The 60,948-nt window shown below is 35.5% G+C and overlaps 4 protein-coding genes and 1 long non-coding RNA gene across 5 annotated transcripts; all 5 read left to right on the plus strand.

Moving 5' to 3' along the window:
* Positions 1-27,568: 27,568 nt before the first annotated feature.
* On the plus strand, positions 27,569-28,760 carry LOC124353422 (longitudinals lacking protein, isoforms A/B/D/L-like). The gene is made up of 2 exons (XM_046803262.1): positions 27,569-27,601; positions 28,251-28,760. The coding sequence occupies exons 1-2, from the start codon at positions 27,569-27,571 to the stop codon at positions 28,518-28,520; spliced, it is 303 nt and encodes a 100-aa protein (XP_046659218.1). The 3' UTR covers positions 28,521-28,760.
* Positions 28,761-36,176: 7,416 nt separating this feature from the next.
* Positions 36,177-40,985, plus strand: LOC124356084 (zinc finger protein 569-like). Its single transcript, XM_046807248.1, has 3 exons — positions 36,177-36,347; positions 37,808-38,029; positions 40,702-40,985. Exons 1-2 carry the CDS (start codon positions 36,230-36,232, stop codon positions 38,026-38,028), a joined length of 339 nt encoding a protein of 112 aa, XP_046663204.1. The 5' UTR covers positions 36,177-36,229; the 3' UTR covers position 38,029; positions 40,702-40,985.
* Positions 40,986-40,996: 11 nt separating this feature from the next.
* On the plus strand, positions 40,997-42,925 carry LOC124356090 (longitudinals lacking protein, isoforms A/B/D/L-like). Its single transcript, XM_046807256.1, has 2 exons — positions 40,997-41,171; positions 42,038-42,925. The coding sequence occupies exons 1-2, from the start codon at positions 41,147-41,149 to the stop codon at positions 42,253-42,255; spliced, it is 243 nt and encodes an 80-aa protein (XP_046663212.1). The 5' UTR covers positions 40,997-41,146; the 3' UTR covers positions 42,256-42,925.
* Positions 42,926-49,378: 6,453 nt separating this feature from the next.
* On the plus strand, positions 49,379-51,725 carry LOC124353423 (zinc finger X-chromosomal protein-like). Its single transcript, XM_046803263.1, has 2 exons — positions 49,379-49,410; positions 49,851-51,725. Exons 1-2 carry the CDS (start codon positions 49,379-49,381, stop codon positions 50,104-50,106), a joined length of 288 nt encoding a protein of 95 aa, XP_046659219.1. The 3' UTR covers positions 50,107-51,725.
* Positions 51,726-51,943: 218 nt separating this feature from the next.
* Positions 51,944-60,607, plus strand: LOC124356100. The gene is made up of 3 exons (XR_006921795.1): positions 51,944-56,529; positions 57,015-57,270; positions 60,161-60,607. It is a non-coding gene; the product is annotated as an uncharacterized LOC124356100 (long non-coding RNA).
* The last annotated feature ends 341 nt before the right edge of the window (positions 60,608-60,948 follow it).

The raw sequence follows: 60,948 nt of genomic DNA on the forward strand, positions 1-60,948 counted from the left end.
TACACCGTGAACTGTTTTATTAAATGAGTGTTTGACAGAATGCCCTGATACTTCTTTCTCTTAACCTTTCTTATAGTAACAAAGTGAGTGAAAATTGTTCAAGTATTGTAAATGAAACAATTCATGTAGATGACATATTATTGTCTAATCTCGAACCTATTGTATGAGTTTAATTTCCTGGGAGGTTTAAAAATTATGTTAATAATAATCAGTATTCGACATATTCTTGTCTTTACAGTTTCAAAATTAACCAGGAACTGCACATGTTATAATAAATAGTAAGTAATTGGAAGTGTTGTAAATAAACACACCATTACTTGATTTCAGAATATTTTAACGGTGATACACTACAATTTAAAATTACACCTCTGTGATTGACTTAAACACTGGTCACGTTTTAAATACTTTTAATAAACCGTTCCCTGAGAAATCCTAAACCGGTGATGTTCTCTTGTTGGTAAGCCACGTCGTGAATATATTTTCTGGTTCTAATGCTAATACACTCTCATTGAGGATTTTACGGTAAATACAGGATAGCATGCAGTTTATTTTTGTTATGTGTGAGGAAGGCTCTAGGATTATGCTGATCTAAAAGATTTAGTGCAATTGAAGTAAAGCCACAGAAATCTGTCAGAACATATAATCACATTTTCAGATCGAAACCCCTATATGGAAAAGAGACACAGATTTGTGGGGGATCTGTAATTTCAAAAGCTGATAAGACGAAAATAAATTGTTTTAAGTACGGTTTTAGTGTTATTCAAACTTAAGTCCTGCAACTAGAAGAGATAATAACTGATAAGTTCTTTCAGTTTGAGGTGTCGATTACGAAACCCTTTCTGTGGACCAGTAACGCGTACGAATGAATGTCTATGATTACTTGCTGCATTCCTTAGTTTGCGATCATAAGCTTCACGTACGATCCGTCCAGTAAACACACCCTTCAAAGTATATATCAAACCACTTCTCTATCAGAACGTAATTATTGACAGTTGACAAGAAGAAAGTAACCATAACATTGATCGTGGTATTATCACGAATATCTCAGATTCAGATGTTTTCTGTTTTGATCACTAATTTTTGTGGTTTCACGGAGGATTCTTTTATATAAATGTGAATAAAGTAGCATGACTAATTTTAAGGAAAGATTTACTGTTATTTTTATTACAACTCACGATTATGTAGTTATTATAATTAAAAATTGTAATAACGATAATAAACGATTTTTAACAGAAAAAGTTAGTTCAGTTTAAAATTTTCACTGAGTATCCGAACTTACGATACAAAAAATACTAACACGTTCCCTTTATCAGCCCTAGTTTCACTAAATAGCAAAAACACAGAAATAAAGAGAAAGGATACTTCCAATATAAGGATAAGTCTGTTTACTCTTTCTTTATGACCCCATATACCTTGGGTGCGAGATACTGTAACATTTCTAATGATGATTTGAGTGTAAAACTCAGCTACATAGCACCTATTATCCGTGTGAAGAATATATATTCTACGGGTTTAAATGGTTATTGTTAATTCCTGTAACGGAATCAGTCACACAAATTTTGAATGTGTGTGGATCAATTATTATTATGTTCTCTTTCCAGTCTTACTGTAGTTTAAGTGGGTTACCAACATTAATGTTAATTCTTTCATTGTGTAGTCTGTGTTACTAGTTACTAATCTTATGTGATTATGCGTGTTACATGTCATAGGAGTATATTTTTCAAATGTTCAATAAAACGTGTTATTATTTTAGTTAATTTTCTTCTTGACACCTGTTGACCGTGAAGCATGTGGATTCTCTGTGTGAGCTTGCTAGTGGAGTAGCTATAATTCAGTTTGTGTGTTTGTTGCATACAAGACAGCACATGTTCACTTATACTCTGCCGCCGCCCACTTGCACTCTTAGTTAGTCAACTCTACTCTGCAATTAGTCTTTTATAACAATGTATCTTTAATGTTAACATTTTTGTGTTCTTCTTCTCACATTTTAAATACATAGATTTGTATCATAGTTTGAGTACATGTTATTGCAGTGGGAGCTTTTCAACATGAAAATTGTTTGCACACTTATTTTTTTTTAAATATCTACTGATGGTTACTATGAATATTGTTATTAGCGTTGCTCACGCCATCTACTGTAGATTTCAGTAGGAATACATGTGATGTTTTAGCGTATTTTGCTCCATAGCCAGATCTCTTAGTCTCATTTCAGTTGCTAGGTGGCGTACCTCCGGGAACTCAATTGTCATTTATTGTCTTCTATCGTCTACAGATAAATTAATCATTTTACTGTGTTGAGTGCATTCTGTTGTATGAATCAATTTTATAGTTTAGTCAACATTAATTATAGTCAATTAAATGATTCGGTATTTTGTTGCACATATTTTGAGTAGACCCTGGTGTAGGAGCTGAGAGAGAGATTCCCCGCGAAACTGTGTGGACACCGGTCATCAGGTGCGCTATTTTTGGTGGGGATCGAAATTGAAGGGTGTGGAAAATGGCGAATAAAACATATCAAACTATAATTATTTTATCAGATAATGTTTGTTCTTTGACAGTGAAACTTAAACTACAGATACACAAATAATAGTGAAATATTGCCACCGTCTGTCTGCCAATGAGACTGAATGTCGCTGTCACCAATCAAGTCTTCGTGTTATCTTAGTTCTGAGGAAAAATTACTGTTTTGGTGATCTTCATCAAAACTGGCGCGGTTTACGATTGAGGATTCTTCTTAAGGAAAATTCTTCCATCCATATAACAAAACCTGGGTTGTGTGCATATACAATCCAAGTTGGGTCTTGATTCCTGGACTTGCTGCTGTTGTGGAGGTGTACTGATATGATCAGTTTTATCAGAAATTCATGTTGCCTCTGGTAATGGAGCGGCTGTCCCTACTATTGTCAGTGAATCGTTACTAATTTTGTAGTAGCTATTAATATATGTTTCCTGCTGTTTTAATTCCCAAGATCATAAATATTGTGTAACGACCGTTGTTATTTGGGATGTTGGAGTTTTGAATTTCAGAAAAATACTACACTACTAGATTTTGTATGTAGTTAATCTGTTCTATGTGTATCCATATGGTTGACGCGGTTAACTTCCGCGGAGTGGGAGTAATTTATGTGGTAAACCGGTTGATCTGTTGTTTTCCTCAGGAGGGAACGCCCTAGGCTCCGAGGGTGAGAACAGAAGTGTCACGTGCTTGAGATGCGGCAAGGTCTACAAGAGAGAGTGCAGCCTGCGAGTCCACCAGCAGTCCGAGTGCTGGCTCTACAAGTGCCCCAAGTGCCTCCTCAAGTTGAACGACAAGTACAGAATCAGTAATCACGTTAGCAAGTGTAAAGGTAACAACAGTATACTGGTATCTTGTCATGTGCTGTAGTGTACAAGCGAGAGTGTAGTCTGCGAGTCCACCAGCAGTCCGAGTGCTGGCTCTACAAGTGTCCCAAGTGCCTCCTCAAGTTGAACGACAAGTACAGAATCAGTAATCACGTTAGCAAGTGTAAAGGTAACAACAGTATACTGGTATCTTGTCATGTGCTGTAGTGTACAAGCGAGAGTGCAGCCTGCGAGTCCACCAGCAGTCCGAGTGCTGGCTCTACAAGTGTCCCAAGTGCCTCCTCAAGTTGAACGACAAGTACAGAATCAGTAATCACGTTAGCAAGTGTAAAGGTAACAACAGTATACTGGTATCTTGTCATGTGCTGTAGTGTACAAGCGAGAGTGTAGTCTGCGAGTCCACCAGCAGTCCGAGTGCTGGCTCTACAAGTGTCCCAAGTGCCTCTTCAAGTTGAACGACAAGTACAGAATCAGTAATCACGTTAGCAAGTGTAAAGGTAACAACAGTATACTGGTATCTTGTCATGTGCTGTAGTGTACAAGCGAGAGTGTAGTCTGCGAGTCCACCAGCAGTCCGAGTGCTGGCTCTACAAGTGTCCCAAGTGCCTCTTCAAGTTGAACGACAAGTACAGAATCAGTAATCACGTTAGCAAGTGTAAAGGTAACAACAGTATACTGGTATCTTGTCATGTGCTGTAGTGTACAAGCGAGAGTGTAGTCTGCGAGTCCAACCAGCAGTCCGAGTGCTGCTCTACAAGTGCCCCAAGTGCCTCCTTAAGTTGAACGACAAGTACAGAATCAGTAATCACGTTAGCAAGTGTAAAAGGTAACAACAGTATACTGGTATCTTGTCATGTGCTGTAGTGTACAAGCGAGAGTGCAGCCTGCGAGTCCACCAGCAGTCCGAGTGCTGGCTCTACAAGTGCCCCAAGTGCCTCCTCAAGTTGAACGACAAGTACAGAATCAGTAATCACGTTAGCAAGTGTAAAGGTAACAACAGTATACTGGGATCTTGTCATGTGCTGTAGTGTACAAGAGAGAGTGCAGCCTGCGAGTCCACCAGCAGTCCGAGTGCTGGCTCGACAAGTGTCCCAAGTGCCTCTTCAAGGTGAACGACAAGTACAGAATCAGTAATCCCGTTAGCAAGTGTAAAGGTAACAACAGTATACTGGTATCTTGTCATGTGCTGTAGTGTACAAGCGAGAGTGTAGTCTGCGAGTCCACCAGCAGTCCGAGTGCTGGCTCTACAAGTGTCCCAAGTGCCTCTTCAAGGTGAACGACAAGTACAGAATCAGTAATCCCGTAAGCAAGTGTAAAGGTAACAACAGTATACTGGTATCTTTTCATGTGCTGTAGTGTACAAGCAAGAGTGTAGTCTGCGAGTCCACCAGCAGTCCGAGTGCTGGCTCTACAAGTGTCCCAAGTGCCTCTTCAAGTTGAACGACAAGTACAGAATCAGTAATCACGTTAGCAAGTGTAAAGGTAACAACAGTATACTGGTATCTTGTCATGTGCTGTAGTGTACAAGCGAGAGTGTAGTCTGCGAGTCCACCAGCAGTCCGAGTGCTGGCTCTACAAGTGTCCCAAGTGCCTCCTCAAGTTGAACGACAAGTACAGAATCAGTAATCACGTTAGCAAGTGTAAAGGTAACAACAGTATACTGGTATCTTGTCATGTGCTGTAGTGTACAAGAGAGAGTGTAGTCTGCGAGTCCACCAGCAGTCCGAGTGCTGGCTCTACAAGTGTCCCAAGTGCCTCTTCAAGTTGAACGACAAGTACAGAATCAGTAATCACGTTAGCAAGTGTAAAGGTAACAACAGTATACTGGTATCTTGTCATGTGCTGTAGTCTGTGAGTCCACCAGCAGTCCGAGTGCTGGCTCTACAAGTGCCCCAAGTGCCTCCTCAAGTTGAACGACAAGTACAGAATCAGTAATCACGTTAGCAAGTGTAAAGGTAACAACAGTATACTGGTATCTTGTCATGTGCTGTAGTGTACAAGCGAGAGTGTAGTCTGCGAGTCCACCAGCAGCCCGAGTGCTGGCTCTACAAGTGCCCCAAGTGCCTCCTCAAGTTGAACGACAAGTACAGAATCAGTAATAACTTTAGCAAGTGTAAAGGTAACAACAGTATACTGGGATCTTGTCATGTGCTGTAGTGTACAAGCGAGAGTGTAGTCTGTGAGTCCACCAGCAGTCCGAGTGCTGGCTCTACAAGTGCCCCAAGTGCCTCCTCAAGTTGAACGACAAGTACAGAATCAGTAATCACGTTAGCAAGTGTAAAGGTAACAACAGTATACTGGTATCTTGTCATGTGCTGTAGTGTACAAGCGAGAGTTCAGCCTGCGAGTCCACCAGCAGTCCGAGTGCTGGCTCTACAAGTGCCCCAAGTGCCTCCTCAAGTTGAACGACAAGTACAGAATCAGTAATCACGTTAGCAAGTGTAAAGGTAACAACAGTATACTGGTATCTTGTCATGTGCTGTAGTCTGTGAGTCCACCAGCAGTCCGAGTGCTGGCTCTACAAGTGCCCCAAGTGCCTCCTCAAGTTGAACGACAAGTACAGAATCAGTAATCACGTTAGCAAGTGTAAAGGTAACAACAGTATACTGGTATCTTGTCATGTGCCGTAGTTTACAAGCGAGAGTGTAGTCTGTGAGTCCACCAGCAGCCCGAGTGCTGGCTCTACAAGTGCCCGAAGTGCCTCCTCAAGTTGAACGACAAGTACAGAATCAGTAGTAACTTTAGCAAGTGTAAAGGTAACAACAGTATACTGGGATCTTGTCATGTGCTGTAGTGTACAAGCGAGAGTGTAGTCTGTGAGTCCACCAGCAGTCCGAGTGCTGGCTCTACAAGTGCCCCAAGTGCCTCCTCAAGTTGAACGACAAGTACAGAATCAGTAATCACGTTAGCAAGTGTAAAGGTAACAACAGTATACTGGTATCTTGTCATGTGCTGTAGTGTACAAGCGAGAGTTCAGCCTGCGAGTCCACCAGCAGTCCGAGTGCTGGCTCTACAAGTGTCCCAAGTGCCTCCTCAAGTTGAACGACAAGTACAGAATCAGTAATCACGTTAGCAAGTGTAAAGGTAACAACAGTATACTGGTATCTTGTCATGTGCTGTAGTCTGTGAGTCCACCAGCAGTCCGAGTGCTGGCTCTACAAGTGTCCCAAGTGCCTCCTCAAGTTGAACGACAAGTACAGAATCAGTAACCACGTTAGCAAGTGTAAAGGTAACAACAGTATACTGGTATCTTGTCATGTGCTGTAGTCTGTGAGTCCACCAGCAGTCCGAGTGCTGGCTCTACAAGTGTCCCAAGTGCCTCTTCAAGTTGAACGACAAGTACAGAATCAGTAATCACGTTAACAAGTGTAAAGGTAACAACAGTATACTGGTATCTTGTCATGTGCTGTAGTGTACAAGCGAGAGTGTAGTCTGCGAGTCCACCAGCAGTCCGAGTGCTGGCTCTACAAGTGTCCCAAGTGCCTCCTCAAGTTGAACGACAAGTACAGAATCAGTAATCACGTTAGCAAGTGTAAAGGTAACAACAGTATACTGGTATCTTGTCATGTGCTGTAGTTTACACACTTTCACGGCCTAGGTCCTAGAACTATGGCAGTTCTGATGTATACCCACAAACAAGTTTTAGTTTTTATTTTGTATCATATCAGCAACGAATCTATTATGATAGAAAAGATATATAATGTTGGCGTGTTCTGATGATTTCTTTAACGTACACACATACGCGTACATGTCTAACTACACCCAAGAATTAAACTACTAATCTTCTATTATATAAAAATGAAACTGTTCGTGTGTAACAGCATCACTCACAAACGGCTGGGACGGATTCGCCTAATTTTTTTTTAATTTGTTCGTCTTGATCTGTAGAAGGTTATAGGATACTTTTTATCCCTTTCCCGATTCAGGATTCCGCCCCACTGGTTACAGAAATACCCGTAAGAAATGCATTGCAGCAAACATATGTTATTAAGTGAAAGAGTCTTTTCAAATTTTTAATCAGCTGTTCTTTGTAAACATATATAATGCGACAAAAAATATATTTATATATAATTTAATTACTACACTTATAGTTTTAAAGCATAGAGTAAGCTTAAGAGAAACGACAAATTTTGTTTAAACTGTTTCTGCAATCACTGTTAAACATAGACTTTACTATCCAGATAATACAATTCAAATTTGACGTAAAAATTCACCTTTAACTGCAATATTTATTTAATATAAACCATGCTCATGCTTGATCAGAAGAGCAATGCAGATATCATAATTACTATCTTACGTTGGCTACAAATATAAAGAATGTTATAAAATCAACCTTAGTTGTTTTTTTTTTTGACAGAAGTATCAGGAATGTGGTACATACCTTCATAATGCGCCCAAGAAGCTTACGAAGGAACGACTATCAATTATCTCAGCAATGTTTAGAATGTGATAGAAAATGAATAAGTGAATATAGTGTACTGTTTTCAACGGGAAATTGCGTGCGAAGCCGCGGGAAACTTATTGAAATGCGCAGCGAAGCGCGCCGGGTCCGCTAGTAACTTACAATTATCGGTGCTGTTGAATCGTTGATCTGTATAATTTGTTGTTTTGATAGTTCTTTTATTATTTGAGGATTAGCTCTGCTGAATTTCTACCATACATTACTTGTATGTATAGCAATATCATTTAACATCTGACATTTAAATTATATTTTTTTTAATATCGGTTGTTAATGTTTGTGGGTTTTATATCGTTGTTATTAATCCACAACGTATATATGTTTAGTTTTTCAATCAATAGTTTACGTTTAAACTAAATTTAGGAATGTTATGCAGAACTTTATCCCTACTACAGATTTCTTGGGGAAATCCTATATATGGGAATAATGCATCACGTAAATTTTTCGAGAATAAATCAGTTTTTACTTTTATGAAAAAAAAGTCTTTCCAACTTATTTCTCAGAATAGAGCTGTTCGCTGCTCTGGCTAAAATCTTATTTTGAAGTATTTAAAAGTGTGTTCACTGTATTGATTATTATTTATGTCGGTAGTTTCCACCATTTAAAGATAGTTTAATGATACAACGCGAAATGAGTGGTAAAGTGGTTTATTCCTGTTGAATATTTAGCTATCACGACCGACTGTGTAGTGACTTAGAGTGAAGATGGCAAAGTGATGGGGAAGAATTAATGCCATGTTATGGGTAGGACGGGTGTTCAGAATTAAGAATCTCACTAATTATGAATGGTTTATTCCTGTTGAATATTTAGCTATCACGACCGACTGTGTAGTGACTTAGAGTGAAGATGGCAAAGTGATGGGGAAGAATTAATGCCATGTTATGGGTAGGACGGGTGTTCAGAATTAAGAATCTCACTAATTATGAATGGTTTATTCCTGTTGAATATTTAGCTATCACGACCGACTGTGTAGTGACTTAGAGTGAAGATGGCTAAGTGATGGGGAAGAATTAATGCCATGTTATGGGTAGGACGGGTGTTCAGAATTAAGAATCTCACTAATTATGAATGGTTTATTCATTAAGGCAATTAGTGCACATTTCTCCTTTTCCATCTTTTAAGCTATTGCATACAGTTATATGTACTCGGAGAGTATAACATTTCTGTTCGTCTTACGTTACGTTTAAGAGTAATTGGTAGTGTCTATAATCATGACGAGCCAGGCTGTCTGTAATAATAGCAACTGTTGATGATTCATATAGTTCAATAAAACACTGCAACATTACATGTCGTCCTGATTATCGTTACATGTGTATTACAGTTCTAATTCATAGTGTGATTACGCAAGGAATTTTGAATGAAGTCTGCTTTTGATGTGACTCTCGTGTTGCAGGCAAGAAGGACAACTCGCTGTCCTGCCATATCTGCGAACAGTCGTTCTCCTCGGAGAAGTTTCTCAAGAAGCACCTCCACAAAGAGTGCGGTCGTGAGGACATCCCTTGCGCTCACTGCCACAGCAAGTTCAAGTGGCGCTACCAACACTTGAAGCACATGTTCGAGAAGCACGTGGACAAGATGGAGCAACAGCCTCATGCCAGGCGGCAGGACGTCAGGATATATCTGGACAAGTATCTGCAGAGTCAGGCCTGATGGGCGGAGTAGTCTGCCCTTCACAGAGTGTTTAAACGATTAAAACATCATGGGGTTAACAATAGTCTGAAGAGTTGATCATATAAATTGTTGTCCTCATAAGATTGTCATGATAAAGCTAGATCCCAAATAACAATCCCAAAAAGTTTTGACAAATACAACTTAAGCACATTGTGACGTGCTTTAGATGGATCTCAGAAACAGTTAGGGTAAATGTAACATTTAAGAATTCATGTCTCTGTACGCGAGGGCTACAAGAAACACAGTCATAATGAATCTTACACCGCGTCGAAACATTGTTAACACTACATTGTTATCCAAGGATAAAGAGCCTTAAAAATGATTTAGAAAGAATGTAATTTCAAGAAATGAAATATCGTGAAATTGTCAAAACGTTAGCAAATCACGATATTGTTAGCTCAACCACATTACACTTACTTGTACAGGCGGATGTGTATTATTTATTGTTACTGTCCCTACAAGACGGCGTATCTCTAAAGCCATGCTGAAATATTTCAGTAATTTAACTGTTTGAACAATGTTTCGACATGGGTGTGAATTGAAAAACGATGTTGGCGGAAGCCTGAAACTAAACATGATAAGTTTAGTCCCAAATATGTGAATCTCCAATTCCTTTTTTCGGCAGAGCTTCGCCGAATGTTGGTCTCAGACCGGCTTAGCGTTGTTTGTATTGCTCATATTGATGTTGAAAGTACGAAAATATGTGAATCTCCAATTCCTTTTTTCGGCAGAGCTTCGCCGAATGTTGGTCTCAGACCGGCTTAGCGTTGTTTGTATTGCTCATATTGATGTTGAAAGTACGAAAATATGTGAATCTCCAATTCCTTTTTTCGGCAGAGCTTCGCCGAATGTTGGTCTCAGACCGGCTTAGCGTTGTTTGTATTGCTCATATTGATGTTGAAAGTACGAAAATATGTGAATCTCCAATTCCTTTTTTCGGCAGAGCTTCGCCGAATGTTGGTCTCAGACCGGCTTAGCGTTGTTTGTATTGCTCATATTGATGTTGAAAGTACGAAAATATGTGAATCTCCAATTCCTTTTTTTCGGCAGAGCTTCGCCGAATGTTGGTCTCAGACCGGCTTAGCGTTGTTTGTATTGCTCATATTGATGTTGAAAGTACGAAAATATGTGAATCTCCAATTCCTTTTTTCGGCAGAGCTTCGCCGAATGTTGGTCTCAGACCGGCTTAGCGTTGTTTGTATTGCTCATATTGATGTTGAAAGTACGAAAATATGTGAATCTCCAATTCCTTTTTTCGGCAGAGCTTCGCCGAATGTTGGTCTCAGACCGGCTTAGCGTTGTTTGTATTGCTCATATTGATGTTGAAAGTACGAAAATATGTGAATCTCCAATTCCTTTTTTTGGCAGAGCTTCGCCGAATGTTGGTCTCAGACCGGCTTAGCGTTGTTTGTATTGCTCATATTGATGTTGAAAGTACGAAAATATGTGAATCTCCAATTCCTTTTTTCGGCAGAGCTTCGCCGAATGTTGGTCTCAGACCGGCTTAGCGTTGTTTGTATTGCTCATATTGATGTTGAAAGTACGAAAATATGTGAATCTCCAATTCCTTTTTTCGGCAGAGCTTCGCCGAATGTTGGTCTCAGACCGGCTTAGCGTTGTTTGTATTGCTCATATTGATGTTGAAAGTACGAAAATATGTGAATCTCCAATTCCTTTTTTCGGCAGAGCTTCGCCGAATGTTGGTCTCAGACCGGCTTAGCGTTGTTTGTATTGCTCATATTGATGTTGAAAGTACGAAAATATGTGTAAAAGAGATTTATAAATCCATGACTTTAGAGTATTAACTACCACCCGTGGCTTACGTTGTAAGCCAGCACTTGTTCTAGTCGTGGCAACCATGGATATTATTTGTAATTTATTTTAGTTGTGAAAAATTAGTACCGTTAAGATTTGCCAACAATGTGTGACGATTTAAACATTAATCTTCAGTATTATAAAAAGGTATTCGTAAATAAAAAAAAATGTTTTACTTTCATTTTTAAAATTTTGCATCAAATCGTTTATTAAATTATATTGTATTTAGATTAAATTACAATAGATCAAGATAAATTATACTAAATAATGAGCCTCAATTTGTTATAATTTACTTTACTTTACTAAATATAATTATAAGTACGGTACCCATTTCTTGATAAATCCCAGTAGCCACCAGCAACAGAAATGCAGTCATTTTTTATACTACCAAATACTAACACGTGAGTTTTTCGCTGTACTATAAACGTTACGGAGCACGAAATTATTGCACTTGCAATAGTTACACGTAGAGCAGAAGTTTGTTGTTGTTTTTGTGTTTTAATTAACTTTGGCAACTAATTTAGATAAGTAAAATGGCAATTTACAAGCAATGGAAATAGTCGACATTTCTTTTAAGGAGTGTACTTTTCTTATTGTAAAACTGTTGGTGTAGAAGAAATTACAATTATACAATAATTTAAAATGTATCGCCAAGCCCCTCAACACCTGACGAAGGCATCTTTGATGTTGAAAGGCCTCGTCCAATAAATTTAAAGTTTTTCGACAGTTGTGTACTTTCTTCTACAGCAATGATAGTAATGTCTAGTAGTGTGTTTTAGTTGGGCTTAGAGTGAGGAGCCCAATCGCTCTCTTATAGTTTTTAATAGGAATGTTGTAAACTTGATGTGACTGTTTGGTTTAACTTCACCTTTTAAATATATCTGCAATACTGTATATTTTACTACCATTTTAGACAGTATTTTTAGTCAAACTGCTTTAAAAGAAAATAAGTATAGGATGTTTTTTTTTTAAATTACTAATTATCAATTACTGTAATAGCGAAGCAATAAATGTTCTCTATATGTAAACATCTGTGATGTGCATACTTCTCGATTTATTTAATATTTATTTAAGATTACGTTCACCAAAGTTTATATTAAGTTTAAAAATAGCACTCATTATATCCTTTCCGTTAAATTAGTAAATCAAGATTTTGCTGTATTCTCTTTTTGAATGTGATATTAATAATTAGTTTTTATAAAGTCTTCAGTATTATTGTTATGCTACAGCTATTTATGTTTGATTTAATAAGTTGATATTTTGTTGTCATAATATAATAATATTTTGTTGTTGTTGTTGTCAATTTTATAGAAGCAATAATTTTAAATATTGTTACATTTTACAATCTTAACTTAACCAATAATTTATTTGTTGCATTCTTTATTGCGTTAAATGTGGGTGTATTTATCTAAATGTAATTCTTTTAAGTGTAATTCTTAAATTATTAGACTTCAGGGGCGTACCCAGAGACTCGTGTTTGAAGAAGTTCTTTCTTAACAGAATTAGGAATTACAACACGACATTTCAAGATTTGGTATCTGCCCTCTTCTTCGGGCGTAAAATCCTAACACGATGAACTCATCAATGATAAAGTTGGTAACCCAAAGATTGTGCGCACAAAAAAGCAACATAATATGGCTGAACCCATAGCCTGGGGAAGCAAAACCAGAAAAGTAAAGACAAAACAAAATTTTACCGCTGACGAGTTGATGCCGAAACTCACTGTTCGTCATGATAGCCGGGTTCACCCTGAACTTACAAACAACAGGATGAGGGTTTGAGGGTTGCCATGATATATGCGATCCACTATTTACTGAATCTCGTCATGTCCGTTCCAATTTTTTAATTTGTAAATGTAATTTTAATGTTTTTTTTTCAATATTGTTAGGTTTTATAAATCTAGCCTCCCCAGTTTTAATTTCTGGCTTATTATTTTACTACCTAAATTACTCTTTATATCATTATAGGCTACCACTCTATTTTTTAGTTTTCAGATTTGCTTATTGTGGAATTTTAGATTTGACACTACCATTTTTCTTGTGTTATTTTTATACAAATTTTCATTAGGTGTCTTTTAGCATCTACTATGTATTTCTTGCCCAGAAGAATATTTTACTGTAACAAGAGTAAATATTTTTCACTACACGATCATTTTACACCGTGATTTTCTCATTTTGTCTAATGATGATCATTGATATTTATACAAATATTTCTTTCTAAATTGTATATCCCAGGATATCGTCCATTGTTTATTTTGCACTTATGACAGACTGAAAGTAAACACTTTGTGTAAAGTTTGATTTCACTTTTTTGAGTTCGCCTTTTAGTGAGCAGAAGACTTTTACTTTGTCAAACAAAAAATATACAACCTCTGCTTCGACAGTTTCAACTTTGGATTGTCTATTGACTTGTATTTGAACTGCTTACGTTTATTAGGAAATGAAACCTGAAGCGGAGGGTATTTACCGGATTTCGTAAGGCCGTTTGTCTGTTAGTATAAATTATAACAATGTTATATGACTATAATACCGTTATCCTTCAAATAATCCATCGTTACAATAAACTTGAGTCGTTGTAAAATATAAATTGTTAATTTAAGATTATAGTGATTAGTAACAAATTGTTCAGTAGCGAGTGACATTAGCAACTAAAACAAATAAAGCGTGTCTTATTAAGTCCTTAATATTCAACATAGTTACAATTCCAATTTTGTAGGCGAGGTTCGATCATCTTGTATTTTGTAAGTGTTCCACGCTGTTGGCCGTTTATTGTTGTCAGACCACTGGCGCTGTTTACACTATATTGTAAGAATATCTCTTTGTAAAACACAATGCAAATAAACTCTTATTAATTTAAAATGAGTGTTTCACATTATCCTGAATTACTTTTAGAGGGAGATTTATCCTTTATCCTGGAAGGTAAATTATCTTTGTTTTAGTACTTAAAGTTTTATCTTTCCATAACTATTATTTTATTACACATTTGTCATATGTTGGACCTGACTTTAGGTTTTCCTGTGTATTGTTTGTGTGTAAATGCTCAATAATTACTACACAAGTGACCGTTGTCTCTTTTAATGTACACATTAGTGTTTAATAGGGATATTTTATTTATTTTTTGTTATACTTTATAAGCGGTATCTCTTATCCAAAAATTGAGGGATTTTTGCGGTATTCTCCTTTTTAATCTCAATGGAATCAATAACAAAAGCCAATACAAACGTAAGAGCATCTATTTATTTTTGTTATAACGTTACTTAAGATGGGTTTCTGTATATATTAGGTTTAAAACACTAATGAACTAATAATATAGGAAATTTACATATACTTTTCACAAGTAATTACATTTTTCTGCTTTCAAAATCATTCATCTTTTGCTCAAAGAAAACAAACTGTCAGTAAATTTATTATTTTCTTCCCCATTTTGCGATAAGGCGCAAAACTAACAAGTACCTTACAACATTACGTTACAAATGTATGAGGTAAGGAAGCAGAGGGTAGATTATATGTGCTGCGTAATTACTTCGAAATCCGTCGTTGTGCTTTTTATGTAAATCGGAATTGGCACTGACACATTTCTGTTTAGTACAGTTTTCTGATTGTTTTACTATTTAATTATTTTAATAGTTCGTTTAAAAATACTTTTTAGTAGTTTTAGCATTTAATGATATCCGATATTTTATAAATTAAATAAATTTAGCTAAGTTATTAACGACTATAATTAATTAAATAAATAACAACATAACTGGAGTGCCGATGGTGGTCTAAGATGTTTGACTTTGAGTCTGAGTTAGAGATAGCGCAGGTTCAAATCCTGTCTGTGACCGTTGCAATTTTTATCAGTACCATCGACCTTGTACTGTATCGACTCTCCCCTTATTTTCTGTTTGATAAGATCCTCGCTCAAGCCAGTGGCCCATGAGGACGGGCAGAATAAGGCATAAAGGGGGATCGGCATCTCCTTAAAATATCTAAAAAAACTATTGTGACCTAATTTTTTACATTTTCTAGTTCTAATGTTCATTATAACTTCGTATTTACTTGTGTTCTTTGGTATAATTCTTTCAGTTATAAAAAACTGTAGATGATAAACTTAAACAAAACTTAAATATTTTCTTGAGCCGTTATTTGACTGCTACAAAAATACAAATTGGTGGTACAAAATTATTACAAAAATATGGCGTAGTTTATTTTAATTTACGACAAAGCTTCTTTTTCAAAACGTAGACCTGTGAGCCGGCTTTTAAATGGTTAATAACTTTTTTCAGTGATTGGTACAAAAAAGTACAACATTCTGATATAGTTTTGAAAATGATTCGTGACGGGCGGCTCACAGGTCTACTATACAGCTCAACGTTCCTGCTTAGAACTAGCGATGCGGGAGTTGTTGTCGGATGTGTAATGGCTGATGTTTTGTGGCAGATATACAGTTGGCGGTGGGTTCCGGTTCCGGCACACTAGAGGCTGCCACTGCCTTCCCTTGTGACCGGTGTTTCCGCATCTACAAACACAAACGCTCGCTGTGGCTTCACCAGAGATTCGAGTGTGGGAGAGAGGCACAGTTCCTGTGTCCGCACTGCCCGTACAAAGCCAAGCAGAAGATCTCTCTGCGGAAACACTTGGCATTCAAACACCCCCAGATGCCGTCTTTGTAGTATTTACATTAGTACTCTATTTTGTATTGTTTTGCTCGGCCTTATTCATTGTACTGTAGCATAAGAATGTGAATTATTACGGAAACGTCGCAACATCTCACAACGTTTCGTGAATTTGGTTTTACCAGTTCTTAAGATTTTAAAACCTGAATTTAAGATTAATCATGCATTTTCTTTTAATACTCACCAAATGATAAAAAAAAACATTCGTAACAATACTATTACCATAGTGTACGAATACAGAATCTCAGTTGTAACTGTGAATGGTCCTCTATGTATGTAATGCCTGGATATAATAAATAAGGCATTGAAAATATTCCTATTGTACGCGGTTACTTACTTTAGTATTCCTAGGCCAACTCACTACTGCTTAATGTAATGTTATAACAATTATTATGGATATAATAAATTGCAATTTTATATAGAATATTTGTTTACTCCTTTTATTCAATAGACATAACAACTAGAAGTAGAGTTTCGGACAGTACAAGTTATGAATCTGTCTTTTAAGGGAATTTAATATTGTATGTAGGCTTACGTTTGTGGGTTTTGTCAGATTTATTGTGTGGTTTTTGAATAACGCAAGCCGCACTTCCCCGTGGCAATAATAAAGTACAAGCTGCCAAATAAGACGACTTGATGATAGACTCGACGAGTGAGGGTTGCAGTAGCGATAGTTCCGTTACCCTCGGACTTGGCTGCTGTGCGAGTCCATAGGTCGTCAACTACTAAATCTGCCAACTGATGTAGATTATTAAATGAATGAATTTGCATTGAGGTGTATACACTTGAAAGGCTAGACTAGCGTAAGACATTGCTGTTTGAGAATGCTTAATTATTTAACAGCAAATTATGTTTTGGTAATAATTTTAAACAAAATAATTCAAGTTTTATAATTTTACAGAAAATATGAAGTACGATAATTGGATTTAAAAAAATTTAAAGTTAATACGAGGATGTTTATTCAATATAAGTGAGCACCTCGGTGAATGAGAATGTTTGTTAAAAAAGGTTTTACGAAAGCGTGATTACTGCTCTCTTGAGCTTGGTGGTTTGTACGCGGATAGCGAGCGTCTGCGTAGCGTGCATGAATGTCATGCCACACAAGCACATGAATATCACGTTACACGACGTGCCGTGCCTTACGAGCTTTACAACACTTGCACTTGTGTGTCACTCGACTCACGTGAAGCTCTTACCTTAGAGACAGATGACGATTCAGGATATTCCTGTTCTCGTTGAATAAACGATTGCGAGGTACGTCATTACAACACGCCATTAACCACTACTCACGTACTGTTTTAGATTCGAGGTCAGGTTTACTGAACACTATCTAATGATAATACTAGTTTGGACACTCTGTTTTTAATTAGTGAATAATAAATCATTGACGTTGTAGAAAGTTTTCAGCAATAACCAAGAGTAACTCACCGGTTTGTGATTTTCCAGAGTTTTCGCCGCGGCCCGAGCCGGAGAGCCAGCCCCAGAACTTGACCGTGTACGGGGCGAACAGAGAGTACTACAAGAAGCGGAAGCCCCGCACCGCCTTCACTCGGGAGCAGATCGCGGAGTTGGAGAGAAGGTTTCAGCACGACAAGTATCTGTCGCCAGTGGACCGACAGAGCTTGGCCGACAGACTGGGCTTGGGCACCATGCAGGTTCTGCTGTGGTTCCAGAACCGCAGGGCCAAGCTCAAGCGCGACATGGAGGAGTTGAAGGGCCAGAACCGCTCTTAAACCGTAACAGCAGATTAGTCTAAGTGCAATCCGTTAACAGGTGCGAGGTTCCTTTCAGTATTCACATATCGAATTTGATACGGATAAAGTGAAATAATGGTGTCATGTTGGTACACTTGTCGGTTGTAATGATTCTTTGTTTATAGCTTCGTACTTGCCTTCCCAGAATAATTCGAAAGGTAGTCCCACTCACTCGATACGACTACGGTCGTTCTTCACTTGAACAGCGCCCCGTCATGTAAGCCGGTCCTTTCTGTACCGGTAGATATTTAAATAGCACTGTCTCCGACGACATTTTGCTGCAAAAATTGGTTTGTTCTCAAAATCGACACGGCTATTGTTTAGCGATCTAAAACCTAGTTAATCTGACACATCTAGTACCTTGCAATAAATATTTATACATTTGTGCAACAGTCGGAAACCGGAAAGGCTATGAGGTCATGGAGAAAATAAGTAATGTTGATAATTGCTACAAAACCCTTGTTGAGATTACGTGCCGCTGATTACAAGACTAGGCTTTTAAATACAATTCGGAAGTGTTTAGACGAGGGGTTTTTTATTGTTGATATGATCTCGTTTTGTGTTTTTCACAGTTTTGTGTGCTAGTCTCTGGTTAAATTAGAATTTGTGACTATTGTAACTATAATATATGTTTTGCTGTAAAAAGCTGCACTAGTGCTTTTTTAATTTATTGTATGATTATGAATGCCATACTACCTGGTCTTTCAAATTGTTTTTAAATACACGAATGATGGTATTTTAATTCCAGTAACGCCACGGTTCTTGTGATGTAACGTTCAATTCCCGTAGTTTACTCACTAAAGTTTTAAACAGGATGTTCCAAACACGTCGTGTCACTAAACAGAACTTATATTTACCTTATACATTTGTCTGTGGGTTTTAAATAAGAAAGATATAAGATCTCAAAACATCAACATCCGGTTTTAAAGACTACAGTATTGGAATCGATATTGTAATATTGTAATTTCAAAACTATTGCCCACCGAATTAATAAATTGTACATGTTACTAATCCTTTAAGGAAGTTTTTTGCTCTTCGAAATTTATGTCCATGAAATAATTTGCATAAAATGTCACCTTGTAATGTTATTACTTATATAGTTTCAATTGTGTTTACATTCCAGTTGAGGATGATTTCACAACTTGAGGATTTAACTGTTGTGAAATAACTAGTATTACTTTATATATATTTGTAATGTGGTAAAATAAAATTTTCTGTGTGAAATGCTGTCGTATGTTATATTTTGATTGCCAATAAAATATTGAAAGTTTTCGTTGCATAATTTACTTCCTTTGTTATATATTAACAAGGCGTTTGTACACCCAATGCTAACGCTTATTACTAAGAATTTTACACTATTTGTGTCCGAATTTTCCAGTTCATTTTACTTTGCGGTTGATTTGCTCACCTATAATCTATTTAGTGAAATAAATACTATTCTTTTGCCCGAATAATTTTCAATTAATTGACTCCAACCTATTGTTATATATAATGTAAGGCACCTTTAGGAAAATATTAAATTGCATATCACTCGTTAATTTTGTAAAAAATATAACAAGGTAAAAGAAGAGACTAACTTTTTTATAAAATAATGAGTTTATCTTTGGTTTTTAGCTTCCAAAAATTGTTAGTCATATATGTTTTAGTCAATATGTCTTTCTTTGATTCAGCTTCAAATTTGGAATTTTTTATTTAACCTAGTCCAATAGTTCTAGCAGGAATAAAAACTATTCCGACCGTTGTTATATTTAATACTCAGATATGACTGATCAGATATATTCATTAAAGTAAGTAAGATTGCAACTTTTTCCAATTTTTATCACCCTCAATTGTAACCTAACCAAGCTATATTATACAGCCTTCAAAGATTGGTAGGGTATCAACTGTAACTCTGGAAATCCCCATCATTACGTTCCAAGTATTCCAGCCTACATCAGTACACTGTAGTTTCTCACGCAACAGATTTGACATGATTGGCTGTCAGGTGCTGGAGAGGAGTTTCCCTGCGGCAAGTGCGGCAAACTCTACAAGCACAAGCGCTCCCTCTGGCTTCATCTTCGTTACGAGTGCGGCAAGCCTCCGCAGTTCGCTTGTCCCCACTGCACCTACAGAGCGAAGCAGAAGGGTAACCTCAACGCTCACATCATGCTCAAACATTACTCTTTAACTCTATAAGTTGTTCTATGGTGCTACAGTAGAAATGGTGCTCTATTCAATGTACATTATGTTGACACACTTCGTAAACATTTCATTACAGTGTCACTGAAGTTGATTTGTTTATAGTGTTCAGGGGTCAAAATCCCTTGAGATCTTTCTATTATTATATAATTTACAGATAAGTGTTTATGCTCAATGCGTTATGGTTATGATATCAGTATAGTATCAAATATTATTTTACGTGCTTTTATTTAATTCAAAATAAAATTATTTGTAGACTTTTATTATCAATTTAAAACACATCGTCTGAACTCATATATGCGCAAATTAGAGATATATACAGTTGATTTAAAATTGTAGATAGCTTGAAAACTCTCCTTAGCCTAACACAGTATATAAATAAGTTATTATAAAGTTAATTTGTATAACGCCACAATATGTTATATTTTCAAATTAAGGTTTTGTTAACTGTAATAAAACGTAATAGATAGTATTAAATATTTTTTATACATATTATATTTAAATAAAATGCAAAGGAATGGAAGTTACTATTACAGGCCTTATTTTGCGATATATGTAATATTACTTACCTATTACTATTACTGTAATATTGCTATTGATCGTATTATATACAAACAACCCCAAAAGTGTAATAGTATTCATTTTTTTCATATATAATAACAAATAAGTCTATTACATTAGAATAAAAGTTTGTACACTAGTTCATCAAAGGCATAACTAGTTTAAAATTGGCATAACATGTATATTAGATCATAAGATTATCTTTTCTTTCTTTTTTGTCAATAATACTTACTATATTTCAGTTATATTTATTATTTAACAATACTATGATTATTTAAGGATAGTATAAACATTTAATAACTGTAAGGTACAATTTGTAAACGTTTTAAGTAATAAATACTGAAGTAAGTACATATTAATGAAATATTAAAATTAGTTTTTACTAAGAAAATTAATATAATTGAGGAGAAAGTTAAATGTTTAGTTTTCTCATACAAATGAGTATTCGTTTTCAAACTAATTTAATAAAAGCTTTTTTAATCGAGGTTTAAAAAAACTTATATTATCTTATAGATTATGGATGAGTGACATGTTTATAATAAAGCAAAATGTCTTGAAAAAAGTCTGTTTAGTTTTTTTGAGATTTTGTGATTACTAAACGGTTAAGTTTCGTATATAATTGTTATGTGTCAAGAGTATTATGGAATAAAGCCAATTGTTTTGGTTAATTGTCATATATGTTTAGTTCAGTATTAATACATTCTTAAAGAATACCTTGTGGAAATAACCTTTGGGTTTGGGTAGGAATTCTTTGGTCTTCTAAATATACACAGTTGTATAAGAAACTGTTTAAATATTTGTTCTGTGGCAGTTTTCTTCGAACGGTTGACTTTTTAGGCAACCCCTATTACAAGTACGTTATACTTTAATTTAGAGGATCTATTATTTTAAATAGGTCAGGTTTAGTGGCATAATTTTGTAATAAGCCATCACATAATTTCCTATTTGTAAGCTACATGTTTTCAGGTAACCTTGTCATGTGCTATAGAAATCTAGTAAAGCTGCTTAAAATGACATAAAATGTGTTACTAGTTTCTTCTATGTCTTGCTTTTCTGTCAAATGGAGAAATAAATTTGGCTTTTTCGTTTTCATTGGGAAATGTTCATCTCTGCTTCCTAGTATCTGCAGCGCTGTATTCTACTTGGTCAGCGGTTTTGTCGTCATTGGGATGTAGAATACAGTACACTCTCGGTTATCCGGCTTATTTCGAACAGTGATCTTTCTCACTTTATGTGGCGTTGGTTTTCACTTTTACCTCATCCCAAGAAGGACGCTGTTAATTGGTTAATTAGGCGTTATATAATATTAACATGAGAATACACTGATTGGCCGCATTAATTAATGTTTTAAACATCATGAAAGTACACAGATTGGTTTGAAATCGATTATTCAGTGTAACTCGGAGAGTCGGATAACCGAGGTTTTACTGTGTTTGTGATGCTTTAAAGTGTTCTAACAGCAAGAATGTGCCAGGTTCTCCCAGGCGCTTGTTCTCGTGCCAGCGCTGCGGCAAGGTGTACAAGCATGCCCAGTCACTCCACAAGCACCAGCGGTACGAGTGCGGCAAGGAGGCTCAGTTCTCGTGCTTGCATTGTCCTTACAAGGCAAAGCAGAAGAGCAACCTCACGTCCCATATGGTTATCAAGCACGCTATGCCGCCCAGACACCCTGCATTTTAGAATATAATTTAATTGGTTATGTTTTTTTGATTATTTAAAGAAATAAATTTGCTGTTTTTATGAGATTGTTTGGTGTATTTTATATTAACCTACTGTAAAAGTGTTTATAATTGTTCGTAAAAGATTTCACGCAGGTAGAGGTTACGCCCTCTACGATTGTGTGTCAAGCAAGGTCATCTTCGCGTCTATTAATTTTTAAATGTGAAATCATAATATTGTACAATATAAGATCTGTTGCCGCTGATAATTCAAAAGAAATCTTGTTCAAATGTCTCCTAAAGCTCAATAACACTATGCATCTCTCAGTGAAGACATCCATGAAGTGTTGATCGAGATTTACCTCCTTGAGCTCAAAAGAAACCGTACTTAACAAAAGTGTCGATTGTGTTTGTTACGCAGTTAAATTAGATCGAATCCAATTTATGAGGATGTTTGTTTATTTTACAGTTTGTGTTTTAAACTTTGTGATGTACTTTTTCAAGGTTTTGGGATCATGATGACGGGCTATTGGCCGAATTCATGGAAGAAACCATTATTATTATTAAAAAATTTAGTTGTAGTAATGAGTTTCTTAGAACATTAGATTCTAGAAAAATTTCAGTACGTCTTTTGACGATTTTTTATAACCAAAATAACTGTCGATAATTTAAAGGAATGCTTGATTAAGTTCATGAAAACTAATTATTGCTTTAAATTCATTGCCAGTTCGTGACACTCAGTGTGCAACTCTATATGCACCTCACGACCACGCTATAGAGTATCTGATTCCCTTACTCAAGTCACTCCTAATCTCTTGACTGCATTATAATTTACACGTGATCTATTGTCACCCGTTGAGGGTTTAGTTAAGATATTCAGAGCTCAAACTCCGTTCTCAGCAAACATGCGGGATTTATTTGTATAAGTTGCTGTTACTTGTGTACGATGAAAGTTCACTATTACAAAGTTATGTTACAGTTGTGTTCCTGCCGGTTACCGACGATAGCGACAAGTTCTTCTGTAAAACTTGCGGCAAAGTTTACCGCCACCGGACTTCTCTCGCCAAGCACGTACGGTTCGCTTGCGGCAAGGAGGCTCAGTTCAGGTGTTCACACTGCAGTTACAAGGCTAAGTACAAGAGTGCGCTCAAGTCTCACGTCATCCTCAAGCACGGGGAGCCTGGAAACTTGAACTGAAGCACGATATCATCAGGGCTGTCATATGTGACTCAGATGTTACCAAGCTAAACAGTATATTTGTTATGTTTCTTTCAGAACAGATGAATGACGTACATAATAATATGTAATTAATATTTTAATAATAAGTACCTGATGTTAAGAAGATAGTTTTATTTATAATGTAAATTACTATTAGCAAACTGTTAGTCAATGCCATGTTAACATATTAAATAGCAGTGAACAGATATTTAAGATTAAAATGTATTATATTGACTTTAGAGAGTGTGTGTAACATCCGACAACTGTGTACGTCTTATATGAATTATGTTGAAAAATATACTTGAATTTTCTTTAATTTGTACTCTACTTAGTTTACTTATTTGTGAAAAACATGTAACCATATAACCACTTCTTAGATCTTTGCAAGCTTTTGGTTGAGGGGTAATCGCGTTTACTTTATTTTTTTAACTTGATGTATTCTAACAATATTATAAAGCATTCGCAGCCATTAAATTTTCATTTTGCAATTTCACTTTTAGGAATGTATATTAAATGTAACTTAAAAGATTTGTATCGCAATTTACAGATGTGATGTACCGAGTATGGTATGTGCTCTGTTCTTCAGGCCGAGAATTACTAAACATAACTAAAATAAGAAAATTATTCAGAAAGGTTAACAGATTAAGAAATACGTTGTTGACCACTTTAGAACCGAGTCGCAATTACACATTTACTCAAAGGTAATCGTTTAATAGTGTCTCTTGCTCTTTTACCTTCTCTAATAATTGTAATATTACATTTCATGTTTTGCCAATTAAACCAAGGACATATTGTTTCTCATTGTTATATTTAAAGTAGCGAATGTCACTTGTATTATTATTGACACTCTTTAAAACTACTCAATAATAAACTTTACACAAAGAGCCATTTATTAGAAAATCACCTCTTAGTTTTCAATTTCTCAAAGTTTTTTCAACAGTAAAATATTTGAAACAGTGACAGTATAGGAAAACGAATTGCAGATAAGTTATCAACTCCGGATTAGTAGATGTGAGAAACACATCAACGAGCCCGGTACATTCACATCTCGTCGCTAGGTTGTGACTTTTGTGTAGTTAGTACAGTTACCTTTAATAAAATAAGTATTGTAACTTTTTTATGATTTCTTTTTTTATAAATTACATTAAGTATTTTTCTAAATTTCTTAAGTAATTAATTTATCTTATTATGGATCAATATCTCTTTATTGTTTATTGTTACGTTAGAAGTAGTACGCAGAAACTCCAAATGTAGCACATTGTTGACGAAAGGTGTACTGAAAGTCTAATAATGTAACTTTTTCGAAAATAATATTGGTGACTGAGGACAGACCAAATGACTTAAACAAGACACAAAAATTATTTAACAATATAATATTTTTACAAAACACCATCTAAGTGGGATTCTGGTTGTAAATAGTTGATATTGTATATTTGTATACCAAGTATTTGGGATAGCCCACTACTCGTACTATTGCGTGCGAGAGAGTATTGTATATTTGTATACCAAGTATTTGGGATAGCCCACTACTCGTACTATTGCGTGCGAGAGAGTATTGTATATTTGTATACCAAGTATTTGGGATAGCCCACTACTCGTACTATTGCGTGCGGTTACGTTTGTAAACGGTTAGAGAGTATCATATTCCAGCATGAGAGTAACGCTTTGCCAAGCTTGTGTTTAGTCTCTGCTAGTAATCACACGATGACTGTGCTAGGTGACCGGCTGTTCCCGTGTCGCTGCTGCGGCAAGGTATACAAGCACCGCACTTCACTCTGCAAACACCAGCGCTACGAGTGCGGCAAGTTGCCGCAGTTCGCTTGTCCCCACTGTCCTTACCGAGCGAAGCAGAAAGGGACGATGAAGTCCCATGTGCTTATTAAGCACGCTAAGGATTTCCTCGTGTAACACTATTAACAGAGAGATTGACATTCTTGTTGACGGAGGTACGAGTTGTGTGAAGTAGACCCGTGTGGTTGTGGTTGTGTTGTCGCATGTCTGAACTTTTGTTCTTTTATTTGTCTTCATTACAAGCAATTAATGCTGTGTTTTCTCAACTCTTGAAAATAAAATAAACAGCACTTTCTTCATATTTCATGTGCTTCATTTTCTATTTTTCCTGCGCATACAATCTACACACACTTTATCATAATTTATAAGTAATAAAATTTAATAGTAATAAACTAAAAACCTTTTATTTTATATATATATATTTTTTTTTCAAAAGCTAGGTTATAATTTTAATTTTATTACGATGAGATAAGTGTGTATTTGTAATTGGTTTTGTTCAACTATGTTTGCAATATATATTGCAAGTTTACATGGTTTATACCTAAGCTATAAACGTATTGAATACGTATGAAATAATAAAAGCAGATGTAGAAAATAATAGTTACATATAGTTCAGTATACGAAATATACATTTTGTAAGTAATTCGAGTTTAAAATTACTAAACAAATGTAATTAGAAAAGGTATACTGCCAGTAATTGCCAAAATCTAAATTGGGCATTTTATTTGTCACACAGAGAATGTTCTAAATGTAAATAACAACTGTTACAATAAGGTTTATGAGGTTTAACAATGAAAATGCCACTTCATAACGTCAATCAACAGAAACAAAATCCGAACGCTGTCGATTAAACAGTTCTGAATAAAATGACCAGCGAGAGCAAAATTACGATTCAGTGAAGATGATAATTTTGAATGCTCCAGCCGATATTTATTAATCTGTCTTGTTCGTAGATAATTAAACATTGTTTGTCAAAGATCTGAACCTTGCCTTCTTAAAACAGAGAAGCCGTTGTCTGATTGCGTAAATGTGTTAGGCTATTCTTATAATCTTAACAAGAAAGATATCAAAGTATTTGTATCCTTTCGACTCTTTCTCTTATTTTTTCGATTTTTCATAAATATAATATAACAGTTTAAAAACGTTCGCCATCGATAACTAGTTGAAATATTGGTAATACAATTTAACTTTCATTTACGTCTCAATACTGCTGAGACTCACGAATAATAAAAACAACAAATATAAATTTTGATTGATATCATGTCAGTTATAATAGTAAGTATTTTTTTATATTTATATTTGTAATGTTCCAAATTGACCTTGAATTTATGGTGTGTCTCCAACCTATGAAAGTTATCAATAAACAGATGTGACTCACGAATTTTACCGCTGTACAGGAACCTTTGTGGCAGACGAAGACGGCAAGACGGTGCACTCGTGTAACGGATGCGGCAAGATTTACACACACAAACGCTCCCTTCAGCTTCACTCTCGCTACGAGTGCGGCAAAACACCACAGTTCGCTTGTCCTTTCTGTCCCCACCGTGCCAAGCGAAAGGGCAACCTGAAAACGCATGTTTTTAGAAAACACCCCAAAGAAATAAAGTCCTGGAGCGTGCCTATGTAATAGGTATTATTCATTCCAAGTTTTGTTTTTTAATAAACAAAGTTTCATTATTATGACAAACGTAGCCGTTTTATTGTATTTTAATGTTAAGACGTTTCCTGTTACAAATAATAATAGATGGTAGTATACGCAGTGAAAGGTCAAATAATAATTATAATAGCGTGTAATTATAAATGTACATAGTTTAATGTGTAAATTTGCACAATGCGGTCTAAAATCAGTAAAATCGTAAGCAATTCTGAACGAAGTTTATTAATCGTGTGCCAGTTCGGATAGCCCATTGTCATGCTAGTTGACACACGTTGTACTATTTTCGGGTAAAGAAAATAGAAGGAGAAAGAGAAGGAAAGCGTGAACAAAACAACCAGTAACGTGGCCTGCAAGGTACGTTTTGTGGAAATGTATGTAACAAAGCCGCACGGTTCTTGTGTATAGGTGCTTCTTGAACTCATAACCTGCAAACGATATACTAATATTGTCAAAAAGCTGCTATTAAATTAAAAAATGTTGTGTTTCAAATAGGTTTTGTATTGTGATGTCCTGAAAATTGGTCTACATACATTGATCGATATGCAGAAGTTTCGTTTTAACTAAATTCAACGGTAGGTGTTTTTCATGTAACGCAGTCTGTTTGCTTGCTAATATACTGAGGTTGTCGTATTTGTAGGCATACCGGTAAAGCTGACGAAGGACGGCAAACAGACGTTTTCCTGCGACAAATGCGGCAAAATCTACAGGCACAGACGCTCCTTGTGGCTTCACGACAAATACGAGTGCGGCAAACCGCCCCAGTTCATATGTCCCTACTGTCCCTACCTCGCCAAGAGGAAAAGCCACATGAAGACGCACTTGGCCTTGAAGCACTCTGAAGTAAGCGACTCGTGGAATGTATCCTTGTAATGTGACTAGTATTTATGTTTGAAATAAATAGTCTTGTGTGTAACTTACCAGAACTTTATTTCTTTCCTCAATCACTACCATAATACTCTTGTGAGTAACTGTGTTGAATTAAATCCATTCTTGAGAAAGAAAAAAGAATGCATTACATACAAAATGTCATTACAATTTAGTAAATTTATTTTAATAGTACACTATCTGTGTTTTCTAAGCGGTATTTGAGATATATATTTTTTTCGGTCATCCTCGTATCGTATGAACATTTTTATTTTTTATTTGGTTCTCTAACTACTAATAGATACTGATAAAGAGATAGAGGACGCTTACATTATAATATCACATACTCATATGATATGGTACTACTGATATGGCACATATTTGTACCACATTACATCTTACGTACTGTGTGTACCATTTGTAACATGGTACAAGTTGAAAAAGTGGTAATTATTGTCTTCTCGTTTATGTTACAAGTTAGTTTTTATCATTCTTAACGATTAAAATTAAAAGATGTTTTAGAATTTCAATCATGTTTTTTATTCTAACGCAGTCTATTAAGATTTAAATAGTTTTCTGTTATTAGATGGTTATCAAAAGTGTATTAAACGTTCTAGCATTATAGAATAAAAATAATAATTTGTATTCTAAAACTTTATTCTGTGCAGGTCACGAAAGTAGATTGAACGCGGATAGAGAATCAAAGTTTTCCTGCAAGGATTGCGGCAAGACCTACACTCACAAGCGCTCTCTGTGGCTCCACGGCAAATACGAGTGCGGCAAACCGCCCCAGTTCCTCTGTCCCTTCTGTCCGTACAAAGCCAAGCTTAAGGGGAATCTCAAAACCCACGTTTTAATAAAACATCCAGCAGCTGCTAATGCTTGGGACCCTTAACACTTATTATATTACTGAGGAAATGAAATAACTATAGCTAAGTTTTACTGCTATATTTTTGTGTTGAAATTTATGTAACAATAATTATTATTACCAAACGTGTATTCTGGCAGTCCAATTCGGAATTTCAGAAAATATATATTTCGTGTAGACGTGGTATCTACACCACCTAAGTACCATATCCTCTCCAACATCTACCGGCCCGCCCACCTACCTTTAAAATAAAATTCTCTTCGAATTTTTATTTTGTTTCATTTGTTCTACTCTATTCTCAAGTATTTCTAACAGTTTTAGAAACCTGAATGTAAACTAAAGTAAAACTCTGATAATAAAAAAAATATCATATTGTATATCAGTATAATACTTTGTATGATGTCATAAAACATTTCAAGACAATTGATGGAAACATTTAACAAAATTTAAAGACATTTTAAGTTGCAGTTAATTTTACCTCTTTACTCTCTGTGTTTTGTTCCTAGGAAACACCACATTTACGCGTATAAACAGAATTCATTCCGAAGACAGGATACCTTGCCGTTTGTCAACGTACTTAAGGAAATTCGACTTATACTAGATACTGTAAGAAACAAAAAGGAGTTTCATCCTAATAAATTTATACAATACATGATTTATTGTACTGTTTAATGATCTTTTTATAAATCGATTGTGGAAATTGACCTCCAGTCATCCTATTCTAACACAATAATACACCAAGTTAGAAAACTCATTTAATTTAAATTTTAATACAGTACTCTTTACTTGAGTTGTACATAAACATTTTATCTCAATACTCTGAAAACAAGTTAGTTTAAAAATTACTGTAAAGTAAATTTTCATATATAGTAAAATATTAAGTTTTATTTATGAAAAAACACCAATAAAATAACTTAAAAGTAACTCTATTGTTTTATTTTATTAAATTACAAGTTACGTCAATTTAAATTCCGATTGATAATGATTGCGCACTTATAATTTGATAACATTTCCTCCCTCTCTTATAAATAAATTCATCAATTAATTGTTAATAAGCAAATATCTTTTTATTAACAGATGTTTTGTTTTAATTGTATTCTATATAGTTAGAAAGATATTTTCCCGTGGATAAAACGTGATATTCCTTTGCTTATAGAATTGCTGTCCGCAGGAGACTCCTCAATGTCCGGTGTCAAGTTGGTATTTCCTTGCGAGAACTGCGGCAAGATCTACCAACACAAGCGTTCCCTCTGGCTGCACGAAAAGTACGAGTGCGGCAAACCGCCCCAGTTCCTCTGTCCCCACTGTCCGTACAGAGCGAAGCAGAAAGGAACGCTAAAATCTCACGTGATCATGAAGCACAGCAATCTTTCCAACTTAATGAACAACTAACATTGACATGTTACTTTTATAATTGCATGTTACATGACATTATTAATAAGAATGATTTTGAATTATTAATTTATTTTAATAAAGACTTTAGTAGGCGATTAAAGGAGAATTTTTAATGTAAACTAAGATTTTGCCACCCATCAGTAAGGTTAGATTGAAAGTATATTAGTAAAAATGAAAAACGTAATGTATATGGTACGCGCAATACAATCCTACGTAGTCTAAATATTGAAACATACAATTTCAAGCATAATATATTGATATATATTATATATCGATTTGGTTTTTGATATCGAAAAAGTCCTATCCGTGATGACAAGATAATTGATTGTTTTTTACGCAATTAAAAACTCGAGTCTTGTGTTAATAAAACTATTTCACTTAACAATCAGACGGACATGTTTATTAACACCTCCAGAGCTACTGTTAGTAGTAATGTGCAGCAGGGTTACTATAAGTGTGCGTCCGCCACAGTCAATGTGCTAACAGTGCTAAGTGATTATTTCGTTATATCCTTGTTTTCTTGTAAGAAATTAGTTATCCTATAATCTAGTTAATGATTATACTGCGCTTTAATGCATAGGCAGAACTTTTCTTTGCTTAATGTAAGACAATAGTTTGTTGTTTTGAAGTGCTGTATATTGTAAATTTTATACATATATACAGTGTGGTACGAAATTTCCACTATACTGTTTAACTGTTTAAGATTTGTTGGATCATTATAGATAAAGCAGTAAAATGTTTATATAAATACAATACATAAAATGTAACTTTTTAAGCGACTAAAAATTTGTTGTCACATCAGGAGACGGGCCCCGAGTTAATTCGTGCTAATGACCGACACACTAGAGCTAACTCGTGCTAATGACCGACACACTAGAGCTAACTCGTGGTAATGACCGACACACTAGAGTTAACTCGTGCTAATGACCGACACACTAGAGCTAACTCAACACATCACTAACTAATTAAACAGATACCTCCGGATAAGCTGATCAATGTTTCTATCACAGGTTGGGATTCTACCAAGAAATACTAACAGCTTTTAACATTTATTATAATTGTATGTACCTAATATCGGTACAATAATGATTAAATGTTATCTGTACTTTAAATAGTGATAAGTAATTGGTTTAGTAGAAGACTTCTAGTCGCCTTTCTAGTTAGGTTGATAATTTTTGTCTGGTTTGCGGGATTGCTCTTACCAATTATAACCTCTAATTGGATTTTCAACTCAACCTGTACTGCCATTTTAGGGTTTCTTTCAGCTAATCAGATGACCCCTGCTGTGATAAAAATACTAATGGTTGTAATAGATCGGTTATGAATAGTATTGATATGAACAATATTATACTTAAATATGATAATATTTAAATAATTACAAATATTAAACTGTGCAGGTTCACGGCGTATGTGGTAAGTGAGATAAAGTGTTCAAAACACATAACTGAAGAAGATTAGACACATAACAAATAAACAAAATGCAACTCCCTACAAATAATGTTTATAATGTGTCAAAACTAGGTTCCGCTCAGGGCTCGAATCTTATCATTCTCAAATAAAAACGTTTGGCACTTGATACATGGTTTTGAAAGAAATATAGTGAATAATGGTGAATTTGAAAACAATATTGAACAATTTCAAAATATTACGTGAAAAATAACAGAGTTTACAGAAATGTCAGGTGCATTTACATATTTAATAATACATTGTGTTCAGACCAACTATCGATATACATGGTGTACTAGTTGTTGATGCAACGAACGGAAATGTTTTCAAGGTGGATAACACGGATTATTAGCTTATATGTTATGTCGCTATCGTTGCCTCTGTTATCTGTTGTGGACTCAATGGACACATTTGTCTCGCTAGGTCTGCTGCAGTTCCCGTGCTACCAATGCCACAAGGCGTACAGACACAAGACTTCGCTCACCAAACACCTCAAGTACGAGTGCGGCAAGGAGGCTCAGTTCCGGTGTGAATTCTGCCCTTACCGAGCGAAGCAGAAGGCGAACATGAATGTACACGTCATGATCAAGCATGGCAACCCTCAGTTGTGACATTATATCGCTTGAATATCATAAATATCTTGTTATTTTTATTAATTTCCCAATATTTAGTGAAACTTACATTTTTGTTTATACAGTATCATTGTTTCTAATCGAAATTAGATTGTTCGTATAGTGACTGTTCTCAATCTAGTACCACCAGGACGTAAAATAGTCGAGAGCTTTCCACCTTTCTAACCATAAAATGGATTTTGCTGCAAAGTGCTTAATAGCTGTTGAGTAAAATATTTGGGATTCTGCTTCATATATGTATTAGTTATTTAAAACAATATAATAATCGCGTAATTAGTATCAAGCCTGTTTCTTCCCATAAAATGCCAAAATGTTGTAATTATATTAACTTAATATTTACTGAGTTGTAATCAGTTGTAATTACGAAACATAATTTTTTTTCTCTTCTCCAATACACGTTGCAATATATTTTGTGCACTGAAACACAGTAAGTAGGTTATTAAGAGGCGGGCGAATCACAAGTATTGGTGGAAGACGTTAACAACAAGTGTCTTGTGTACTTATGCCCCGAATGCTGTGTACCACTGCACAGTGTGTCCATTACACAAGGTATTGTCGGAAGTGGTGCTCGTTGTGTTGGTATGGTACGCTTGCTGAACGGCTTGGTTCGGCACCTAGCTGCCAACGCACTGGATGTGTGGTTAGATTCCCTCTTAATCCACATACCTCAAGTGTAATGCGTTCAGTTATTGGATCTCTTCAGGTAGACGCTGACTCTAGGTTTCAGGAACGAACTGTGATTGTGTCCGTTATTAGACCCTGAACAAGCGACAAGTGAATTGGACTATTAGTACTCAAAAAGATTATATTGATATACCCATTTCAGAATTTGTATAAACTTGGTTTTATAAACTTTTTATACTAAAATTTAGAAATTAAATACTTAGCGATACGTCAGATTAATATAAATATCATTCTTAGAATCAGTATTAGACATTTTCTTTAGTGTGCCAAAAGTAACAATTAAAACATTACTTAATTTATACACAAACAGTACCGGTACAATAATTGTAACAAAGGCCTTACAAAAATAAAATTCCATAATTGTTGGAGTATTTGTTTATAAATTAAATATTTGATTCCAATAAGAAGAAACTGGTAGAATGTATCAAAACTTTATATAAGTAGTTCATAACAGTACTGAAGTTAAACTTTTAAGTTTTTGATAGGGAGAAAAATGTTCACGTGTACTGAATAATGTGTGGTGGAATATATGTTGCATTAAAAATTATTAGAAAAGAATATTTTGTATCTCAAAACTATGTTCGGAGATTTTCACGTGTACTGATTAATGTTGGGTGGGATGTATATTGCATCTCTGAAATTATTAGCATAGTAGATATTGTAGCTCAAAACTATGTTCGGAGATTTTCATGTACGCTTTTTGCATGTTAACAACGTATGTAACAATTTAACATTAAGTAAAATCCTTATGCTATTCCTCTTCAGTAAAATTTAAATAAACTAATTTAACATTTTATAGTGTATGTAGTTGAGATGGTGATTAGTAATGCAAATTCTTCAATGCTCAGTAATCATACTCATAGATTTTTCTGCTTATGAATTAAGAGTTCTTCTCTTTCCATGCATGAGACTGTTATTCTTGCTGTTTCAAATATTTTCAAAATAATATTTTAATATAAAAATGTAGTAATGATTTCAAAACGTTTGACTGAAAGTTGTGACTGTGTTTAATTTATTAATTTTGTTTAATTTCAATTGTACATAACCTTTTTAAACATTTTTGATCTGAAGAACGTATTATAACCCGTGAAAGTTAACATTAACAAGTTTGAGAGTAAAATGACTATTTTTCTGCTATGCGACATTTATATGAAGTGACATTCTAAAATACGTCTTTTTTCCACGTTTGATGTGTTCTACTCTGTCTTTATTAAGTTAAATTCTTATTAAAAGATTACTAATTAAATTTATGTTAAAAACTGATATAAAAACTTAACTTTTTATCTACAAACTCTTATTTTAGCCAACGACAAGAGCAAGAAGGGAGAATTTCCGTGTATGCAATGCGGCAGAGTATACAAGCACTACCCTTCGCTGTGCAAGCATCTTCGCTACGAGTGCGGAAAGTTGCCGCAGTTCGCTTGTCCTTACTGTCCCTACAAAGGCAAGCAGAGAGTCACTATCCGCAAACACCTTATGATGAAGCACCAAGTTTCTGCCGACCAGTATTTTAGAGATATTAGTTTAAAATCTTAATATTGACCTCTGTATCAACAATTTAAATACTTGTATTTTTGTAAAAAATAAAATTTAATTTTAATCTTCACATTTTGTAATTTTCATTTCCTTTTCTATCTAACTGAAAAGAACTAGAATAGATTTATTGTAGAAGGCCTTCAGAATAGTTTCAAACTATGGATTGCTACCACTGCTTATATTATAGTTAACGCACCTGTACTTGGTCTGCTCCTTTGCTACTAATTGTAGTGCTGAATGGTTTGAAACAGGAGCTGTCATTTGTCACCGAGGTTGCGTGCAACATTTCAGATTTATAGCTCATTTCATTTTATAGATGTCAATGAACAACTATCGTACACAAACACACACGAAAGAAATTGATTGGAATATGTCGCATAATGTAACTCATTCTCGTATCAATAAAGTTTAAATATAAAATCTTTCTTAACATACGTAGACACATGATGTACTTAGATTTTTTAATTAAATCGGGTTTCATAAAGTGTTTAAACATTGAAAGTCTACATTCCTCATTACTATATAATGATTTTGTATGTGTTAGGATACTTATGCCACATTTGTTAATTAATATATTACATACTTGAATATATTATGGGTGTATTTAGTTTGTTTACACATATATTTATATGGTATTTTCTCGTCGCCATCATAGTTAACCATAAAACCAATGTAAAAATATTCACTAACGCACAGCCAAATCACAACGAGTGACACGCACCATCATCGAACTCAGTGTTCCTCGTGTAGAAATGAAGTTTCGTCTACAATCTCAAGTCTATAGGTTAGTTCGTTTTTGTGATATCGTGCTGACAGACGGTCCGGTAACATACAGAAATGAAATTTGCCCAGCCCCACGAGTGATAGGGCTCGCTAAAATTCAACCAATAATAGTAGGAACTTCTTTAGAAATAGTAGTACACCGCCCCATGTTTTCCCTTACTGACTTCAGTTAACCCGAGTTATGCTTGTGGTGTCATCACTCATGGTCATAAAGGAACACATTCTCCCCGTTCAAATTAGTTTTTTATAATTAAAAAATACTTGAAATTGGTGTTCATTGAAGGTTTACTTGGTTCCTATTTAAATATTTCGAGTTATAACAGAATGTTGCTATTACTTTAAAAATGTGTAATTATGTACTAAACCTATGAAAACCTCTTATTGTTACTGACAGGAATCGTCGGCGGGAAGACGTTTCCATGTTTGAAATGCGGGAAAGTGTACAAGCACCATCCTTCACTATGCAAGCACCAGCGGTACGAGTGCGGCAAGTTGCCGCAGTTCGCTTGTCCCCATTGTCCCTACAAGGCGAAGCAGCGTGTGTCGATACGCAAACATCTCGTATTGAAACATGCCTCGGCCCCTCAAGACTACTTCAAGGATCTGCCTTAGTCCGAAGACAATTATATGATTGATTGCGGTTGTGTTAATAAGTTCAATATCTAAATCACGTATGATCTTCTACGGAGCTTAGTAGAAGAGTAGATTTTATAATGAATTAACATTTTTGTTTCAAAAACTGTTTTTATAGCTATACGCTCTCCATTAAAAATGTTCTTTTTTTGTATTTTGTTCTCTTTTAAACCATGTGTATATACGTTACTAATAAATAAAGTTTTATTCAATTCTGTTTTACATTTTTTTTCTGACGGATTAGTCTTTGAAATTAGTAATTGATAATATCTAGTTTTAGTGATCTTGAACAAATGGTAATAAATGTTGTGCATTAGTCATATACAAGACTGTGCAAGTATACCAAATATATTTCATTATGTAATTACATTAAATGTGTTAAAATTATCCTAAAATTTAAATGTGCTAAAGCGTTTTCGAGGTATTATATAAAGCCTTGTTAAATGTTATACATTTTCTAACTTTTTAGTCATTCGTTTCACTTAGCAATATTTAGTATGATAATGAAATTTCGTTTTAGTTTTTGAAGTGATAGTTTTGACAGTACAAAACTACCTTGTTTAAGGCATAACTTTTGTTTAGTATTAGTGTCTTGTTTAAAATAAATTTGGACTTTTATTAGGTGTTATGGACTCCTACGCTGGCTCCGGGGACCTTTACACTTTCACCTGCCACAAATGCTCCAGGGCGTACAAGCACAAGTCATCGTTAAGTCTGCACCTTCGCTTCGAGTGCGGCCAGGAGGGTCGGTTCTGCTGCCAAATCTGTCCTTACAAGGCGAAACAAAAGATCTCTCTCAGAAAACATCTCATCTTTAAACATAAAATGTCTAATCCTGACATATAGCTTCATCTAGAATACATGATAGCTGATTTTTCGTATGGAAAACACTACTTCTGCATTTTAGATTTGTAAAATTAATTTTAATTTAACAATTGTATGAGTTTTATAAATGAATATAGTTTGGTATATTGGTCTATTGTATTTTATCAAAATATATATTGCTGTTTCTACAACAGTTTGTAACGAATTTAGAAGTATTGTCTAAAATATCGGCCCTATGGCTATACACATACAGCAATGCTCTCGGTTTTACTTTTCTCGCTGAACCTTTTGTGTTCCTTGTGTTCAATAAAACGTGTTTTATATCTATGTAGTTTTATACAAAAGGAATTATTTGCATACTCTAGCCGGATTCTAAATTTATGCATGGCTGGGTCAAAATTCCATATTTCTTACGTAGTACTCGTTATGTATTTGACATCCTAAATGAAGGTTTTTATTAATTTGGCAAAAATATATAACGAGTGGAGAGACTATACAGACGGAGAGAAATACTTTCCAAAAATCTTTAATCATGAGGTATTGTCAAAGTCGATAAGAAGTCACGATGAAAAAGGGTTTGGTTGAGTTTGAAATTGAATCACAATTGAATATTTAAAAAAATAGTGTGTCATGATTATAAACTGAGGAATAACACTTAAATATTTCCAAATGCATTGTGTACCCTACGACAAGTATGACCCATAATGATTAATTTAACGATTATAACATTATTATTGCAATGAATACCCGTGTTTTATAAACCCACAATGTTTCTTTGGATTAAATTTTTGGTTTGGGCATGGTTTCATGGAAATGTGTATTTATATTTATGATTGAGTTATTTTTCAGTAACTAGACAATATTTACTTAGACAATTGTTATGTACTGTCTTGATAGTAAATATTAACTTCAATTGAGGAGTCGTATTAATTTAACCATCTCCGTTTTAAACATATAAATATAATTATGATTTATAAACATTTAGTTTTTTTATGATACGATAATTTTAGTTATAATAGATTTTGAAATTTATATAATAATATATGTAATAGTTTTGAATTTACAAATACCGTTTTAATTAATATGCAGCTTTATCTAATTACTTCTTCATATTCATTCTGATCTAAAACAGTAATTTATTATTTTACTTTAAGTATTAGTTTGTAAGTCTATAATTTATATTTTGATACTTTACAATTTAAGGTACCTTTCATAAATGCATTATTGAATTAAATTAAGGGTTTATTACCAAAATGACAATAATGATTTACAACCGAGAAAGACATCTAGTAAAAATTAAATGTTTTATTAAGGCAGGGGTGGCAAAGTGGACCTTGGTATTGCTGAGAGTCTGAAGTGAATGGTGGCCTGTGTCTGCAGGAATAGGCAGATCGGCCGTCGTGGTGGAAGCGACAGGGGAGACTCGCTATGTGTGTGTGGCGTGTGGCAGGCGCTACAAGCAGAAGCGGAACCTGTCGCAGCACCAGCGCCTTGAGTGCGCCAAGGAGCCGCAGTTCGCTTGTAGCAGTTGTCCTTACAAGGCGAAGCAGAAGAGCACCCTCAAGACGCACATGGCACTCATACACAAGATACAAATGTGATGTTAGGCATAATCAAGTTAATTTTAAGTATTTAATGGCGGAAAAGTCTGATACGTCTGCTTACAACTGTGTTGCAAATAAATTAACCAAAGTATTTTGAAGTCTTCCTCTGGGATGAACAAAATTAAATATTCATATTTTAACATTGTAACATTGGATTATTCGTAACATCTCACTAAGTACATTTAACTTTGCCTAAATTTCAAAAGTAACTATTGTAATATTACCGTTATAATATAATTCATTTGTCTAATGTTTTCTATAACTGATAATTTAAATGGGATCTAGATGTAAAAGTCCAATATAAATGTTTGTTCCCTAACTGTTTGAATAAAGCCTAAACAAATCTTCTACAAATGGCTGATAATTATCTTTTAATATTCATTCAACCAATTAGAAATAAAATTAGACACTATGCAACATGTATTTTCTGTTGTAGGTACTGATATTCAATAAATGTAAATAATTAGCGCCTTTTGTTAAGTTTTCTTTGTTTTATATAGCATCGTATTCTAATGCTGATCCTAATATTAGTTACTAATCTTATAAGACGACTAGGTTTGGGTTTCTGAGAAACATTTTCACAATTCGGTTAGGCGGGATTACATTCTGGTTACTTTACGGAGCTATTATCGTGCTGGAAGGAATACACGGCAGGTATGGGGTGCATTCTAGTATAGAACATTTGGCAGTTTCTGATGGGAACGTCCGATGCATGCTCTCGATGATGCAGAGTAGGTGAGTGGTCTAGTAGTGGTCTGAGTGGACGAATTCGCTCTAACTCTTGCAACCGAGAAAATTGAAATCTTTATTCCCATCAGATGTAGCATAAACACCGTCAGTCAGGTCTGAGTAAACAGGGAAGATAACGAGGCCAAAAGCGACATTAAGACCTAGCTTTGTCGCCAAGTTCACCTGAGACCTGTGCCGAGAATGCTACAAGTGAACAGTGTGGACGATTGCTTGGATGACCGTCTCTACGGTATCTGAGGTAGTTCAGATACGCTTTTGTATGTAATAATGTGAAAAGCGACCCTCAGAGGGAGTGATGCTTGGGTTGTCAGTGTTTAGTAAGAGAGTTGTACTCACCAGAGTTTTCAGTTGAGCGATGGCAGTGCGTTAGCTTTTTCACCACAGAGAAAAAGGCAAATTTTCCTATCATTATTGATACGTCTAAAAGTAAGTCGGTTCGGAGTTATTTCAGTTCTATCAAGAGTTAATAACAAAATTGCTATTGCGTATGATCCTACATAAACCGTAAAAGAATTAATCACAATGTTTACAAAATCCCTCATATCTGACGAGAATACCAAGATGTTGAGAGAGCTCCTTATTGTGAATGCTTTTACAAATGCAGAGAAAGTATTAGTGGTTCCTCGACGTAGAGGAAAGAAAAAGTTTGAATCTCCATATTTCAATTTTGTAGCTTTGATCTATGGTCATGTTTATGGAGAAAACAATTCGTTTTTCGTATTGCTCTCAGCTTTTTCGTTGTTTCAGTTGATTGGGCAAGGTACTGCAGTGTCTTTGTTACTTGGTGAAAACCTAAGCAGGTTTAAGATTATTAGTTTTTCAGTTTTGTTTCATGACTATTTTTTGTACACGTGAAATAAACAGGTTGTGTGGTTCATTATGTTACTGTTATTTAGGTCACAGTATGTTTATGTAATTTATTTACAACATTTTGCGTTCATGAAGATATTTGTAGTAAAGACAAAGCTCTTTATATGAAATGCTGCTGAATCATATGAAGAGCTGTTATAAACTTTTGTTTATACTGAATACATTGTTAGAAATTACCTAATTCATGACTTTGTGATGTTTAAAAGCCTATTCATTGATCTATGGGAAATAATGAAATATGAAAATATTTTACTGTTTTCAATTCTATCTACTAGAAAAAACAAAAATATTCTTGATATTGAAAATCCATTTATAGGACACGACTGTCTCTGATAAATAATCTGAAATGCTAATACTGTCGAACTGTTCGTTATAACTGTACTGATTATAACAGGCGAGAGTCAATAGATGATCTATCCTCTGCCACAAGTGTGATCATGCTTACAAGATCAAAGGAAATCTGTTCAAGCATGTTCGGCTCTAGTGTTCCCAGGTCCCTTAGTTTCTCTTGTCTACATAAAAAACCGCCCTCAATATCATTTACGATATCCAAATCTAAAGGGTAGAGAACACAGAAACTTGAGGACACTTCTCGGATGCTCAGTAAGAGTTAGTATAACTTAATTCAGTAACTTAAAGACCTATTTAGACATACGCCTTATAAAATATAATTGAAGTCATAGGAATTAATAGATTATTTTGAACTGCCTGTTTACAAACACAGTTTTATTATAAAATTGTGAATTATATTGCTTTACGCATTAACAATGTTGATTAAGTTAGGCTTGAACACTTAACACACATCCGGATTCGATAACTTTTAGATATTTTTGTTGGAATTCCTCTTAAATATGTTATTGTAACTAAGGTAGAAGCAAATTTGTATTTCGTTGGTAATAACAGTATGGATGACATCAGTCTGTACTGGTGATTGAATCTCATCTCATGCCTTGTCGTACGAGTATTACAAACTTGAGATTTCTGGTCACCGCATGAAAGTATACGGTTGTACTGTCTACGCTCCAAGTCTGATCGTTTTACTGTCCGCAGGTTCCAATCTGTCCTTCTCCACCACCGAGGTGGACGGCGAGAAGAGGTTTGTCTGTGGTCAGTGCGGGCGCCAGTACAAGGTAAAGGGAAACCTGACGAAGCACCAGAGACAAGAATGTTGCAAGGAGCCTCAGTTCCACTGTTCCCTCTGTCCGTACAAAGCCAAGCAAAAGGGGACTCTAAAAACTCATATGGCACTCAAACATGTCAAGTTTTCAGTGTAGCAATTTTCAGTTGTAATGATTTGTTTGTAAATAAATTACTCGTATGTTGGTGTGATTTGATTTGTGTTAAGAGTAATTGTCTGAAATATGGTAACAGACACATGTATAAGTACTCATTTTGTTTTTTTGAATATTTATAGCGTTTTAAAGTTCCGCTTTTATTTACATCAATCTCCCTTATTAACTTTAGGCCAGTCTTCAGTTGGAGATTCCAGTACAAAATGTTCTCCAGTATAGATTCTTTAGGTAAGTGGTTACTTCTATAGTAGATACAAATCCATGGAAAGCTGCAGATTAGCATTATTTATAATATTTTTGAAGATAACATCTGCATGATTCAAAGGCTGTCTGGTACTTAACATTGGAGCGGCTATAATTCAAGCTTTGCCTTTACTTAACAGCATATTAAGAAACAAGGTGATGTGATTGTTTTCTTTTTATTCAATACTCCATTTTATTCAGTTTCCTTTTGTATTACATTTCAACCTAGAATATTTCCGGGTAAAATACTTCGTTTAGCCATCTAGTATTTTACATTTCTAAGTTTCGTGGTATAAATGTATTGAGTATATGTAAAAGAATAATGAAATTAGTTTAAAAATACATTTTTGCTTTGAACCTATTGCCGAAGGACTAAAGCAATGATTCGCAGTAAGTTATTTGAGCTAAATAAACGAGATAAATGACAGCTTTAAATATGTTATGCATACATTTTAAGTTGGAGGCATTTCAAAATACTTAGATAGTAATCTGTCGTGGAATCTACATATTTGTATTGAGAATAATTTAGTACGTATCGAAATATAACTAATTCTCATTTCTCCCATAAATATCCAACAATTTCGTGTATTTATTGGGTTTTAAAGTACGTTTCATATTATAAATTTCGTTAAAGCCAGAGGGCTAATTATTTGAAATAAGGCGTAGATATTTTTACATATTATATTGCCGGGGTTTAGTAACATATATATTACATTTTGCCTTAAGACCCGTCATTGTTGTAACTAATTGAATTTATTGTTTCATAAATAAAGAGACGTAGATATATTTGAATGTTATATTTGAATGGCTTTACTGTTATAATATGTTGTAATCCTACCTTTTACTTGTAGGCTCATTCACCACGGTGCGGTTGGCCGGCGGGGAGGTGAAGTTTCGGTGCAGTTGCGGGAAAATGTACAAGCACAAGTGTCACCTGCGCGGGCACCAGCGCCACGAGTGCGGCAAAGAGCCGCAGTTCGCTTGTCCCCACTGTCCCTACAAAGCGAAGCAGAAGAGTACACTGAAGACTCACATCGCCATACGTCATATGCAGTGTGCTTTTGAATAACAACTGTTCAAAACATCACAGATAGTATAACAAGTTGATGGTAATAGTAACCTAGAAATGTGCAAAATGATTATTTCACTCTTTTTCAAAATAATATTATGTTACTGAATACCTCGATTATCCGTAGCTTAATGATGGGGACGTTTGATATCGGGAGTTTTATATAACAGTTTGTTTAATTTCCAAAATAAATAACTAGTTGGTTTTTTAGTCCTCCTCCGTAGACTAATTGTTATAGTCTCGGCTTTCTAACTGAGAGATCACGGGTTCAAATCCCGGGGAGGGCCAATAACGTATATACAAGACACAGTGTGTGTACACTTTAAAAATAAACCAGTGTACATCGAAGCCTACATAGCTGAAGCTGAGGCTTAAAAAAGAGAACAAACAAAACTAATTGCTTTAGATTATTTTTGTAGTACCTTTTCGTGTTAATCATTGCTTGAACTGTTTCTTTTAATATTTTTATATATTTTAAACAGTAAACCGTTCGTTGATAATTTAATATTAAAGCAGTGTTTTTGGAATGAATGCATATGGTTGTTTCATTTTTAGTTATTGATTTAATGGTTGTATTATGTAATTCTAATTGTAACGTATGATATAGTATTGTAAACTGTGTACAGCAACTACTACATAGTGCAATAAAAACAAATAATTTCACTTTAAATCCAAATGTAAATTAATTTTCTATCTCGTCACCTAGATTTAAATCCACCTTATTTATAGTTTACTTCGTTGAAACTTATATTTAATAGAAATTTGAATACGAGATAAGTACGTACATGAAACTTATTTGAATTTTGAATTAATTTTCCAATTAACGATGAATCAAATTAATAGAACTAACTTTCAATCTATGATTATTCGTTAATTGTATGCAATGACCATGTCAGGTTTCATATTGATACATTGTCCTTCATTATAAATAATAAATAAATGCATTTCCATTGACAAAAAATATTTTTCCTTAATGATCTGATTTTCAGAAGTACTAATGTAATGTAATGTTGCTGAAATGATTACACCTACCTGAGATCTGATTTTTCTCATTATACATGCAACACTTTGTCTAAAGCAGACTGTGTATACATGGTCTGACCTACTGGAATTTTTAGCCATCACCTAACAGTCTCGCAGGTCGTTGTTCGCCAGTTACCAACAGTGTGGGTGCAGTACGATAAGTTGCAGCAGACTGTGCATACATGGTCTGACCTACTGGAATTTGTAGCCATCACCTAATAGTCTCGCAGGTCGTTGTTCGCCAGTTACCAACAGTGTGGGTGCAGTACGATAAGTTTGCAGCAGACTGTGCATACATGGTCTGACCTACTGGAATTTGTAGCCATCACCTAATAGTCTCGCAGGTCGTTGTTCGCCAGTTACCAACAGTGTGGTGCAGTAACGATAAGTTGCAGCAGACTGTGCATACATGGTCTGACCTACTGGAATTTTTTTAGCCATCACCTAATAGTCTCGCAGGTCGTTGTTCGCCAGTTACCAACAGTGTGGGTGCAGTACGATAAGTTGCAGCAGACTGTGCATACATGGTCTGACCTACTGGAATTTGTAGCCATCACCTAATAGTCTCGCAGGACGTTGTTCGCCAGTTACCAACAGTGTGGGTGCAGTACGATAAGTTGCAGCAGACTGTGCACACATGGTCTGACCTACTGGAATTTGTAGCCATCACCTAATAGTCTTGCAGGACGTTGTTCGCCCATTACCAGCAGTGTGGGTGCAGTACGATAAGTTGCAGCAGACTGTGCATACATGGTCTGACCTACTGGAATTTGTAGCCATCACCTAATAGTCTCGCAGGACGTTGTTCGCCAGTTACCAGCAGTGTGGGTGCAGTACGATAAGTTTGCAGCAGACTGTGCATACATGGTCTGACCTACTAGAATTCGTAGCCATCACCTAATAGTCTCGCAGGACGTTGTTTCGCCAGTTACCAACAGTGTGAGTGCAGTACGATAAGTTGCAGCAGACTGTGCATACATGGTCTGACCTACTGGAATTTGTAGCCATCACACCTAATAGTCTTGCAGGACGTTGTTTCGCCCATTACCAGCAGTGTGGGTGCAGTACGATAAGTTGCAGCAGACTGTGCATACATGGTCTGACCTACTGGAATTTGTAGCCATCACCTAATAGTCTCGCAGGACGTTGTTCGCCAGTTACCAGCAGTGTGGGTGCAGTACGATAAGTTGCAGCAGACTGTGCATACATGGTCTGACCTATGGAATTTTGTAGCCATCACCTAATAGTCTTGCAGGACGTTGTTCGCCCATTACCAGCAGTGTGGGTGCAGTACGATAAGTTGCAGCAGACTGTGCATACATGGTCTGACCTACTGGAATTTGTAGCCATCACCTAATAGTCTCGCAGGACGTTGTTCGCCAGTTACCAGCAGTGTGGGTTGCAGTACGATAAGTTGCAGCAGACTGTGCATACATGGTCTGAACCTACTAGAATTCGTAGCCATCACCTAATAGTCTCGCAGACGTTGTTCGCCAGTTACCAACAGTGTGGGTGCAGTACGATAAGTTGCAGCAGACTGTTGCATACATGGTTCTGACCTACTAGAATTCGTAGCCATCACCTAATAGTCTCGCAGGACGTTGTTCGCCAGTTACCAGCAGTGTGGGTGCAGTACGATAAGTTGCAGCAGACTGTGCATACATGGTCTGACCTTACTAGAATTCGTAGCCATCACCTAATAGTCTCGCAGGACGTTGTTCGCCAGTTACCAACAGTGTGGGTGCAGTACGATAAGTTGCAGCAGACTGTGCATACATGGTCTGACCTACTAGAATTCGTAGCCATCACCTAATAGTCTCGCAGGACGTTGTTCGCCAGTTACCAACAGTGTGGGTGCAGTACGATAAGTTGCACGCAGACTGTGCATACATGGTCTGACCTACTGGAATTTGTAGCCATTACCTAATAGTCTCGCAGGACGTTGTTCGCCAGTTTACCAACAGTGTGGGTGCAGTACGATAAGTTGCAGCAGACTGTGCATACATGGTCTGACCTACTGGAATTCGTAGCCATCACCTAATAGTCCTCGCAGGACGTTGTTCGCCAGTTACCAGCAGTGTGGGTGCAGCACGATAAGTGCATTGTACATATAATGCAATACGTTATTCTGTGCTGCTGTATCCGCACTTGAAGCCGCAAGTATTCGTGATCAGACCTCCTGCATTATTCATTTCACGCTACCAGAAGGTCCGATCACTAATTCTTCCTGCCAGAAGTATGGACTGCGGCAGCACAATCACTAAAGCCTGGCTTACGTTTGTCGAGTATACTCGGCGTGTTGAATGACGTATATTGACGTTCCGGAACTACCAGACATTTCTAATGCATGTCCCATATTTCTCGGTATAAAATATTTAAATTTGATAAGAAAATTATACACAATTACCAACAGATATGAAAAAATAAAAGACTCTTACAAAACAATTCTTTGAAGGCGATTATCACATTCACAATAAAAGTTTTGTTTAATAATAACAACGGTTATAATTATTGTTTTCAAATTATAACCGTTCAAGCAACTACTCGCCGATAGCTTAAACGTTACTACCAACAAATTCATTATTCCGTAATATTATTTTTTTATGTTCTTAATTTTGAAAACTACTGTTATAAGCGGCAAAGTTGCTTAAGAATAATTTTAATGTAATATTAACTTTTACGTACTTAACCTCTCAACTCAGCACTTGAACTGTACTATTAATACACATTATAATTTCAATTGCTTTTTTGTATTTTACACTCTTGATTTTCTATAATGTAAATGGATATCATTACACCGATAATAAAGAGATAGTTGAACGGTATAACCTATAGATCTTAGAAGAACACTGAGATGAAAGTATTGCGATAAACGCTTAACTGCTTGCGTTTTCTTCATTATAAATGTTTTAATTAAAACACTTTTCTTAAATATTAAAATTTTGCCAAAAAATGGACAGCATAACTTCACAAATATCGCAAATAAGTTATTACAGTTATATCAATGCATAAATTAATGTGCTTATCGACTGATAACTCCGCTACGTGTGTGGACTATATTATCATTTTACGCGATGAATCATCTTGAGTTTCGAATTATATAATATCATAAGAAACACGACAGTTAATGTATTGTGCAGTCCATACATTATAACTTTTTGTTTAAGTTAATATTAGTACTTGACTAGTATTCATGAGTTGGGCTAGTCTTACTAAGGATTGATGGGAGGTAATGGCTATTTTTATATATTATGATTGCAAAAGATATTCCTGTTCCCGAGCATAAGAGTAATTCAGAAGAATGTACTATATAAGGCATTTAAAAATACAATTTTTAATATAATTGGATAATCAAGCATTAGTTTAGAAACCAACATTTTAACTACATTTTGTTAGTGATCAACATTTTTGTTTATTTTCATTAAAAATATACGTATTGTAGTATGTTCTACTTTAAATGTGGAACATGTAGGTACTCACATGAATTGGTAATATGAAATTAAATACATGGTAAAGTTAAATGTAGATACTAAAACGCTTCCCTCTTTGGTATTATAGCTAGTGTAGAGGTAAAGTGTTGAATTATATAAAAAATCTCAGTTTCTTGGAGTTGTCAAAAGTTTCGGTTGTCATAGTTAAATAATAATCTTTCAACTGCTGCGTTATTGAATGCAATTTACAGTTTGAGTATAAGGGCAATATATAAAAGATAGTGGAATATTCTAATAGGCAAGTTTTCCTTAACATTACCAGGTTTTAAATATACCTTGGTAAGGAAATGGAGTTTGTGGTATTTATGCATGTGTTATGCTTTGTTCTATCAGAATCACTAGGGCAGTTGTTGGTGAGCCTGACGACTACGAGCCAAGAGCGCTTCGGTTGTCCGACCTGCGGCAGGTCCTACAAGAATAAGAAGCACCTGACAACCCATCTCCGCTTCGAGTGTGGGAAGGAACCTCAGTTCGCGTGTCCCTTGTGTCCTTACAAGGCGAAGCAGAAGGGAACGCTGAAGACCCATCTGGCGCTGAAGCACACTCAGAGATAACCCGCGTTATGTTAGATTAGATATTGGAACATCAAAGCAAATCTCCGGAGACATTTTTAACATCGTGATTCTAAGTTTACCAAAGTGAATTATTGGGCCAGTTCAATACTTGGTTTGTTTGTGCGTATTGATAAGTATTATGTTCACTAAGGTATACATATCTGCACCATAGGGGGACTTTAGTTCGTGAGTCTGCAGCATCCTTAGCATAATTACTAATTAGAATTTTGTTAGTTATTGTATTATGGTTTGTGTCTTTGTGATTATGTACATGCTAAGGAACATGTGGTGTTAAATAAAATTATTGATTGATTGTTTTACTAAATTTTATCCATATTTTATACTTTCCCATTTAATTATGCACTATGAAACCAAATATATGGGTACAGTGATTATAGCAAAATCATAAAGTATATAAGTACGAACGTAGATGTTACTTACATCCTTGACCATTTGGGAGGTCTTGTCCTTTTTAGTCACCCTAAGTTATGCTATCTAGAAATGAGTTCAAATCCGAAATAATATGGTTCATATGATGCTACTAAATTATTTCACAACTAAGTATTGCAGGTATGATAATGTTCTCTTTCTAAATAACTTAGAATGAGTAAATGTTGGTTATAGGATTTAATTAGGTATTCACTCTTTTGACAAACTTAAGTGCCTTATTCAACCTAGAGACAAGTCTCAATGTTACGTATTGCCCACGTGTTAGCGGTGACAAGTCTCTCAATGTTATGTATTGCCCACGTGTTAGCGGTGACAGGTCTCTCAATGCTACGTATTGCCCACGTGTTAGCGGTGACAAGTCTCTCAATGTTACGTATTGCCCACGTGTTAGCGGTGACAAGTCTCTCAATGTTACGTATAGCCCACGTGTTAGCGGTGACAAGTCTCTCAATGTTACGTATTGCCCACGTGTTAGCGGTGACAAGTCTCTCAATGTTACGTATTGCCCACGTGTTAGCGGTGACAAGTCTCTCAATGTTACGTATTGCCCACGTGTTAGCGGTGACAAGTCTCTCAATGTTACGTATTGCCCACGTGTTAGCGGTGACAAGTCTCTCAATGTTACGTATTGCCCACGTGTTAGCGGTGACAAGTCTCTCAATGTTACGTATTGCCCACGTGTTAGCGGTGACAAGTCTCTCAATGTTACGTATTGCCCACGTGTTAGCGGTGACAAGTCTCTCAATGTTACGTATTGCCCGCGTGATAGCGGTGACAAGTCTCTCAATGTTACGTATTGCCCGCGTGTTAGCGGTGACAAGTCTCTCAATGTTACGTATTGCCCGCGTGTTAGCGGTGACAAGTCTCTCAATGTTACGTATTGCCCGCGTGTTAGTGGTGACAAGTCTCTCAATGCTACGTATTGCCCACGTGTTAGTGGTGGCTTTAGTGTTTGCTGTTGAAACTTGTGTTCCTTGTGCTTGGATTAAAATCCCAGTATGGAACCTTTAAATAATTACCAAATTATTTTATTTTTAAGCTATGAATTGTTTAGCAGGTAATTCCATTGCTGCCTCTTATTTAGTTCACTGAATTGTGTTAAACAAGAGACTACAGAAGAGTTAATACAAAAAAAACCAACTTTAAGGTTTACGCGGCAATTACCTGCAATTAATTTGCCTTTTTAACCTCTTCAGGTGTATATAATATACAAGGTCACATATGTCGTGGCTGCAGTATTCATAAGTTTTTGTCATTCTAAACCGGCCTTAATGTGTGTTTGGTACGAGGCTATAGTGGAAACACAAGTTGCTCTAGAGACTTAAAACTTAATTTGCACAAACAAATTGGTGTCGATATACATATGGTCACTACTGTAGCCGGATTATTTTTGACGATGTCTTGTCTGTAGGTATTCCGTGGTGCCAGTTCGTCCAGAGGCTGACAGATGGCAGCACGAGGTTCGGTTGCGTCACCTGCCAGCGACTCTACAAACAGCGAGGACATCTAAACCACCATCAGCGATACGAGTGCGGAAAGGAACCTCAGTTCTCTTGTCCACATTGTCCTTATAAAGCTAAACAGAAGAGTAACCTCAAGTCCCATATGGCAGTGAGACACCATGAAGCCTTATCGAAGTGATTGTTCAGAGCAATATTATAGAGTTTATTTATGTTACTATCCGTCTGTTTTCTTCTACCTATTGTATTTATTAGTTATTGTCTTCGTAATGGTCTGCACCCCACATATGATACTGTGTTGAATAAGCAGTATCGCCACCAGCATCGTTGATGGCTGTGTACAATAATATGTCATTTATGGATTGAGAAGGGACAAGTATTTAAATAGTTGATCCTAGGTACAAAATATAATCGGAACAAAAATTATATTCATTGATATTAATTCATCTACAATTTGACGTTTGCGCTAATTCCATTTAGAAAAGTTCAAAAGTGCCAACACCCAAGAAAGGAGAAAAAAATATTTAAATTTAATTTAACTTTAATTTATCTATCCAATAAATCTTTAATACGAATGTACGTACCCTAGTTTAGGAGCGCTAATATTTCTGATACAGATGCGATGTTGCAGACGCGACGCAATACTCAGTGACTGCGGTGGAGGACGGGACTAAGAGGTTCGTGTGCTCCAAGTGCGGACGTCTGTACAAGCGCAAGAACCACGTGGTGCAACACTTGCGGTACGAGTGCGGCAAGGAACCGCAGTTCGCGTGCAACTACTGCGGTTTCCGAGCGAAACAGAAGAGCAATCTCAAGACCCACGTAGTCACCAGGCACAGTGAAGTGCTGACCACTGACTGGACCTTGAAATGATGATGGCCTTTATCTGGACAATGTAGAATGACACGTCAGGCGCGTTATATAGTATTAACCATTTTAGTTTAACACCAGGTTAACGAAATCCTTGATTATGTGAATAATCTGTTAATGAAACATTAACATATGGTAGTTTGAACCAAATAATCATTGGAACACATATTGTACTGTTGTAAGGTGGTGTATAAGCGAAAAAGGTGACACAATAATCATTCAAATTTTAGTCTACTCAACTCATAGTAATTATTTACAGTAATGTGCGTAATACACTGTAACTCTCATTTTTGTAACGTATACCTCCTAAAAGCGTGCCTTTATAAAATAGGAAATCACTAATAAAATAAATTGGTGATTTAAAAATGCTATTATCTTAGTAAGCTAAATATTAATTAGCTTAATAGTTTAAGACGTATCAGTAAAAATAAACATAAGCTGTTTATCATATATACAAACATTATTTGTATAATTAATTCAGTATTAAACCCTATTGTCCCACCTCAACAGTAACGATTGTAAAGAAATAATGATCTGCACAACCTATGCAGTAACTATCGAACGGTATGCTCAGTAAAACTCACAAGAAGTAGTTATGTTTTCAATGTTCTACATCCACCCGTATTTCCCGTATTTGAATATTTTCACTTGCATAATATTTGAGTTTTGTATTTTTAATTATTCAGCTGATTTTGGAAATAGCACGTGGTGATGCGGTGATCACATAGACGGGTGTGAGTGGGGAACAGCGAGTCGGGCTACTTTGGGGTTAGCGATAACGGTTTAATAGTGAAAGGTGCGAGTAAAGAGCCAGTGGCTCTGCCTATAGGTTTTATCTCCTTACAGTTGGCGTTTGGTCAAGACCGTCTGATCTCTACTCTTATCGTCTATTGGTTCGGAGAAGCTCGCAATGTAGCCGGCAGCGTCTTCTGCCGTTCTGTATACACGGGCTTGCTTCTCGTTATGAGTCTCTAATGTAATGGATGCAATTTCTTCACAATATCCTTTGTGATAGTCCAGTCTCTTTATCGAGGTGTGTGGCTTGTGTCCTCCTCGCCCCTACGACTGTTTACGTGTGCTTACAAGAAATCGTGGCGCGAAACCCCCGTCTCTTTCCCTATCAGGAGTGTTCCAAATAAAGTCTATCACAACGTTTTTTTACCGCGTTAATTGTCGTGTTTAAGTCCCGTTTAGGCTTTTACCGACAGTTATGTTGTAGTTGCGTGGGCGTTCCTGTTTCCACCTTGAATCTGTGAACAAACCGAAAGATTGTGCTAAAATGAAAGGAGTCAATGACGTTTATAGATACTATAAACTGTTTATTGACTGCAATGTCGAACACTAACAGGCGATGTGCTGTGCTGTGTGAGAGTGAAGTCTTCGTTACCGTAAGTCTAACATCCAGTTTCATTCTCAAATTGTTAGTCTACAAACCCAGTTTCTATCACCTTATAACCTTTTCCAATCCTTGCCCAAACTAGTTTTATATTAACTTTCTAATCTCTAAATATTGTTCAATTGGTTTCCCATAGCCGGATTATTTCTTATATAAACATAATCAGTGGGTTAACGTTTGTAGATGGAAAAGGAGATAATTCCTTTCTGCAGCAGACCGCAGACGGCCTCGAGAGGTACGGGTGTGTACGGTGCGGCCGGGCGTACAAGCACAAGTGTCACCTGATCACGCACCAGCGCTACGAGTGCGGCAAAGCTCCTCAGTTCGCCTGTCCCTTCTGCAACCACAAGGCGAAGCAGAAGAGCAACCTGAAGAAGCATATCGGTTTGGTTCACGGTGTCGCCAATGTCTGATACAACCCAGTTTGGTGTTGATTGAATTAAATTGTTACAACACACAGGTTTTATTTGTTTTATTCCTTAACGCTGATAACAATCTGTGTTAGACAAACTAGTAATCAAACTGTCTATTTTGAAAAATATTTGGAAGACTGATGTCCGAAGAATTAAGGGTTTATACAGTATTGTTAAACCCAGAGGCCTAAAATTGTTTCTATTTTTATTCCCACTTTACTTTTAATGAATAATTTGTGTTATATTTTTACCGTAGACTATTTTTGGCACTATCTGGACCTCCAATTTAAAATAAAGAGAGCTTAAAATAACTATTTAGAACAAGATGATCCTTGTAATAAGAGAATATCTCATACAACCACTTTTCCCTTAAGTTTATTAATTGAAAACTAAGAGACATCCTTTATTGTTTTGAATACTTGATCTTAAGCTCCAGGCTTTGTAAAGTGGTGTTTATATTTTGTTTAAAAACGTCTTAAACGTCTGGGATAAAGAAATTAAAATGTAATATATTAATTCATTTATGGTTTTAGTATTAAACCACAAGCACCTAAAAGTTCTTTGTTAACCGTTTCTAAATAAATGTGAAGTGCCAAATATTCAAAGAACACAACGATATTTTTAATGCATATTTTATAGTTAAGATACATTTCAAATTAGATGTTAAGCATTTCCAATATGATGTCTTGTTTTCGAAAAAGATTTTAAGCATGTAGATATTGCTAAATATTTAAAATTCTAAAACAATTATCCAACTTATCGGTCTTGAATGCATGAGTAATGAAATATTTTAAACAAGTCTCTGCGAACTTTAGAAAAGTGTGTAAACAATCGAAACACACACCATTAAACAGGGGTTTCCTAAATTAACAAATGTATTTTCCATTTGTGATCTGATGAATTCTGACCCGTTTGGTTTCCGACCTTTTTGACAGGCGATGGTCAAAAGTTTCCTTGCGATGTTTGTGGGCGGACATATAAGTACAAACATAACCTGAACTTCCACCTACGCTGGGAGTGCAACAGGGAACCAACATTTCAGTGTCCCAGTTGTCCGTGGCGAGCCAAGGTGAAGAGTTCCCTCAAGAGACACATGGTCACGCAGCACGACCAGGTCTACCATCATTGATCATGCAAATCCACTTTTGTATACATTATTAGTATTATGTATTTTATTAAGTATTAAGACATATATTTGTATGTATTAAAAGGAATGATTAATTTTTATTTGTCTTTAACTGTTTACCTAACCTGAGTAAAGTCACAATGTACTAGAGATAAAGGATTATATATTTATACAACAGTATAGATACTTTTGAGCTTGCAATGAAAGATTATGAATAAATTAAGCAACAAATTATAAATGTCGTGAAGAGTGATTGCATTCAAGGCCTATGTCTAGAAAGAGTTGTTATGTTAGTAGAGTTGTAGTAGGTGGGGAAGCTAAGGTACCTGCTATAATTTAAGTTCAAACTAAAGGAATGATTAGAGGGATTAAGTTGAATTATTAAAATACAAGCTTTCATACGGAAAGGATCGGAACTTCGCCGCAATATTTAGAGACAATCTGTAATCTGTGTTTTACAGGATTGGTTTAATGATGTGTGTCGTAGAATTACCCCCATTATTGCGTAATGACAAATTACAACATTTCTTTATAAAATATAAATTTCTGATAGTGGAAGTTAAAAATCTTCCATTGATTTGATTAATGTATTTCACTGTAAAGCGTAATAAAAACGTCCGTTCTCTTTTTTATCTTTTAATAATAAAGTATACAGGGTAAATATCAGATAAACTAGGAAAAATTAGGATTTTTGGTGACCCCTCAGTTTGAAAATCATAAACAACTTAATAAATTTAGAGATCGCTATCTCTTTTCCACCCAAAATAATAGCCAGAGTTATCAGAACAATATATGAGGGATGACTTGAAAATTTAAAATTAAATTTCAAATTGTTGAGTTGCCTCCAAAATACTGCATTTTTGGGAGACTTAAAAATGTTTTAAATCAACAAATGACACTTCCCTTCCACATTGTACCACTACCTAAAGGATATCTCCTTATCTAAACTTAAAAATAGTGGATCCTGAATTTTTATTCACACTGTAGGAAAACACAATAGAAGGCAGGATAGAAAAATGTACTTAATCCTAAAAGGTCCTTGCGCTACTTCCGGAGTGACGGTATATTCCGGATAGTTGAGTTTGAGGGTAGGGGCCGCCTCCTGTTAAGATCTATGAGAAAGGATTTAGGGCATTAATCTCAGTCACGTCTCCTCAAAGCAGGGGAACCCAGCTTTGAACCAGCCTCTCCAGTCAAAGCAGGCAGGGGTCGGCACGCCCGTATTTCCGGGCTAGCAACAGCCCTTAACGCTTAAGAAGACCCACCAACTCCAGTAGACTTGAACTATTTATGTATCCTTGCACCCAATATCATGGATTTTGCGGTTATTGATTTGCCGCGTATGGACCTCCATAAGGTCGTCCAGATTTAAGTGACGCATCAGTTTTTGCTGTACCCAGAGTAGATTCAACTGGAAGGTATATACCAGCCAGAATGAACCCTCCTTGGTAGGCAGAATAGTTTGCTCACCTATTAATGTTTCCTATAAAAAGGCAGACAGCCGATAAGTTGACACTTGACGAGTTTTGTTGCAGTGGCATTGCAGGAACGAATGGAACAACGCTTCTCTTGCAGTTGCGGCAAGTCCTACAAGCACAAGCAGCATCTAAATCATCACGAGCGCTACGAGTGCGGCAAGGAAGCGCAGTTCGCTTGCCAACTTTGCTCGTACAGGGCGAGACAGAAACGCTCCCTCGTGACTCACATGGTGCTGGCCCATAACACCCAACTGACCGGAGGATACCCATGTGTGAGGCCACGACGACCGAGATAGTTTTGTATTAACAGAGTAACACAGTGGTGGACAGTAATAGTACCTGCTTACTTGAATTTACAACATGTGCTTGAAGTACATTTTACTAGACTATACTTTAGACCATTATGAGAATTAGAAATCATTAGTACTCAGAATTATAATATGTGACTACTTGTAAATACATACTACTTAAAACTGAATAGCAGATATTACGATACTTATTGCAAATACTACATAATTCCAGTCAGCAAATTGTGATTTTTCCACTTCACGTTATGTTAGCAAATATGTTTAAATATAAGCTGGTTTTTGTTTAATTGATAGTGTACATATTGTTGGTTTTCTAGAAAATACTTTGTTTACTCGCCCTTATTGTTGATAGAAAACATGTTATTGTTGGACTGAGCAATACCGTCACTTTTAACTAATCGTCAATACGAGTTAAGTATTTCCTACTTAGTACTATAGGTTTGTTTTTCCTTTTGGCGGTTTCGTTTTTATTTTCTATATTTTTAACATGAAGTATTATTTTTATTCTGAAAGCCACCATAACTATAGTTTTTTTGTATATAGTACATTGTATTAATATTTAAATGTTAGGCATGTTTCATTTTTGTCAGTCAGTTCAGTTCCTAAAATGTTTTGCTCGCTTTGTTCTCCTCGTCATACGTCAACTCCCTGAGCCCTCTCCCTCAAGTGGCTGTATTCTGTCTATACCATTGCAAGTGAATCAATTCAGATTTTGTATATCGACACAGATTGCGTCACAGTTTTACAATAATTGTCACACACACTTAAACGTAAGCCAATAGTCAGTCTATTCATGTTTATTGCCGTCGTGAACATTTTGGGACCCCCCTTACACCTAAACTCTACGATTGCATTGTTCTCTGTTGCTCATAATGGTTTCAATGGAAACAATTTCTTGACTTCACATCGGCACGGCTGCAATGTTCCATTATCATCGTCTGTGATATTTATAGTAGTTGTTCGCAATTATCGCCTGTTCTCTATCATTATGTTTCAAACAGAATAATATTATTAGTTCCCTTTAACTAGTTAATAAGGCAATATCATGCAATTATTAAAGATTTGGTTTATTATTGTACGTTAATTACGAACTTTAGGTAGTTTTTATTACCTATGTAAAGTGAAATTGACGTTTATTTAAAGTTGTGTTGTGTAATAAATGTTTTTAAACCTCTTTTGTATTCAATTATTGCTTTATTGTTGAAAATATACATTTGTAGCATTAAGTGACAGTTCCAATTGTTAAATTAGGATATTTCCGTGTCAAAATAAAAAACCCTCACGGCTTTGTACAATAAAACCCTAGTCCGGCCTCTTACGTAACAACTGTAGTAGGCGCGATATTGCTATTTCACATTGGCTATCTAAATTACCAGTGTGTACGTACGTATTTTTAAAAGATCGCATTAAAACGCGTGTTTTTAGAATCTACAAGGTTGGTGGATGGCACCACTGATTGGGTCGTCTGTTGGCAGAACTGGAGCGCCATATGTGTCATAGATGTGGCCGGTCCTACAAACAGAAGCAGCACCTCAACCACCATTCACGGTACGAGTGTGGAAGAGAGCCTCACCTGAAGTGTCCATGTTGTCCCTGGAAGACCAAGACGCGGAGCTCGCTCAAGCGGCACGTCGGCACCAAGCACTCGGATTATTTCCGAAATTTTAACTTGTGTTAGTGGACAATGGCACCTTAGAGTGACAAGGTTATTAATGTTATTGGTTTATGTTTTAGAATAAATATATTTTAGTTATGCAATGTATGGTTTTAATTTTCACAACACAAGATAACTTTTAAAATAATACCGTAGCCGAGATTCCAAAATAACTTTACACGATATTATAAATATATCATTACTGCAGAAATAGCTTTAATTTATTGTAATTTTAAAGATATTTCTACGTATAAATAACTAAGTTTAGTTCAGAAAAGCATTTAAAATTTAGGTAGAGGTAATATGGAAAAAGCCCTTTTGCCTTTATTAAAAAGATTTGTACTTAAAGTCAGACAATGTAATAAATAATATGCCTTATTTTAAATAAGGGTATCGAGTTATTTTACGCATTTTAGCAATACCAAATGCACATTTTAGTTCCATTGATGGACGTGGAACTCCAGATCACATGTCCCTTTATAATAATTGGTATATGTATAAAATTATATCTATGAACAATTAATTACGAATTGCAGAAATGATGAGCGGAGGCGACAAGTTCCCATGCCCGAACTGCTCTCGCTGCTACAAGAGGAAGGGCCACCTGAACCAACATCTTCGCTACGAGTGTAACCGAGAACCTCAGTTCGCCTGTACTCTCTGCTCCTACAAGGGCAAGAGAAAAAGTTCTCTTCATTCCCACTATCTGTTCAAGCACAAGATCAACATGCCTAGCAGTACAGTTTGATATCTGGAGGAGGATAGACGTTTAGGGTAATTCTGACCTCAAAGGTGGGTCTTTTGACGAATTTCGCGTAGTAAAACTGAGTAGATGTAAACACATTGATAATGGAACCCATAAGTATTAGTTTTAAACCTTGAAATGCACAGGTGGCGTATGGCGTAGTACATCACTTTATCAAATTAACATAACATCTTAAAATTTTTATTTAATTTCCTACGTATATACGGTTTTGAGTTTTGTATTATTCTTATCCAAACTTATTATTATGTTTGAAATATATTAATATTTTAAAACTGAAAAATCGTCGTCATTCATTTTATTTTGTTTTATAATAAATTACGTTCTATTGCTAATTAATAATGTGTGTTATATTTAGTTTTCCTATCCTGCCGTTTAACGAAAACTTATTGATCTTCAGTCTCAACTTTTAAATTACGTCATTATTTTTTAACTATTTGGCCCATAGTTTTCTGAATTGGTCTTTAAGAAAAGTATTTTGCACAAATAAAAACTTACATTATTGATCAACGTATTTTTTTAAATTTACGATTGTTTGAAACTACATACAAAAATATATTTTTCCAAACGTTGGTTTATTTTTTAAACATTTCATTTTTATTTATGTTTGTATGTGACTTAAATAGTAATTAACGTAGTTGTTTTAGTGTTCACCGTTACATATAGTATTTTTCAGCTAACAGTAGTTTTATTTCGCAGACGATAGAATACTAACATTGTTCGAGGAAGTGGAGGAGCGGTTCGGCTATGCAGCTTGCAGAAAAGTGTACAAGAATCGGTGTTAGTCATCCGTCATTTGCGCTACGAGTGCGGTGTCCCCATTGTATGCCTTATATGCAAAAAGGCAAAGTGAAATTTTACGCTTAAGACCCACATCCATCTTAGACATACCGATATAACCCTGAGCCTATTTAATAAAGATCAGACATCCCCTAATAACGTGACCGTTGATCGTTTACTATACGCGATTGTGTGTGACATAGTTAACTATTATTTATGTGTTTGTGTTGGTTTTCCAACATGCATTATTTTTGTTAGGTTGAGTAGCTATTATATTTTAATTTTAAATTAGTAAATACAAATATTTTCCTGTATAGATTTTTTGTATATATTTGTTGTGTTACTTCAATAATAAACTATACTCTTCTTTTAAAGATTTTGTATGTTGGAAACTTCTTTTTTAATGTTTCTAGAAACTTAAAATTATTCCAGTTAGTACCTCACGCTGGTTTAGATATTATTAATCTGTAGTAAGAATAGAAATTATTTTTCAATATATTACTTGTTAGCAAGAGGTAATAAACCTTTTCAGGGTGGAATCTAATGTGGTATAAGATCTAACACACAGGATTTTCCAGGACATTTGTCACCGTTTAGTGATACAATACAATCAGTAACACTACGTTTAGTGATACAATACAATCAGTAACAGTACGTTTAGTGATACAATACAATCAGTAACACTACGTTTAGTGATACAATACAATCAGTAACAGTACGTTTAGTGATACAATACAATCAGTAACAGTACGTTTAGTGATACAATACAATCAGTAACAGTACGTTTTGAGATCTCTAATCTACTCTCTCATTCAGGATGCCATTTGTTCTGAACATTCTGTTTCCTTTACAATCCTTCCATCGTGAAAAAAAATCTTCAAATAAAGAATATAACACATGTTATAATTTGCTAGTAGATGATCAAGTGCAATTTAGGATTTTAAACTTTGTTTATATATATATATATATATATATATATATATATATATATATATATTTCTTTTTTCTAAAATGTAAGGTTTTGTTAATGTGAACTTATTAAGACGTTCACTATGAGAAAATTAAGAGACAATTCTTTCAAAGATCTTAGCTAGTAGAACAGCCAAGATAAGTCTTTTATTTTACGTTTTTCTTGTAAAAGTATTAATGGAAGAAGATTATTTAAACTATCCTTTAACTTAACATAGTATTCTTAAAAATACAACGCTTATCTGAACACCGCTGCAAGTTGTTTGGTTCTCAGATGATTATAGGTCAATGTTCTGTGTAATCACACGTTCTCATCTCTTTGGAATAAAAATTTCAACTCCTTTTCTAGAAACGATACATTATTATGATTGTTATTGGAGAAACAAAATGTTTTGGTTAAATACTATTGCATCAGGTTCTGTATTTTTGTCTCTAAATAAAGGCATGATCATAATAGGTTGCGAGATGTTTTGACCCGCTATGGTCGCTACTATGAATACATTTAATGCTACCACTTCATTTTGTTTCACAGTACCTGGTCCGCAAGTTTGTTCTCAATTTATGGATATTTTAGTTAACAAGATAATGATATGTTTGTAATATCTATAGTTAAAAGAATGTCACTGGCCATTTCAAAAACACAATCCTGTTTAATTATTGCTGTTACTGTCCGATACATAAAAGATACTTTTCATCAGTAACAGTCATTGGAAAAAGTATCGGGGCTTCTCAAATAGTCACACTGAACCAGTTTTTTTTTCAATTCATAACCTCAAACACATTAAATTTGGCTTATTTTATTATTCCGTTTCCATGGTAACTGAAGAATGCCAGTTCCAATTTAGTTCAAAGTATTTAAGTATACAGGGGATCAATAAGTTAGATATGGAATGTTTTCCAATAAATGCGTGTGTAAAAATTACATATATACCTATCCTCACATAAAACCAATAGTCTACCAAGTTTTGCGAAGGCCACTTTGAAATGTGAGGCATTTAGTTTCCCTATTCTTTGCATAACAGATTTGTAAATTTGGTTAGACACAAAATTTTAAGTTTTCAATTCTTAACACATAACGATGAGTACTAATTACGATGTAAGTTCGCACTAAACTATGTTTTTGAGTTAAAAAGGAAAGAAGCGTTATTGATTACTTCGTACCTGTTCTAGGTTTGGTGGACCGGGTACAACTCTCGAGTAGCGACGGCTCGGCACGGTTCGGCTGCCCCAACTGTGGACGCTCCTACAAGCACAAGTACAACTTTGTCCGGCACCAGAGATACGAATGTCATCGCTCCCGCCAGTTCCCTTGCCCACATTGCCCCTACAAGGCCAATTACAAACAGTCATTGCAAAGTCACGTAGCCCTAAAGCACCGGGAGGTGTATAATGCCGATGAAATTGAGAGGGCAGTTCTTTAATTCAGATTGAGTCAGCTCGGAATAACTACATTGTACCTCTGCCATAATATTTATCAAGGAACATACACACCTATTGTGTAATGAACTAAGGTTCCTGTTGCACTGACCGTGTAAGGTATATCAATACATATATTATTTACGAATGGAAAATTATGGCAACATAATTAATAAATTATTGTTCTTGTTTTTATATTTATTTAGTTTGTAAATTTTTATTCCCGTTGTATTTTTTATTTGTGTTTTATAATATAGGCTATTCACTGCTGACATATGAAATGTGTAGTATGTATTATTCCCACTTTTATAATATTACACATAGTATGTATATTTTTGGGCGATGCTTCTTTCTTTTTGTTTTAACTGATCTTCATTGTTTTAATATTACCAGCAGTACTGTACATTTGAAATGAATCTAAAACATTTGAGAATGTGGTGGTTCCTTTAAATTTGAATTCGTAAGGAAATGAAACTCTCTGTCCAAAACACTGCATGTTCCCCAGGACACTCGCTCGTCAGAGCAGTTTTTGAGCATCGGTA

The sequence above is a fragment of the Homalodisca vitripennis genome, chromosome 2 (assembly GCF_021130785.1).
Source record: "Homalodisca vitripennis isolate AUS2020 chromosome 2, UT_GWSS_2.1, whole genome shotgun sequence".
Taxonomy (NCBI): Eukaryota; Metazoa; Arthropoda; class Insecta; order Hemiptera; family Cicadellidae; genus Homalodisca; species Homalodisca vitripennis.

What these genes read in the sequence shown, in the direction of transcription:
- LOC124353422 (XM_046803262.1), top strand. Translation starts at nt 27,569, where the DNA reads ATGAAGACGCACTTGGCCTTGAAGCACTCTGAA. An exon ending in TGGCCTTGAAGCACTCTGAA is followed by an intron (nt 27,602 to 28,250) that starts GTAAGCGACTCG and finishes CTAGCATTATAG; the next exon opens with AATAAAAATAATAATTTGTA.
- LOC124356084 (XM_046807248.1), top strand. Translation starts at nt 36,230, where the DNA reads ATGGACTCCTACGCTGGCTCCGGGGACCTTTACACTTTCACCTGCCAC. An exon ending in CTTCGAGTGCGGCCAGGAGG is followed by an intron (nt 36,348 to 37,807) that starts GTCGGTTCTGCT and finishes CTGTGTCTGCAG; the next exon opens with GAATAGGCAGATCGGCCGTC.
- LOC124356090 (XM_046807256.1), top strand. Translation starts at nt 41,147, where the DNA reads ATGTTCTCCAGTATAGATTCTTTAG. An exon ending in CTCCAGTATAGATTCTTTAG is followed by an intron (nt 41,172 to 42,037) that starts GTAAGTGGTTAC and finishes TTTTACTTGTAG; the next exon opens with GCTCATTCACCACGGTGCGG.
- LOC124353423 (XM_046803263.1), top strand. Translation starts at nt 49,379, where the DNA reads ATGGCAGTGAGACACCATGAAGCCTTATCGAA. An exon ending in CACCATGAAGCCTTATCGAA is followed by an intron (nt 49,411 to 49,850) that starts GTGATTGTTCAG and finishes TTTCTGATACAG; the next exon opens with ATGCGATGTTGCAGACGCGA.